The following is a 72,089-nucleotide window of genomic DNA, read 5'->3' as shown; positions in this document are numbered from 1 at the left end:
GAGGCCGGGGCAATGGGTTTCTTGGAGGAAAAAGTGTGAGGTGGGGTAATGGGGTATGTAGAGTAGGAAGAGTGAGCAATGCATACTTGAGTACTAATGGGGTACACGAAAAAGTGTGGGGAGGAAATGGTGTACTGATGATGAAGGAGAGTGAGGTTGGGTAATGGGTATGAGGACAAAGAAGACTGAGGCAGGAGTTTTGGGGGACCTATCAACGATGCTTCTTGTGGAACACACATCACAAATTGCATTCCACTACAAGGGACGCCATATTTTATTCCTCATAGATAAAATTATTTCGATCGTACAACAAATAAAATGTTACAGATGTAATCCCTGATAAGATGTTCAAACGGGCAGCATACTCTCTACTTTGCATGGGCCGGTTTCTAGGTTCACGTTACACTGCGAGATTGTATGGTCTTTTCCAGTAGAAGGGCTTGTTTGAATAGACTCTCAAGCACCGAACACTTCAGAAGAACATGCTATGACAGCTGCAGTTTCACCTGCGAAATACACAGCTGCTTGCCACTTTTCCCTCACAACTTCCTGTTATTTTTCATTTGATGAATAACATACATTGGGCCTCATTACGACCCTGGCGGAAATCGAAAAACGATGGCGGAAATGCAATACCGCCATCGAATAGCGCTCGGTGCGATTATGACCCGTCACCGTAAAGTACGATGCCATTAGCGACACCGTAGTGAACGCCAACGCTAACTGCACCAAGTACGCGCGCGCGCGCCACGCCAAACCGTAATTAGCACCATGGCGCAAGGGTACGCGAATTCCGACCCTAGCGGACATGTACTTAACGCCATCAAGCACGGCGGAAAGTACCATTCCGCCATGGTGAGAAGTACGGCATCGCGAATCAACCGTAAACGGCCCCACTGAGTGCCTGTACACCGCTCCCTGGCCACATAGTACAACTCCCCGTAGGTGCAACGAAGTCACAATGCAACCAGTGAAATGTACAAGTCACCCATGCATGCCAACGAACAAAAGAATCACAAGAGGGGCCAATGGGAGCTGCAGGGCACAGATGGCACGAACACAGAAGCTATTCCAATGGACATGACCTCAGACTCCCACCAAGAAACGCACGCAAACACAGGCACCTGTGACCAGCAATATTCCGATAATCACATCATTCCACCAATCCACCTGGCTGACCGGCATCTGTTACACAAAACCTAATCCCCCGCCCCTGAGCATGACATCAATCAAACAGTCATATTGGCAGCCCTCACCCCTGACCTCACTGGGCTTCGTAGGCAAACGCGCCCAGCACAGTACCACGCAACTATACTCCGAAGCTGGAACCCAATGCAGATCTCCTCACAATACATCGCCCCCCAAATCGGAATATGCCACATCACTTGCAAAGAAGAACGCTACACGGCCCATATCAGAATAGAAATTTAATGCACAACAAATACACCAAGCCCATACAGCCATTAGGCCATGAACTCCAAAACACATTTCACCATTGTGGGCTGCATCGGCAATAAATGACCAGCTACTTCTTGTGTGACGCCCTGTTCCTTCATGGTACACAGGGGCTACATTCTCGTACGAAAAGGCAACATGGAAGCGCCTAGAACCGCAGGGCCGTCCCAATAGGGAGGCACTAGTCCAGCTGGAAGGCCGAAATGTTGCTCCGAGCCACTAGTACTGCATAAGGGCATGTGGCCCATTGGCGATCGTCCCATAAGATCGTAATGCTGCTCCACTGATTAACACAAGCAGCAGGTGTCGGGAGTAAAACCCATCTGCAGGAGTGGCATACAGATGGCAGTGGCAAAAGGGGAGGAGATACCTGTCAACCAAAAGAAAAGTAAAAGAATAGAATGGCCATCAGAACTACATTCGAACAACTCACTTCAATGATCACACTAAATCCACAGCCATATGCATGCTAGCCCACTCCAAAGGATCATCACCACCCAAAAACCACTTGCGAATCATAACTATCTATATCGAGGTGAAAACACTATCACAAACGAGTGTACCTGTGCATGCGTCTGTTAAAACAGAATCCATCTGATGGGATTGGTAACGTGTATAGACACAAGTGTCTGAAGGCGCGTCGAGACAGGGAGGGCTCAACAAGGCCAGATAGACGATGGTCCCACTATGGCAGCCCTGCATCACATAGCGCAGGGGAGGCGGATAGATTCCAAGAAGCCCTGTACATGGCAAACTCTGTATCAAATCATCTGTCCATGCATCCATACATCATTCCCTCATCCCGGAATGAAAACGCCTGTTTCCATACTCACATGACATGTGAAATTTCCATTGAGTCTGTGCGTCATGCAGCCTGCAAAATCCACTGTGCCCCAGCCCGTAATTCCAGTGTTGTGAAGTAACATGTATCTGGGAACGTCCGGCCTCATTGCCCACGTCGCTATTGCGCATCCCAAACTATTCATATCAATCATTGCATCCTCGCCATGGGCCCTGTCCCAAGGACATTGAACAATAGAACGTTATATTTGCAGTCAGACCTGTGGGCATCTCCTCGTCGCTAGCTGAAAACCGAAAGCGCCGCCCTTCGAATTCCTCATTTGCAACATCACGTCGAAAAGGCATCTGTGGCCGCTTGTAATCACAAATTAATCCATCTAGTGCGGCTGTGTGTGAAAATGGCAACTGCCTTCACTCACAAATGGGACGCCCCGCCCGTCGGTGAACCCCGGTGCAGTGATGCATGAGGGTCCACCGTTTCTCCAGTACTACGTTCCACTGACCCTTCACAAGTCTGTTCGCGACTGCAAAGAATGTATGTGAAACAATGGGACCATAGCTGAATGTACATATCAACCAATGTTACACGGCCATCGGGTACTAATACATGATTGTAATAGCAAGATGCCATTCCTCGAATTGCAGCGTTGTGTGCGGGACGTGCTCGCCCAAAGGGGAGAGCAGCTTGCACAGGTGGAATGAATCACCACAGGTGGAGGCCATACAGCCTGAAAACACATAAATTGCACGCCCAGTCTCCTCCCACAACCACTCCGAAATGCTACCAGCAGGACTCGCGATGTTGGCCCTGGGGGACCTGATAGCACTGCAAGTACTCCAACTCCAAGAAGAAGACGAACACCAACTACAACCGGCCGCACGGAGGAGACGCAGGAGGAGGAGGAGGGCAAGGCAGGGCCAGCAAGGGCCGCCAGCACAGCCACTACCACCACGCAGGCAGCCCGCAATCCCACGCCTCCGAGCACATCCGTTCAACCTCACTGATGAGCAGATCCACACCCTCTACCGTTTGGACCGGGACACCATAGCCGCCATTGTGGACATGACACAGGCTGACCTTGTCAGCATGATAGATAGCCCAACCGCCATCCCACCCCTACTGAAGGTGGTGTCTGTACTACACTTCCTGGCCACAGGCACCTACCAGCACACAGTCGGACAGTTGCATGGCATTTCTCAGCCACTGTTCTCACGGACACTATTGCAAGTGCTCGATGCCCTCCTGCAGCACGCAGACGACTACATCTCTCTACCACGCTCGGAGCAGGAAATTACCAACACAAAAGTGGGATTCCATGCACTTGGCGGCATACCGGGTTGCCTTGGTGCCATCGACTGCACCCATGTGGAATTGGTCGTCCCACATGCCATGGAGGCCCAGTACCGCAACCGAAAACAATTTCATTCTCTGAATGTACAAATGGTGTGTGACTCCAACAGGATCATTACACATTGTTGTGCCCGATTCCCTGGATCAACCCATGATTCTATGATCTTGAGGAACTCTACAATACCACGCTACATGGAGCGACACGCAGGGAACAGATCCTGGCTACTCGGTGAGTCTCATTTCATGCATGATGATGTAGGGTATGTGATGCGGCAATGACCTGGCAGGAAGGGGGGGGGTGCGTACGTAGCAATGGCATTCCACATAATTCGTTTATCGTCCACATACAGGTGATGCCGGATATCCACTGAAGAGATGGCTCCTCACACCAGTCCGGAACCCACGGGACCAGCATGAGGAGGACTACAACCATGCCCACTCACGTACCCGTGTAGTCATTGAACAGGCATTCGGCCTACTGAAGACCCGTTTCCGGTGCCTTAGCAGGTCTGGCGGGGCACTCCTGTACCGCCATGAGAAGGTTGCAAAGATGGTGATGGCATGTGTCATGCTACACAACATGTGCATACGTAGAAATGTGCCCATGCCCCCTGACGCAGAACTGCAAGCACCTGAAGATGGTCATGATGAGGGTGGGGATGTGGCAGCACCTCAAGGAGTCTGCGAGGCACAGGAGGGCCGTGAAATTCGTCAGCATCTCATAGATGCATGCTTCTAGCACTCACGCCTGGTGGCTGATACATGGACACGGGACTCGTGGCACTGTGTGTGTCTGGTACAAGCACAATATGGACTGTTCGCCTATGATGGCCTAGTACACAAAGATCATTGTCCACACATCTCATTGGTTGATCGTGCATTGTTTATGGCATATGTGATATCATGTTGAACACCCTATCGACCCGCCACCCAAGTGAGCCCAACACACCCCCTCCACCCTCCTACCTCCCCCCCGAACACCAGTGTCCAAAGATGCTCATTGTCAGTGGGCAGTCGCTATTGCAAGCCCCCTCTGCGGGTATCAGGGGCACCCCTGCCTGTGGAGCGCAGGTTCCTCCCAGATCTACGTTGGGGGCTGCCCTGGACGGAACTTGCAACGGATGATGTCTCTGCCTGCTCACGTCCATGCATGTCCCTAAGGGTTTGTGAGAGCTCAGTGAGCACACGGCGCACTGCGGCAAGTTCGGCACATACGTCTTTGGACGTCGCATGCAGTTCCCCCCTGAGGCTCTCGGTGCTTCTCTCCATTTGGACTCTCAGGCTCTCGGTGCTACTCTCCATTTGGACTCTCAGGCTCTCGGTGCTACTCTCCATTTGGACTCTCAGGCTCTCGGTGCTACTCTCCATTTGTGCCCTAAGTGTCTCAGTTGATGTTTCTATGTCTGCCTTAGTGCCCCCACATCCATCGGCATGGTCCTTGAGGAGCGTGGCCAGTTGCTGCTGTTGCACGATTAACTGGTCGAGGGACTGTTGCCTGTGCTGTGCCATGGCCATTTGCGGTGGTGTCACAGAGGGGCTGTTCGCCTCATGTTGCCCTGCCACAGGGCTTGTGGGGGATGGCCAGTCGTCGTCTTGTGGGTGCCCCTGCGTGGTATCCTCATGGTGTACGGGATGGAACAGACAGGGGGATTGGGACAGGTCATGGATGGATCTGACTTCGACATCCCCGTCTTCTGTGTCGGAGCATGCTGCCATTAATGGGGTGTCACCTATGGTGCTGCTGCCACCAGAGGCAGTACCTTCTGTGGCATCCATTGGGGGGACCTGTGGTGGTGCTGTTGTGGGCATGCTGGCTGCTGGGGTGCCTGTTGATGTTCCCTCCTGTGTGCTGCCACTTGATATGTGCTGCTGCCGTGTCTTGATGCGTGCAGCTGAGGTGGAGGGTCTTTGGCCGTCGGTCTTGGCCCTCTTTGCAGGTGTGCTGGTAGGGGTGTCCTGGAGCTCGTCGTTTGGATCAGACCCTGTGGTGGAGTAAAGGAGGGCGAGCGTTATTGATGGGTCTGTGGGAATTGGAATGGCAATGTATCACATGCATTGGGGTGGTACCTGTGGGTGATTTGGGTCGGGGCCTTGGAGGTGCTTTCATTTGTGTGTGGAGTGAGGGTGCAGTTGTTTGGCAGCCTGCAGTTAGGGTGTGCCTGCTGCACGTGTAGTGGGTGTTTTTGGGGTTTTTACTTATTTATGTATTTATTGTGGTTTTAAAGTGCGCTATCAGGCCAATGTGTGTGGACGTTCTCCTGGCCATGTGTTGCTGTTGAGCTATGTGGACACATGTGGATCACATGATTGGACATTGTGGATTTGGCATGGTTTTATTTGGGCCACCTACCTGATTCTCCGGATGTCTGCACTCCTTTCTCCATCCCTCCGACTCCCTCTATGCTCTCCATTCCAATGGTGGAGGCACAGATTTCTTCCCAGGGGGTCAACTTGATGGGTGATTCCGATCCTCCCCCGGTGGCTGTGGCAATGTTGCGGTTGGCAGAAAGTATGCTACGGACGCGTATCCGCAGGTCGTCCCACCGCTTCCTGCATTGCTGTGGGTTGCGGGGTGCGGTCCCCACCGCACTTACCCGCTGTGCCACCAGGGCCCATATGGCCTTCTTGTTCGCAAGTGCCGTCCTGGTCATTTGCGTGGAGAAGACGGCGGCGGCATTCTCCTGGAGGGTCTCTGTTAGCACGGTGAGTTCCTCACGGGAGAAGTGGACCTGCCGCTTGCGGTCGCACGCTTTCTTCGCTACTTTTCCCATTTTTCTTGGTTTCACTGGGGTGGATGACGGGTTGGGATGTGTCTCAGGGTGGTGTTTTTAGTGGTTGTGTGTATTTAGTGGTTTTATAGGTGTACGGCGTGTTGTTTCCCGTTCCGGGCCCATGTTTTTACTTCCGTTTCCGTATATTTACGGTCACCGTACTTTCCGGTTGGCGCTCACTGCGGTGTCCGCTATGATGGGTGGCGGTATTGCACCTAGGGCGCCGTACGGCGGCGGTGTGGGCCGTTTTGGGGTCATTTCCGCCATCGCGGACTTTGCACTTCCGCCATGCCGTGGTGCTCGTGCCCGATGGGTCGGAATGGGCCGCACTTTGCTCCATCGTGCAATGGCGGAAACGCTATTTACGCTGTGGCGGTCCGGTCAGTCACTTTCCGCCAGGGTCGTAATGAGGGCCATTGTCTGCAGTTTTTCCATTATCATAGGTTTCTCTATATAGGGGCTCTTGTGGTAGCACACGCCATTTTAGCTCCCTAAATACTACTTTAGACCAACAGCAGCTGCACAGAAATCCTGGATAGTTTTTAGGTTCATATCCTAAATCCCTTGAGCTACAGGAGTTCTACTTTTGCGGATGAGAGAAAAGGGATGACAGGCCATGCTTTCATGGTGTGATGAGCACATCAGCACTTCGAGTGCCTAAAAGCACTTAGAACCAAAGTCATGTATTCGCTGTAAGTGGTAAGAAGTGCAGGATTTGCACCAATGCCTGCACAGACTAGAAAGACAAGGAGCTGCTTTATGTATTCCCTTTATTATTTCACTTCATGCCCATACCAGCCCTGCACCTCTAGCCGCAGGGACTGTATAGAGCTTAACATATCAGATCGAAGCAGCCTGCATATGGAAAGTATAAGATATAGGTACATAAGGGATTCACAATTTTGCAATTTCTATTGCACAATGATAAAGGCCTATTTTTCAAAGTATGTTCGGAATGCTTTGCTAAGAGATATATTCATGCTCTCTGCTCAGAATGAGTGAAGTTAAAATAAGTCACATGTGTTCCATGTATGTGCATTCAGTGCCTCTGTGTCATGGATAGTTTTGAACCGCTGCTCTTCTGTCATCCATCTGTGATCGTAGCAACCACTGATGAGATTGTTTCATACTCCTTGTGATGAGCTGATGCATGTTTGTTCTGAGAATCCTGTCTTGTAGGTCAAAGCCAGAGGGTTCTTGAGGATCAGTCCTCTTGGTACTAGATATTGCCTTTTACATTTGCTGAGAAAGGAGAGGTAATTCTGGTGTTATTCATTGTGGTATCTTACATTTTAAATTCAATTTGCTTGACATGATATAAGTCATTCATAACGCGCCTGTACACAAGTGTTTCTAGGCGTGACAAGACAAGGGAGGGAAGACAGAGGGAGGACAAGACAAGTGATCTTACTAGGCCTTGTGTCATTTAGATTGTGCAAGTGAGACAACGCAAAGTGCAGGGGGAAGGGAGAGGGGGAAGTGCACTCAGGGCAGCATTGCTCTGAGTAAGTGCAGCCAGGGCAGCGTGGCTCTGGGTAAGTGCAAGGAGACAGGGGACTGTAGAGATGACAGTTACAGTCCCTAAGTGCGTGGTAGGCCCGGAGGCAGTGCACAGGAGACTGATCATGGAGGAGCTTAGTACCCAGTAAAACTGTGAGGGTAGCCAAGCAACCAGACTGCTCCGCAGATAGGTAGGTCAGCAGGGGAGGGAGAGAGAGAAAACAGAGGAGAAAAGGAAGGTCCTGAGCTGCTTCTGGAACTTCAGGTGGTTCGGCTCAAGTTTGAGAGGGGCAGGGACTTCTCACACTAGACTCAGTGAATTGGATCCCACCTTCAAATCTTTCACCATTGACAGAAACATTATCAACGTCTCCAAGGACACAAAAACACTAGTTATTTACCTTGAACCACTCTGTCACTTACACGACAAAGTAATACTGTTGTTTCGGCTTCTGCTTACATCTGTAAGCTTATAACAGCATGTAGACCCTTCTCAACAGCTTCTAACTGCATTACCATCGCTAGAACCTTGATTATGGCAAAAAATTATTATTGTAATGCCTTATATCTCGGTACTAGCCAAAGAAACATCAACAAGCTCCAAGTCATGCAGAACAATGCCATAAGTGCGGCCACCAAAGTCTCCAGGAAATCTCGAATATGTTACGCATGACGCAGTTTACACTGGCTACCTATTGCCTCTAGAATATCACTCAAAACTCTTGCACTTACTCACAAATCTAGAACTAACCAGGCACCTATTTACCTTGCTAACCGCTTCACCACCTACATGCCTAACAAACCGCTAAGATCTGCGCAAGACCACTTACTGGTAATACTGAGATTCAAGCTCCAGAAAGCGGGGGGTTCTACCTTCCCTGTCTTCGCCACCAAACTCTGGAACACGTTACCAGTCACATTGAGAGCCGCACCATCTTACCTGTCTTTTAAGAACAAAGCCAAATTATGGCTCACCGAGCAGAACCTCATTACATCAATCATGTAATCTGCCGTATGTTTATATAAAGGAGATAGAACTGAACAATTTACTAAATGACTTGACCATACACCATAGGATCCCAGATTACCAGGCACACTAAGTCTGTAAAAAATAGACTGTATGCTAAAATATATCAAAAATAATATATAAATTTATTTAGAACAAAGTAAGTTCAAGTAAAAACATAAATCGACCCAAAGACATTAAAATACAGTGGAACAAAAAAACCTAATACCTAGACATATCGTCTAAACAAACTCCTAAAACTTATCAACACAATAGACAATAGACAGGGTGAACATTCTTCAGGGGAAAACTTCTGTAAACATCGTTGTAGACTGCTTCAACACTGTATACAAGGGGTAATTTTTTCACATCACATAAATGGATGTACCTAAAATGAAAAGAGAAATGGGATCTTAAGGCACCAGTCAAAGAGGTACTAAATGTATAAACCCACATTGCAAGAAAAAGCAACAACAAATAAACTTCTCAACCATTTGCCGCAACACACAAAAAAACTAAACGATCACCCAATAATCGTGACAAGATTTCCTGACAAAACAACAAGACAACTGTTTTTAAGGGCACGACTAAACCTCTTACCAACAAATGAAATTAGAGCATTGAGAGGTCTGTCCAACGTGAGTACTTGCAGACTGTGCAAAGATCCCACACAAACCGAAACAATACGCTATCTTTTAATATCCTGCACAAAAACAATCGAGCTAAGGCAAGCTTTCTTACTCCCGCTACTAAAGTCCTCTGTTTTACGAGAAGAAGAAGTCTGGTGGAACCGACTCATAAGTGGAAACAAAACATCTTGGACGATTGCAGCAGCAAAGATCATAGACTTATCCTTGGCAAAATGCCTCAAAGAAGATAACCTCCAAGCATCTGTAAATCAAACGTTTTTACTCACAGAGTAACTCACTCCCAACACAAAAGACGAAGATCTTTCCTGCACAGACCGAGCAGCTTTTTGTAAAATCAAAGAAATTTGATAAACACAAAATAAAAAATAAAAAAATAAATAAATAAACCCACACTGCAGTTTAAATTCCTGAAGCGTGGGGGCAAGAAGGAAGACCAAACTAGTCAAGCCAACCTCACACAAGTTCTACAAATGAACTATTGAAATTACCTTGATTGTGTAATTTCTTCGACAGTGTGCTGAAAATTTAGACTACACCATATGCCCCAATTAACAGATGCATCTACTGCTGTCACAGGAGTAATACGTCTTCCCAATATTCCGTGAAGGACACTGCAGAGACAAAAAAACACACACCCAAACATTAGTATGGGTGATGACTAGCGTATATTTGAAATGAAAAACCAAAAAAAAAGGGGGGTCTCATTTCCATTAATTACCTTCAGTCCAGGCCAGATCCCAAAGCCTGTAACAGGGATTAGCAAGAAAACCTTGATTCAATTTGTAGATCACAGAACCGTATCCACGTTGCCTAGAATCAAATACAAACAGAACAAACCTTGTTTCTAAAAGGTCACTCAATCATCTCGACTGCAATCATTACACACATTTTTCTTCTTATTTATCCGCCCAGCACCGCCAGTGAGTATAACACCCAGTGGTATCCAATATCATGAACAGTGACATGGCATGCGCAACCAACTGTTTATATAAACGGTCAGGGCAACAAATGTAATATCCCGTGGAGGACTAACAGACCATTCTTATACCTCCTTCACTATTAATATTAGAAGGACTGACTGGTACAAGATCGTCGGTGCGGCACGAAAAAGTTACAGTAATTAGCAGCCAAGAGCACAGTAGTAATACACGTGTAGCTTACCTAGAGTCAAGCAAAAGCAAAAGCAACACCAAAACACGTCCGTCAAGTCGAACAGCAAAAGTGGTATTCCAAACGAGACACAGCTCACAATAGTAAACTGCAAAAACAGACTCACCCATTAAATAGAGTGTGTTAATCACAAAGAAAGGACAATACGGCGGCTCAACAGTAGGCGGCCATATTGAAGATGGAGAAAAAGAGGCACACTAAGTGGTATCGCACGGGAATGGGGGTGAGATACCAGGGTGCCAGGTGCATATAGAGGCACAGCGTTCAGAAAAGAGAGGGTTGGATGTTAGAGAAATACTTACACAATTATGTGATAAGTATCACCCGTTGTCCTGATTGAAGCAGCCATAATGCATTGCGTCGATATCACAAATGAACCAATATAATATATCCACACCATCATCTCCTTCATGATGTGCAAATGCTCTACAATATACAAGTAACTGTGCCTCCTGTGTATGTATGTTCGCCAACTTGGATACACTGACTTGATGTTTATTTGTACATCTGTCTTTCACTACTGTATTGCCTTTGAGCCAGGTGCGCAATACAAATAAACAAAATACAAATACAAAAAGGGAGGCCATTCCAGAAAGAGAGAAGTATACCCCCCACTCTCAGCCTGGAGAAGTGTCTGACCCTCAGAGTGTTGGAGATAGCTGAGCGAACGGCTTGAGAAGGAAGGACTTTTGGAAGAGAGAGTTGGATGTAGTACAGACTCCGGCCCCAGAAAGCCTTGTGGATCATGCAGACGCAGAGATGTCTCTATGGGAGGGCAAAAGGGGCACTTGCCCAGAGGGGGCCCCCACAAGGCTGCCTGGTCTAAAGTAAGATTCCATTGTTCACCAGACTTAAATAGCACACGCCAGGAGATTTTATGGCATGCTGCTGAGGCGCTAAACTTATTGTCTGTCTGTTTCGACAAGTACATTCTGTCTTGATCAATTAATCATGTAATCCTTTCTATGTTCACTGTGGAATACAAAGTTTGAGTATTTCATACGGCGCAACTTCTGTAGCCTTCTTTCTTTCCTGTGGGTATTATGTTGTTCATGTGCATTAGCCAAAGTTGAAATCCATATTGATAAATTGAGTGCCACAATTGTTCAGACGTTAGCTCAGTGTGTTAAGCACGCACTGCAGAGATGTGTTTTCATATGAAAGATTAGAAGAGCACATTCCAGCAAGGCTGGCTGAACCTTTCCTATGTCTGAAGTTTATAAACCTACCTGCATATGTACTTGGTTTTGCAACGTAAGAGGTGCTATTATCAGCAATGCTCCTGTGCCAGATGGGGTTTGCTATAAAAACTAACATGTCATTCGTATGGTGATTCGTCTAGAAATTGGTTTGTTCAGATTAGGCGTTCTAAAATCTAGGCAATCCACTCCAAAGATAAGCATAAACTATTAGTCCAAAAGGTGAATAAAAGACTGTGGGGCGAAAGTGTTCATGCTTGTATCCAGGCTTTGCCAGCAGACCATACAGTGATCCTGGTCAAATCATATATCTCTTGCATTACTGTGCTTGCTTCTGTGAGGTTTGCCTTCTTGCATGCTGGTGGCATCGTTTAGTTCATTACTTGATCTTTGTTCTTACGTAGGCCATTTGAGTGGAAGGGGTGATAGACAGGAGAGAGCTGACCAGATGTTGTAGGCATTGGGCAAGCATATTTTAAGGTATGTTTGTTTGACACAAACAACGTTTTGATTTTTGTATAAAAGTCAAAGGTTTTTCTGCACGTTTATGAATGACAATTTCACAAGCCATTGTTTTGGAAGTATTTATAGCTTAAAAGTACAAAAGACATACCTAGACTAAATCTGTTATATCACATCAATTGGTATGCTGGTACTTATATACTTCCCTTGATGATGGAGAGAATGTAGCTAGAATCATTCCCATTTTTGCATAACACCCTTCTGTAATATTTTGGTTTTAAAAATTGTCAGGTTTGGAAATGTGATTTATGTACTTTGCAAGTCAGTTTTATAAAATTAGATTGTTTTAGTACATGGTAAGAGCTGGAAAAGAAAGTGTTCAGATGCAGAAATTGCAGAGTTGTCACAAATCCCAGCTTCACCCTGTAAAGCAATATGTGATCCTGGGCATCTCATTTAATCTTGTATTGCCTAACCTCTCAGTTTTGCCAGTCCCTAAACCTTTCAAAATTGTCAGCCCCTCAGTGTGATTCCCTTCTCAGGGTATGATCTTCATAAAAGCCTCACTCATGGTTTCACTGGCTATAGGGTTGCTTCCACTATAATAGTTAGCAATGATATACTGCACACCACATGCACTTGTTCCCCTGATCTCTAATGGCAACGCTTTCTGAAACCATGTCCCACTTCTAATCTCAGTCTGTCTGGATAGAGGCACCTTCCTGTTAGCTTCTAATCTGCCTCCACTATCCATGCTATGGTATGTGTAGCTTTCTCCTTCCTTACAATTGGTCTACTCTATCCATGCTTGAGCACTTTTGCATTCTCTGAGTCCGCTACTGTGTGGTCTCTGCCTACTCTGGGTTACATGTACCTTTTACATAGAGTACTGCATTAATACTACAGGCTGCATACCTTCCCGGATAATAATGATAAAAATGATCCTGTTTCTATACTAGAAGAGAAGTAACCTCTTCGTAGATTGCTAATGTTGGCCTTCAAATGATACTTGTTTATCAATCTGATCAGAGCAAGAATGAAGAGGATAAGGGGATTTAAAGGGAGTAAACATGCTTATTTTGAATGTTGCGAGGCGGCATGTATACCTATGGGTTCTGCTCACTGTGGGGGTTGGGGGAAGGGTGCCACCAGATATACTTGATCACTTAATTCCTTTGGTTTTATTGAGGGGCCCCCAAAGATGTCCATGCCCAGGGCCACAGAAAAGCTTAAGATGGCCAAGTGCAGAGGGTCTTGAACTTGATCCTTCCAGCTACTGGGATCCACTGGACAAAGAGAGAGATACAGTCCCTGGGCTTGAGACCAAGGATAAGTCCTGGTCTGGATTAGTTGCAGAGGGCAGAGGGTAGAGGAAGACAGATTGGGAAAGAGGCTGTTGCAGTAGTGCAGCCTAGAGAGAACCACGTAGCATCCCACAGCATTGTTCCTAAGTACACAATGAAAAATATGACTACGATATCACTGTAACGCGATATAAATTTCATACAAGAATGGATCACCATATGTATTGTTAAATGTATAATTAATATCAGTGTGTATAGGTGCATATTACAAAATTACTGTGAATGCAAGCAGACGTCCAAGGCCAAATGATAATGATGTGTTATTAAATAGCACTTGCCCTTATGCACTTTATATCGAACAAACATACATAAAATATCACCCAGCCTATGTCGGTACTCATTTATCAACCTCAGACAGATGAAAGGATGTGTTGGCCTTGGCAAGATTCGAACCTGCAACCTTGTGATCACACACAAGTCACTGCAGCAAGCAATCAACCCACTGAGCTAACTTACCAGCTACATCTTACTTACTGGCTGTAGTAAAATGAGCAATTACATGTCTGAATGTTCTCAAAGTCAGAAAGCAAATTACACTCTGTAGTGGATACCATAGAAACTGGTAACAGATTTAACAGCAGGCCAGTTCATCTGCAGGTCTGGTGCAAAGTGGCCACACGCCAAGCCTGCGTGGATCTACTTTTCAGGCTTCATAGGTTGGCCTCACATGGCATCCTGTACTCTGGGCACTCGTTACCTCATACATGCAAACAAACATCCTGAACGGCATGCCATGGAGATAGGAAAGATAGACATATTACAACAAGGCATTCATTGTGGCACAATGAAATCAAGGGCCAGGTTATGTGCTGGCTGTGGGCAAACATTTCTACACTTTAAACAAGCTTTTAGGCACATGGAAATGTTGAGACTCAGGCCATCTGCAACAATTCAGTATATAAGATTTGAATTTGAGAAGACGTGGGCTGTTATACATCAAAATCCATACAAATCCTCGATATCAACTGCTCAGTCTCCTGGCTGCCCCGGTACATGGTAGAGACAGTTTTGGTCTGGTGGTCCATGACCTGTTCAACAACATAGGATGGTTCCCATATTTTACCTGGGGCACCCCCTATGCTACACTGAAGAGGGTTTTTTCAAAAAAGTTAAGACAGTGGGATTGGTTGGCAAATTATAGGCATGTAGTGTCTCTACAGAGTTAGGCATATATGTCAAATATTGTGCATAGTTATCTGCAGCCTCAAGCCTACCTTAGACAATGCCCAAATAGGGGTATGCGGGCATTTAGGCTAAGGCTGAGGATAAATCAGCTACAGATACTAACAGTAATGGGTCCACAGATGGGCCTTCTTAAAAAAGACAGATACTGTCGTTTGTGTCAAAATGCACTTAGCCCAAAGAATGCCAAACATATTTTCACTGAATGTAGGACATTGGGCCCAGAATATATGAAGTGGCTGGGACCATTTGTTCACAATTTGGAATACATAAAGGGTGATCTTTTTTGGGCTTATTGTCTCAACACGGACAGCCAAAAAGTCCATATCGCTATGTATTATTTGTGGTTAACTACTAAAAAACAGTTAGATAGTGTAAAGTGCACTAATGGGTTGTCTGAACGAAATGGTTGGTAATTGCTGGTAAATTGCTGGTAAATGCTCGGTTTTATTATTGTATGATAGATTGTACTTGTTTTAGTCTTTTACTGTTTTATTGTCATAATGGATTTGATCTGACTTGATTTGACTTGGATTTGATTTACAGTGTTTGTTATACTGTGTTTTTGATATACTGTGTTTTTTATTGTATTGTGATATTAGTGTCATTTTGTAAATTCGAAACTAAACAAATAAATAAAGGATAAATAAATAATAATAATAACAAGGATTTTGTCAAGTGACCGAGGACACCAAGATGGCATGTCTTGTGATGATAATAACAGAAACAACAGTAGAAAAAAACATACTATAACTGCAACTTGCAAAAAGCAAAATACATAGTCAGAAATTAATGCTTATTATATTCTAAATGCTTTGTGAATTTGAGGTGTTTAAGAACAGACTAAATCAGCGACTCAGCTCTTGAAGTGTGACTGAAATAAACCTTTAATAAGTCTAGCAATTATTGTACAGAATTCCAGAAAGACAAATTATTTGTTATTCCTATAGTTTCGTATTTAGGGTAACGCCTCAAAGTGGTACACCCTTGGAACCCTCATTTTTTTTAAGAGGCCTGAACAAGAAAACCAGTCACGCTAAAAACAAAGAGCCACATGGTGCTGGCCCCAGCCCAGGACCATCCATTAGCAAAAAGAAAAGAAAAAAAAAGATTCTTTTTTTGTTCTTTTTTATTGTAGGTGTAGCAAGGGGGACCGCCTGGGTAGCAAGGGAGACCTAAGGGGTCGCAGGTGCGACCCCTGGTGACCCCAAAATGACGTCCCTGTGATGAGGTGCAGATGGTAGTGGGCCTTCTTGGCAAGGTCTGTGATGTGCAGAGAGAAGGAGAGAGTGGAGTCGAAGATGACACCAAGGTATTAGCGGTTGCCAGTGATAGGGTCGAAAACAATAGGATCGAATGCCTTTTGATCGACAGTCAAAGGATCGAAAAAAAGGATCGAATTTTTTTCTTTTTTAATGAGGGAGGTTTCCCCGCCAGCCCCCTGTTTTCTTTATTAAATACATTTTTTTACCAACCCAAACTAAAAAATATATATAAATAAATAAAATAAAAAATTCAACCCTTTTTTTCGATCCTTTTGCATTCGAGCAAAAGGTCATTCGATCCTTTTTTTCGATCGTTTGACTGGACACCGGTTTTTGCCTGAGGGGAAGGCGAAGGAAGAGGGCCCAAGGACGGCAGCCAGAGTGAGTGAGAGAGAAAAAGCAGGAGCATGCATCCCAATGAGAAGGATCTCTTTCTTAATGGCATTAGGGCAGAGATCAATGGAGGTGCACCAATTTTGAATTGCAGATAGACAGTCAGGAATTAGCAAGATAGGAGAGGAGGCCGAGGGAGCCTGAAAGAGAGCTGAGTGTCATCCGCATAACACTGAAAGTTAGAGGTGAAGGTAGAGATCAGATGGGCCAAAGGAACCAAATAGACATTGAAGAGCCAGGGTGAGAAGTTAGAGCCCTGGGGAACACCACATGTGGAGAAAGGTGGTGGAGAGAAAGGACCCAAGTTGGACTTGGGAGGGTTGGTGCAGGAGGAAGGAGGTCAACCACTCCAGGACCTGATGCGTGATGCCCAGGTTCCCACTAAGTCGATTGATGAGGATGAAGTGGTTGACCATGTCAAAAGTAGAGGAAAGGTCAAGGAGGATGAAGACAGAAGGAAGCCTGGAGTCAAGATTTGAGAGCAGATATTCACGGGTGTTCAGGAGAGCAGTCTCCATTCTTCTGGCTGCTCTGAAGCCAGACTGATGGTCAACGAGACAACCAACAGATTCAGTGTGGAGAGTAAGCTGGGAGATGGCCAGCTCTTCCAGGAGTTGGCCCAGGAATGGAGTGATAGAGATCGGGCGATAGTTTGCTGAACACGTAGGATTGGCAGAAGGATTTTTAAGGAGAGGGTGCACAAGGGAGTGCTTGAGGGAGAGGGGAAAGATCCAGTGGTGAAAGAGTGATAGCAGAAATTGGCCAAGGTTGAAGCAAGGGTGTCAATGTGTTCCTTGATGGTTTTGGAGGAGAGGGGAGCACCTGTTTGAATGACTCTTTCATAGATGGGACTTGTCAGGTTTTGTCAGAGAAGAAGAGGAGAAAGGAGGAGGAGTGGGAGAGGTGGCCAGAGGGGCACTGTGAGAGGGAGAGGAAGAGGAGAGCAAGGACAGGATGTGCTGAGGTTTAGAGGTGAAGTGAGAAGCCAGAGCTGTACAGGGGGCCTGGGAGGGACCAGGAGCTGTGGAGACCGCAGAAGAATTGGCCAACTCCTTGTAGATTTTAAAGAGTTTGGCATTGTTGCTAGAGGCTGCAGAGATGCAGGCTTGGATGTGGACTCTCTTTCTTGGACAGGACAGAGAGTCTGTGTTGCCTTTGGAGCAGGCATCAGGCCAGTTTGTCAGAGGATGCGCCCAAAGCCCTCCACTTCCTCTCAGCCACAGTGCACCTGCGTTTCAGGGTGGCAAGGTCAGAGTCATACCAAGAGTTGCACTTGGAGGTAGGCTTCAGACAGATTTTCATGATGGGAGCAAGGATGTCCTGAATGTTTGATATAGAAAGATGCAGGTTAGAGAGGGATGTGTCAGAGTTTGAGTCAGCCGCAGGAGTAGGAGGAGCAGAGAAGGTAGAGGCAAAGTCATCCACTGACACAGGCTTCATGGGCCGAATGACCGAGAAGGGAGGTGGCAGTGCTGGGGTGGGCTTTGCCTGAGGGACAGAGAGTTTCAGGTGTTAGGAAAGCAGAAAGTGCTCAGTCCAAGAGAGGGAGTGGTGGGCGGGTTAGAGAGGGGGATATCTGAGGAGATGAGAACAGCCAGCGTGTGTCTGGCAGAGTGTGTCGGACCAGAGTGTAGAAGGGAGAGAGAGTGAGAGTGTCACAGAGGTTGCGGAAGAGCCCAGAGGAGGCTGTAGATGCCTCCAGATGGATGTGGAGGTCTCCAAGGAGAGGCTTTGAGAGGTACAGGCAAGGACAGAAGGGAAGAAGTCAGCCCACTCTGAGAGGAAGAGGGCAACCTAGCCAGGTAGCTTGTAGATGGTGGCCAAAGTCAGAGAGAGGCCAGGAGAGATACAGAGCCTGCACACCAAGCATTCAAAGGAGAAGTAGGCCTGCATAGGAATGACATAAGCAGGAACCCACTCCGGAAAGATTAAGCTACTCCACCTCTGGGTCGGTTTGTTCTTGGCTTGGAGAGGTTCTTGCAGCCACCAGTGAGGAGAGTGTCAAAACCCATGACAGAGCTTGCCGTGAACCATGTCTCATGAGAGCGAGGACATCAAGGTCAATTTCTTCAAGGAGGTCGCAGATGTCAGAGGAGTGTTTGACAGCAGAGTGAGAGTTGAGAGTAGCGATGCGGAGCAGGTTGTCACACTTGAAAGACCTCTGGAGTGGGGTATAGGTTTGAGGTACACCCAGCGTGCACCTTGTTAGGCAAGGTAAGACTAAAACATTTGATCTAAAAGAAAACAACATGGCTGTACCTTAATTAGGCTATCAAAGTCATTTATTTTAGAGCTTTCAAAGTCTGTGTTGGTGCAGCGGTCAGCGAACTAAAGAGAAGGCTGAGAGAAAAACACAGCAGACCTTGTTAGAGTGTTCTCAGAAAGGCAGAAGGAGATGGGATATTGTCAGGCAGGGTAGGTGCAGCCCCGTTGAAGCTTGGCATATGGCATCACAGTGCACTTGCAAGATCAGTGAATAGCACAATCATCGACATTAAGACCTGGGCCGCTAGAAAGCCAGTAGGGAGAAAACACAACCAGTCATGTGTTAGGCTTTTAACTTGTGGAGCCTGTCATGGAAAGTAGGTGTCAAATACCATATCAGGGTTGTGTTTCATCCAACCATGAGCAACTGGTGGGGTATGACATGAGACGGGGCTGTCACAGCGCTATGGGAAGCTTTTGGTGATGGGGCATTCTAAGGGTTAAAGGACTGGGTTGGAGTGAGTTTGGCAATGAGACATTGCCATAGAGAAGCTGCTGGGGCTGGTGTAATGCCAGTTAGATGTCCGTGAAGGGCTTTGGAAGAATTGATAGAAAGTGTCAGGTCTGAATGTTTTGATCCCTGCATGTCAATCGATGGAGAGAGACAGAGTCTGTTAGCTGCGATAGAGACCCATGAAACTTGCATGTCTATTCAAGAACCCCGTTGGTGTTTTCGAAATATGTATGCATTTGAATTAATAACTCTTCCTCACTTAAATGTTTTTATATGACTTCTGCAACCTTGTCAGCTCATGATTTGTTCAATAAAACAAGGAGTGCTATCTCTACTGATGAAGGAAACCCACCTTGTGCCCCATCAGACACCCTTGATCCGTAGCTACTCAAGCCTATTGCCCCTTTAGTGGCCTCTCACCTCGCTGGACTCTTCAACATGCCCTTCGACTCTGCTTGCGTTCCCTCTGCTTTCAAAACAGTCACAGCCATCCCTCTGCTAAAAAAGCAAAGAAATGACCCGAACCTACCAGCTAACCTTCTGCACTACTCTAAAGAGCTCAAAAGGGCTGTGTTTAACCATCTTACACATTTCGTAGACATCCACAACTTTCGAGACCCACTACAAACAGGTTTCTGTTGCTGTCACTCCAGGGAAACTGCTCTCATGGAAGTGTCAAACCGCATGGTCTCTGTTAAGCACTTCAGTCAATTCTCTATCCTGATTCTCCTTGAACTGTCTGCTGTCTTTGACACTGTCCATCACTGTGATATCCTTAATACTCTTTTTCTTCTTGGGATTCACAATTGAGCCCTTGCCTGAATTGAATCCTATCTTCCACTTCACCAATTCTCTGTCTCCTGGAGCAACAAAACCTCCCAACTCACTCCTCTAACTGTTGGTGTTCCACAGACTGTAGTGTCTGCTCCTCTTTACACTCTACACCTCTGCTCCTAGGGCACTAATATCCTACTTTGAGTTCTTGCACCTACTCTTCGCAGACAACACCAAAATCTTCTTCTCTTTCCCAAACTCTCCCTGATCTCTCAATCAAAATTTCAAACTGCCTCTCTTCCATTAGATATTGGATGTCTTTGCACTCTCTGATGTTACACTCTACCAAAACAGAGGTGCTCTTCTTCCTAGCCAAAAGGTCTGATTTCTTCCTATTTCTGTCCAGTTCCCATCGCACACTCTCCGCTACTCTTCTTCAGCTAGAAACCTTGGCATCATCTATGACCCTATTCACGCCTTCTACTTTCATCTCCAAAACTGAAACAGCAGCTCTCCTCAAACTGCTAAGTATTAGGAAAATCATACACCTCCCTCCTTTCAACAACACCAAGCACCTCTTAACCACTTGTGCCTTCTCTAAGCTGGACTTCTGTGCCAGCATCTTCTTTGGTCTCCCCAACTATGCTTTCTGTCCTCTCGACAAGATCACTAATTTCGCTATTGGGACTCCCTTTGAATTCCCTCATCTGTGGATGGCAAACGATAAAAAAGGGCCAGATTAAAATGTATTCTCCTGGCTCACAAACCTATCCATGTTAAGGCACCACTGTATCTATCCTCCCCTATCTGACTCTCCAAGCCTTCTCGTAATCTCTGCTCTGCCTCCTCGACTACCCCTGTGGCCCCTCCCTTTCCCTGGGCTTCCGCTTACTTCATTTGCACGGCGGAACACAAAAGTGCGGCATACAAGCGTGTATGCCGTCTTTTCACCCTACTCTTTTGCACTCCGCCGTGTATATGAGGAAAATAAGGCAGTATGGACCTATATACGTGAAAGTGTAAATGTAACAGGTCTCATTGTCCTTTTTACAGGGATCTCAAAAAGAAGCCCCATAGAGTTTTCGTTTTGACCAAAAAAGACATTTTGGATAAAATAAATGTGATACTTGTAGATGCACTTTTATGATATGATGTGGTGATGTGTTGGGAAGGTTCATGATCTGCTTGGGAAAAGCAGCATGAACCTTTCTTTTACAGTGGCAATGCTGGCATAAACGGTTCAGACAAGCAGCATAACTTTCTTTGGGCACCATCAGAATGAAAAGGCAGTACTTGAAGACTGTGCTGAACAGCACTATAATATGCTGTGTGCACAGCCAGCTGGAAAGCGCAGCATTGCTGTTACATGTTGTTTAGACAGTCTGCATGATTTTTCTTTGGGCACAGTCGGCTTGATAATGGGTTGTAAAATGCTGCTCTGTACTGTTGGTGACCTGGCATACTGTTGGTGATCTGGTACCTATTGGAGTGTTTCATGTGTTATCCTACAGAACCGATTGTAAATTCTTTGGCATTTTTCCCAATTCTTCTGAAATATGTCCTGCAAAATTATTGAATTCAACACATTATTTAAAAAAATTAAAAAAATACTAAGGGCTTCATGAACCCCTTTTTTCAGAATCCCAACGTTTTTGTTGGTTTTGTTGGCTTAGGCTCACTCTTTCCAAGTCAGAGACAACTTTTACGCCTCTGTGCAGACTGTGAGAGTCCGGGTTCACTTCCCTGGTGCAGCTCTGTGTAGACAACTCGTGAAAGGTGACCTTTGAGCCCTGCTGCAGCTTTAGAGAGCTCTGATAGCAGAATAATGACATGCTGCGAGAGAGCGGCCACACGCACCGAAGCATGTGGCATGTGCCATACCCGAGGTGTCGTCACAAGGAATTCCTCACCCAACCAACCACAACTCCGCTTTCATTTTCACTTCTGTGTCATCACCTCTGTGATATCACGCAGGTGTTTCCTTCGGAACCAAAGAAAAACATAAAAGTGCATTTTTGATTTTCGAAAAGGGAAAACTGCAGGTATAAAAAGTAGCGACAATGGCGGAGACAGCAACACTCCAGAAGAGAGGAGCCGAGAGAGAAGAGAGCGCACAACAAAAAGGACGCACAGCACACTGCTGCATGAACTTGCTCCCAGATATATATATATATATATATATATATATATATATATATATATATATATATATATATATATATATATATATATCCTATGACAGGATGCATCACAGGAAGCCCTCTACTGGGGGGAGAGCTAGCTGAGCTGCCACAAAATAAATATGCATGTACAGGCACGGCTGAAGATGTGTGGGGGCCCATTTCAAGATGATGGTTGGGTGCCCTCTGCTTATGGGGGAAACAGCCTGATGTTCCCGAGGGGGGCATACATTAAAAATGTGACATACTAGCCTCTGATTATCACAAAATGCCCTACCAGCAGGGAGCTTAAACGCTGAATTTCCTCTAAAGAGCTTTAAACCCTTCTTTGTCAGCAAGGGGCCAATGTGGAGGAACCAGTGTTAGAAGCCAATGAGGTGATAGCATTTCTGTATATCTTATGTATATCTTGTGGGAAGAGAATTCACAGCTTGGAATGCGAGCCGCACAAAGCGCACAATTTGGGCCCCAGAATGAAAATAAACTATTATATTGCCGTCTTACAAGACTTCTGACTGTAGGGTGACGAGACGTCCCGGTTTTGCCGGCACTGTCCTGTAATTTGGTGCTATGCCCCCTTTCTCAAGATTGTGTTTCCATCTGAAACTGCAGTGGTCCCCTTTTTTTTATACTAGCTTTTTATAGATGGCAGGTGGAGGAATGCACAATCTCACGCAGAAGTAATGCTGCATTTTACAACTTAAGATAGTGTTAGTTTATGATAAATTACAACATATGTTTATTTGAACATTAACACTTGAACCCCCTTCTCCTCCAAACGCTACTGAAGTGAAGTGCCTTGATAGCCACTTTCAAGAGTTAGTCCTACATGTATGTTACTTGCCCTGTCCCGGTTTTTACATTTTTAAATCTAGTCACCCAGGATGATTGTCAACATGTGGCCACTTGCTGGGGGCCCCCTGAGGCACGAGACCCCTTTCATATGATAGATTGAAAGGCCCTGACACTGTCCCTGTGCACAGAGCCGGCCTTAGGGGAGGGCGGGCTGGACGACAGCCCGAGGTTCCAATCCCCCCCAGGGCACCATTAGCACGCCGTCATGCCAGGTTGGGGGAGTCTTTTAAGTGCTCCCCTGAGCTGGCCTGGTGGGAGAAGGCGACAGGCGCCCTTTTGTTAATAAAGGTGCCTGCAGATTTAATAACAATAGGGTGTTCACATGATGATTACCTCCCTGCTCCAACGCGGGAGCGAGGAGGTTTTCATTGGAATAGGGCGCTCATGCATTAGAATGGCTGATCGTTCTATTCCACTGATTAACCCCCTGGGAGGCACCGGAGCAGGGAGCAACAAAACAACCTGCAGACCCCTCCCACACCACATCTCCCCCTGTCAACCAGGGGCGCACTAGGGGGAGGGGTGCCAATTCACACAGGGCGCTGCTGCCTCTAAGGCCAGCCCTGCCTGTGCATGCAGAGTTAGGCTAGAGGGAGCAATATTTATACTTCCACAGAATGCATCGTGTGCAGAGCGCTGCAAAAGGGGAAGATTCATAGATTGCAGTCAGAATCCTGCTGTCGGGGGGAATGTGGTGCTGCTGGTTGCTATTCTCTATAGAGGCAGCCACATGAATGATAGTCAATGAAAAGCACCCCCTTTGCCACCAGAAGCCGACTTCCACAAGTCTATCTATCTATCTATATTGGTTTTTGTATAGCGCTAAATCGACCAAGGGCCTCAGAACGCTCAGAAGGACAAAAACAAGAACATGAAAACATAAAGAGCAGGAAGATGGAAAATCAGGAGGCCAGGGCATGAAAAGAGAGAGAACGTTGGTGACCCTCAATGGGGCTCATTACGAGTTTTACCTCTGAAAATCGCCAGTATTACCATCCGGTAATACCGCCGGAGGTAGTACCGGCAAAAATCCCCAATGGAGTCCAACGCCAATAAATGGAGCTTTACACCCACAAACCGCCACTTGTAATCAGGTGGTATTACCGCTTGAGGTAATACCTCCAGCAATAATACAACCTGACCAAGTGGCGATATCAGTAATTTACCGCCAGAATTCCGGCAAACTCAGAATGAGCCCCATTGTGTTGCAGTTACCTCAGGCTGTTAAGGAGAGTGTAGTAGTTAATTTCACCTTGTGTTTAAATGTGCTCTATTGAAAGTCTTTAAATAAATGAAATTCAGATGATAAACTACATTGATATAAACACTAAACTGAATTTGCTTTGCTTATTTCCCTGGGTGCAGACATGGATATGAAGGCATTGATCCTGGCCATGGCAGCCCTGACCATTCTCACCACAGAGGCCTTCCCCAGGAGGCCTCATGCAAAGTGCCACATCTCCCAGTACAAGACCCTCCTCCCGTCCCAGCTCAGAGCCGTGCAGGAATTAAGGGACAAATACGTAAGTGGATCTACGAGTTGGCACACAAAGCCAGTCTGCCTCACTGCGGGGGTTGCGCCCACTAATACCTGCTCACAGTAAGGCAGGAAGATCTGAACTATCAAATCATTCTAAACACTGTGCACCACCAGTAGCAAGCACCCTTCCAAGAGCAGGAACCTAGATTAAGCTGTCAATCACTGTGCTACAGCCAATCAGCTATAAGCTAAGAGAATAGCACACTCAGTGCATATCCTAAAGATAATAATGAGAGCAGCTCAGAGGTCTCCAGAGGCCTCTCGGTGTGAGATTATTCTAGGGGTGTGAGGAAATGTACAGGCATTATAGATTCCTCTTCAGGCGCTGGGAGATTTGCAGGCTTGGATAGATCCTACATGCATGGGGCATGCCTTGTCACGGTGCACGACACTAGAAGCATGGAGCATGTCCCTGAGTGTGAAGATATCCTATAAGTCACAAGAGGTTATGATATCAGGGAAACGACACATGGTGACCCAGAGGGAGCATCCGCTGGAGACATCTCTTCCAATCCCAGCTCTGCTCTTAGCCGTGTGCCTGAAATTCCCTCCAGGATGCTGAAAAGTGCTCTTTCTAACATCTCTGCCTTTTGCCCCAGGAGGAGACGTTGCTGTCACAGATCCAGAGATGCTCTGGGAAGCTCCTGCAGCAGAGGCCGTCTGTGCTCCATTTTACGGTAAGGAAAACCCGAGGCATATGAAACCTGGGAAACCGATCAATTAATCTAGGAAACGCCCCCTTCAGCTCACCTCACCCTAACGCTGTGTGTTCTCCTTTTAGAGAGATCTCAACACAGCCCTAGATCTCTGAAAGTCTCTGATCTCAGTTATACTCTTCAGCAGTAGTGAGATCTCTCAGCCCATAGGGCCACTTATACCAGGCACTGACCTCCAGGGCCCATGTAAATGTGTGGGGAACGCATGTCCTCTCTGTTTCCCTTGGGATGTTACTGTGATCACAGCTCTGTTCCTCCTCTCTTTAAGGTCCAAGACAGGATCATCTTTGTTGAGGAGAAGGTGGCACTGGCTGTGCAAGTCTTGAAGAACTTCAGCGATCCAGAGCTTTCCAAGTATGTGTCCAAACCCCTGGAGACGCTGGTCGCCATCAGAGAGGACCTGAGACACTGTGTACGTATTGGCCCCAGACTAACCAGAGACTGTGTGTGCTGAGCAAGACCCTGTCTACGTTCTGAACATATGAATGCTATGCATACTGGCCCTTTGCATAGGTGTTAGGGAGCAATTAGATTTCTAGAGCATGCACCTGCACCCAACACTGCCCTGTGCCCTGTGCATGGCATAACAGTTACACTGATGCATGTGTGTCTATGGCAAACTCCACACAAATGAACATCCACCACCTCAGCAGTAAGAATATCAGAGTATCAGGTTGTGCTGAGAAGGCACCAGAACTTCCAAAATCAACTTTCTTTCCTCCATTTTCTTTCAGCGCAGCTCTAGAACACACGTGAGCCGGCCCTCCCCACGCCTGGACATCTGGCTGCAGAAATTCAACAAAGAAAAAGAGATGGTAAGAGAGAGGGAACCAATAACACATGATGAGCTTAAAGGGCAGTAATGAGGTCCAGAATCAATACGGCGGGCATAAAGGACAGCAGCTGCCCGATAGACAGATGGTGCCCACCGGGCAGAGTAATGAGCAGGAGGATTGAGGAATGACATCACAAGCATCGAGGAGGCCGCTCTAAGTGTGTAACTTGCCCCTTTTGTCCCCTCCAGGAATCCCAGGAGTGCCTCCAGGAGACTGTGATCCTCAATCTCTTCCAGATGCTGAACGAGGACGTCAAGTGTGCCGCGTACATGGAGGAGTGTGACAAACTGCAGCAACATCAGGCCCGGCCCACAGGCTTCACAGCAGCCAATCAGAAGCAAGAATGACAGCAGTGGCCCAATCCTTTACCTTAGTGGAGCTCTACAGCTTTCATCCTCCGCTGGAACCAGTGACACTGTCACAAATGTTACACCGAGACCCGTTATCACAGACTCCAGCCTATTTCTCAACGCCTTCACCACAGAGACACCATCTACATAACGATGATCTCCATCACTTCCGGCTTTCAGGAGACTCAGAAAGACTGAGCTGTGCACTCACTGGAGAAGTGGCTGTCCATCATCACGGGCTAGGCCCTGCTGCCTCCACTGCCATGCATGGCGCGGCATTATATTTACCACATATACTGTGGCTGAGGCGGAGCTCTGTGGCACTTAGATCTAGCTTATAGGTCATAAGGTCAGCAAAGCTTGCTCATTCACAGGGCACAGGAGCGCGCCCTCCACTCAGGGAGCCTGGCACAGCCGGGGCACATGCATTCTCCGGCGGATGCAGTGGTGATGTGAGGCTGCTCAGATGCTGAAAGATGCTATGACTCGTAATGCACATTTCAACTGATCCAGCGCAATATTAATATGTGTTATTTATTGTTCATTATTTTACATCCCTAGGCAAACAGCTATATGCATTGACCCATTTCGAATGGGTCCTTTTGGTTTTCAAAAAAATATTGTTTAATGATTATTTAATATTTATTTATTTAATTGTTATCTTAACATTGCCTTTTGTCGTATTCTTAGCAATTTCATAGGGTACCATGGGCCTAATTTACAACATGTTTTAACATTGGAACGTCCCATTGAAAACCTTTTTGTAAATCAGGCCGTAGGTTAGTAACACACAGGGGAGGACTGCGTGCAGTACCTTATGTGTCCTGTGAAGTCGGGGGCAGCAGTGACTGAAACATGGAGTTCCTATTTTGCAAGGAACCCGACTGAGTTGTCGGGAGATGGGTCAGAGAAGGGAGAGTCCTGTGGGAGAACATGTCAGGAAACCTGCTTCTCAGTGATGCAGTGCACTGCATTTAGCAGCAGGAGACACTCTCTGTATGTATTTCATAAAACATTGTTGAAGTCAGTATTGATGTCTCTGAACCCTGAAAATTGTCATTCTTTCCTATTTCCGAACTCCGTGGGAATCAGATTCATGGTTTTTGACCTTGTATACTGTTTATTTATTTTCAAAATGCAAAATGAACAAATGATACCTGTGTTTTATTAAAAGCCACCCTGGCATTGTTTTTGCAAGGCTGAAGTCTACCTGTCATTCATTAAGATAAGCACAATTGACTGTGCATGTCCAGACCACCCAGCTTGTGATTTAATATAGAGTGTGGCATCCAGTGTGCACGTTTTCCATAGATACTTAACCCATTCCATTCCATTCCTGGACATCTCTGTCAATGTCAGGAGCTATCTTTGTTCTCCTTCAAAAAGAAAATGTAGTGAAGTGGACCGGTGGCACGTGGCACTAAACAAAACCTCTTAAACTAATAAATACGTTATTAAATGAAAGAAATGTATGTCTTCAAAACGCTTGAAGATACCTGAAAAAGAATAAGGCAGGACTGGCATCTTGTGCTGAAGCACTTCAAGTGTGATGACAGACTTGGCTGAAAAAACTGGTTCAAGTGCCCATAAAAACGGTTAAAAGTTGTCCAGTATCAATCAAAGATCACCTGTAAAGGTACAGTGATAGACACATGGTTTATGTTATCAAAAAACTCTGAGGTAATTTATATATGTGTCACAATATGTCTAAAGTTAGATGAAGCGAATTCTGCATAGAAAAGAATAATGCATGTTTCACACAAATGTGCATTATCAAGGCAGGATTTCTTTTTTTTTTTATTGATTTAGTTGAATCTCAACTTTTCAATAAACAACATTTTAAATAATAAAAAAATTTGTACAATATTAAAAGTAATTTTCCTCTTTTATTAATTACATGAGAAAAATTAAATATAAAAAATACATTTCTTCTTAGTAGTTCTATGTACAGAAATTGAAAGAAACGAGTTTGTACGTTAAAAATTTAAACTTCTTTCTAGTTCATATACAAAGATTAAGAAGGCAATGCATTATCATATAAACGTATATAGTAATTCAAATTGTCACTAATAACTAATAACTATCAGCTGCTATTAAAAGAACTAGATAAAGAAGAGAAGAATTGTGAAAACATTCACCACATTTATGTTATGTCTCAATTCCAATATGGTTAATAAATTTCACAATCGCTATCTGAACCTTAGTGAGGCGAGTATGATAAAGCTTTGTCCATAGTTCATTAGATGTCAATGATCCATAATGTTCAAAGTACGGTTTGAAATACAATATCCGTTTCAACGTTAAAGCAGAGCATTCCGTACATAAATGTTCCATAGTCTCTTTCTGGTTTTGAACGCAGCAGAATCGACAATAGTTCTCAGCATTTGATATGAGCCTTCTTCGGGCCTGTATTTGTTTGGTGTTAGATAAATTTAGACGAAAGTGTAAATATGTTCGTCTTAGTTTGACGTCAGGGAATTTTAGTAGGTAAGACTCGGTCCTGCCCATCTTTTTACATTCAAATGGGATTTCCTTAAATGATGTGTACCGCTTGTACTGTTCTATCGTATTAATCCAATCAGTTTCCCATATCTTAGTCTTTGCTTTAGTAGGGTTAGATACAAGGAGCTCTATTGTGATGCTTGCTGCGTCCATTACATGTTGAACAAGTTCTCTCCATGTACTTGGAAAAGAGTGATTCGATAATAGCATATACATGGCTATTTTCTTTATTAGCAACTCTGTATGTGAAGCCATGACCAGCTTTCTGTAAAGGTTTATTACACGCCAAGTATACATTCCAAATAGTGACAGCAGACCTAATTCATATCGTAACATCGGCATAGGCAAGCTATTCGGCAGACCAAGGATACTTTTCCAGTAAAAGCCTTCAATTTTAGACCAAAATTTCTCCGATCTGGGTGCTTTGGTATCAGACCCATAGAGTGTAATTGCCGTAGCCTTTTGTAAGTAAAATGTAATAGCAGCAGATAAAGTAAACTTTCCCATTTTCGCTTGTATAATCTTAGCTTGGGCAGCTGCTGTTTTCATCTTTATTTCTACAGATCTAACATATGGTAGATCTGTGACATTATTGTTAACATGTATGCCCAAATATGTATACTGGTCAACGACCTCAAGTGTTTTACCATTAAGGTGCCATTTAAATTTTTGTATTTTAGTCCGAGATTTCGGAAGGCAGCATAGGATCTTAGTTTTTTCAATGTTAATTTCTAAATGATTTTTGATGGCGTATTCTTGCAGAGTGGTTAATAGTTTCTGTAATCCAACCGGAGTTTTAGACAGTAATAACAAATCATCTGCATAGAAAAGCCACGGAAGTGGGGCAGCACCAAGTTTCGGAGGGTCTGACTGTACAGATGCAAATTCTACTCCCAAATCAGCAATAAAAAAATTGAAGATGGTAGAGGCAAGGACACATCCTTGTTTCAGTCCACGATATGTCGGGACAGGCAGTGACAACTTGCCAACTGTTGTAAGTCTCATCTGTATGGTCGTATCTGTATGTAACTGTGTTATGAAGGAAAGTAAGACATCTGGACATCCGGCAGCTGTTAACTTTTGCAATATTAGAGATTGGCTAATAGAGTCAAAAGCCGACTTGAAGTCGACAAACGCCAAGTATATTGGTTGTTTTGATTTAATCATTTGTTGTTGAATTGCTGTTATGGATATGAGGTTAATGGAAGTGCCCATTCCTGGGACAAAACCCGTCTGATGTGGGTCAAACAAAGTATGATTGTTAATCCACAGGGTGAGTTGTCTCAATATAATTCGCGAGAATATTTTTGCTGGAATATCCAATAAAGCAATCGGTCTATAACTAGAGGGTAACTGTCTATTGCCTTTTTTGAAAATAGGCACAATTATAGACTTCCTCCAGTTATATGGAATTCGATTTGTGTCACAAACTTCGCGATATATTAAGAACAATATTTGTGCCCATATATCAGGGTATGTCTTCAGGGTAACATTGGAAAGGCCATCAGGGCCGGGGCCCTCGAAGAACTCAACTTTGCTATAAAGAATTTTATATCATATATGTCAAAAGCCAACAAATCTTTGGGCAAACTGCCATATGATGGTATGTATGGACTTTCATCTTTGGCAGCATATAATTCTAAGAAATGATTGATCCATACCAGCTCCGGGACAGCATTTATCTGTAAGGATGATTGAGATGTTAAAGATGTTCTGTGCAGCAAGTGTCAGATTGCTTGAGAGTTCTTGGAAGCCACCGCACAAAGAAGCATTTCGCTGTCCTGTTGTAACAAAAGAGCTTTGTGAGCCCTAATCCAATGCTGGTACTTGCTTTTAAGAGTTTTTATTAATGTTAAATGATTATGTGATTTATTAATTGTAAGATTCCTTATTTCTTTTCTTAAAAGAGTTTTTCTTGTTCTGACCTCAGGGTCATATTGATGTTTGTGACAGACAACAGGTTTATTGCTTTTTGTTTTCACCTCAACAAATAGATGTAGTATAGATGTATAATCACAGTTTCTCGGACTGCACCTGTTTTTACCGGACCAGTGTGTTGCTAGGTTGTCATAGAAACTTTGTAATTTATCGTGATTCCAAATCAAACGATTTCGTCCACTATTAATATGGATTTGTCCACTCATATTATCTGATGTTGGTAAGGTATGAGGTAGGTCCAATACCAAGACATAATAAGCTGCTCATGGTCACTTTTATTTTGCTTCCGAATGTTGAAGCTCTTTACGCATGTAAACATGTTATGATCTACATATATATAGTCCAAAGTTGCATGTTGGGTTTGCCTTCGCCAAGTTGGCTGAGCGGGTACATCACCTTCTACTGAACCATTGAGAAGTAAAATTTGCCTATCTTCCATGAATTCAACCCATCTACGTTCCGTCTCATTATACGAAGACTTTGTGTTAGACAGATCATGTAAGTTGAGATCACCCACAATAATAACAGATGTAATAGACATATCAGCCACAATCATGTCCATAGTTGAATACATTAGTTCAAAAAAGTATCCTCACTCTTTGCCATATGATTCCAATATATATTCACCAGTGCCATGGTATAAAATGACACCACGATTTTGACCACTTGAATGTATGGACTTGGAGTTACCCAATTCGTCAAAGTTAAACCACTAGAATTTTTGACAGCCACAAGTAGTCCCGCCATTGGTCGACCTTTTGCAGGACTTATGGCTGGATTAATAACAATTGAGTGGTTATTCCATACGGGAGGCGTGCCTAACCATGTTTCCTGTAATGCAATTATATCAAAATCATCCAATCCACTCGAAGTGTTATTAAACAGATGGCTGTGACCTCGGGTATTCCAAGATAGGAGAGATAAGGGTGTGATGGAATCAGTTCTTAATGGCTATGAGTTCTCGATACATCATTGATGTTGTGGATTAACACGGCTTTGGTAAGCTCTACTTGATGTCTGTAAGTTATCTCTGTTGTTGGAATTTCTGGTCGAAAGTTGCAGGTTCGGTGTCAAAGTTCCTGCAAACTTATCCACTAAGCTGCTATAGTTTGCATAGGATTCATAAGTCAATGTGAAGCCCAAGCTATAGATGTCATCCTTAGCCTGCCATATAAGATTTAGAATAGCTCCTGATCGTATCCATAATCTAGCACTCGTAAGATCATTTTCATGGAGAAAGTCAACCCTATCTATGTCTGTGGTTGATACATCCTCCAAAGAGATGACATCAGTTAGAATGTTCAAAACAGAGGTCCTGTTGAGATCGTATCTCTGGTTTATATCGGATCTACACTGTATTATTAATGTGTGGGAAGGAGGAGGTTTTGAAAATTGCCGGCTATTTTGAATTGTTTTGGTGTTATGCTCAGAATGACTTTTAGTGTTCTCACTTATGATGGGTGTAAGTAAATTTCTCTCCGACCCCTTAACATCTTGGAGATGTGTACCAGATTGCTTTTGTGAACCAGATATGATTGCATTGTCTTTTGATTGATTAGCAGTTCCTGGACCAGAGAAAAAGTGCAGCATTAACCTTTCCATGTCAGCAAGCCTTTTATCCTGCATATTAGACATGTCAATGGCACACTGGTCGGGTGGCACTAGTGATTGATTTAGAGCAAGAGTAGCCCCTTTTTCAGTAAGATCTTTGCTTGTCGGGATCTCATTTGTTTTTATTGCCTCTAGAATTTCATCCAAAGGCTCTCGGGGTGCCAAGTCAGTGACTGGAGGCAAGGTATCATTTTTAATTTTATTTACTTTTTTCCTACTGATGTTCACATATTTCTTGCTGATGGCAGCACTTACATCTAGAATTTGTTTATTAGGTCGAGTTAAACTTTTAATAAATGATTTGGATGCGGTGCTAGTGGGCAATGAAGGATTCTTGTGATTCTTCGTCTTTTTGACGGGTATTACGTCCTTATTTTGTTTCCGTGATGCGCTAGCAGTTTTAGAAAAAATACCAAAATCCACAACTGTACCTACTGAATTTAAAGGCATAAAGGTTGATTCTTTGATAGTGGACATACTAACACTTGCATTATCATCCGAAGTCAGATTGTCATTTACAGTTTGAGTACAGACACAAATCATTGAAGAGTCCGAGATCTCAACATGGGAGAATCGGGGGCTCACAGATTTCAGTGAATTCAGCTCTTTTCCTTTCAATTTAGGGCTTGCCAAAGTGGCGGGTGTCGATATCAATGTTTGGCTGTCCTCAAAGGTTTTTTGCAATGTTTGACGTTGTGTAAAGAGCTTATGTAGGGTTATGTTAGTCTCTAATTGTTCTTTAGCTATAGTGTGGAGTGTGGCTGTCTGTGAGTGTAACTTCGCATCAATGTGCTCATACAATTTGAATATCGTAGTAAGGGCCAGATTCATGGCCACTAATGTGGGCTGTAATGTAGTTTCCATTACTGACTTTATCACAGGGGATTTTTTTTTATCAGAGCCTCTCACCGGTGAATGTTCGGAAAATGAGATTGACAATGGTGAAGTGATAGGAGCTGTAGCAGAGAATAAAGTAGGATATTGTGAGAGAGAGGAATAGTGAGATTCGTTGATATCCCCAGTCCCTTCTTTAGGGATTCTCGCATTCACTGGGGTGTGGTTAGGGATAGCTTCATTTTGTGATGCTGAAATGTTTTTTATAGGACTGCTAGACTCACTGTCAGCTAACATAATGGAACTTTTGTTTTGTGCTGAGGAATTATTCTCAGCTGAACAGTTCGTAACCAAATCAATGAGATTCGTAACCGAACTAGTGTTAGCGGTTTTTAGCGACGGTGCACTAGAACCTAGGCTTGCAGCCATCACCAATTGATCCGGTACGGTATGAATGAGACTGGGGCTAAGTGTTTCCAACAAAGGGATAGAAGTCACTAATGCCTCCATTGTGGGTGCAGGAGTAACTCCCTTCAATGGACTACTTACATCTGTAGCAGCCACAGTTTCTATATTTGCATCGGCTATAAGGACAGTTCCTGCGCTCACTGGGTAGAAGGAGCGGATATCTGAGGACACTGCGGTCAAAGCTCCTCCTGCCAAACTTTTCAGTATGGCACTATTTTGTTTCTCCTTAAGTGGCGTGTACTTTAGCCGCTGTACCAGTCTAAGGGTTTCCAATTTTGACGGCATATTAGACTTTAAAGTATATAGGTGATGCAGCATAAAATAATTATTACGTCAGACACAAGACAATAAGTTACCCCTCCAGTCCCCTCTGCACTTACTTCAAAGAATAAGTCAGTGTTGGAGATATACTACCATGCACACTTTCAGCACTCACGATAATCGATCTAGGAAGCACTGTTAGTTTTAATACTTTGAATTCAACCCTATGTAAGCATAAGCATAGACTGCCTACACCACCCAAGCAAGCTTTATCTCAAAAAACCTCTTAAGATGCACTATCTAATTAGAACTAGAATACATGCTCACCGTTCTCCGTTCTCACTTAACAGTGAACAGCGTACTTTAAAGTACTTAAAGGTGCGCGCGCAGGTGCGCTGCACCCTGGGTATTTGTAGTTGCTGGGAGGGACTGTCAGGGGGCGGGTTCAATAACACCACACCAATCACTGACTCTCTAGGAATCAAAGAGAAAGGGATACCGTGTTAGCACGGAAACGCACGTTACCAATAAAGTGTGCTAATTCAAGCTAATCAGTGCATTAACACAGCGTGATGGCGTGATGACATTTTACGTTTAAAACAGCTTGAACAGAGCCAAAAGCAATCACCTAGGTCAGGCAACTTCTGTGTCACAGAAAAGTACGTCCTCCTCCAGAAAGCAGTCCTCTGCAGCAAGCAAAGTCCGTGGAACTTCAAACAAAAGTCTTCCCAGGAAACAAAACGATTTTCGAACGTTTTTGCAACTCGTGCCACAGCGAACAGCGTACTTTAAAGTACTTAAAGGTGCGCGCGCAGGTGCGCTGCACCCTGGGTATTTGTAGTTGCTGGGAGGGACTGTCAGGGGGCGGGTTCAATAACACCACACCAATCACTGACTCTCTAGGTCAGGCAACTTCTGTGTCACAGAAAAGTACGTCCTCCTCCAGAAAGCAGTCCTCTGCAGCAAGCAATGTCTGTGGAACTTCAAACAAAAGTCTTCCCAGGAAACAAAACGATTTTCGAACGTTTTTGCAATGTGTGCCACAGCGAACAGCGTACTTTAAAGTACTTAAACTCTTTTAAACTCTGAATGGGTGGGCAGAGAGTGGACAGAAGAGAGTGAGTGGTTAAGGAGAAGAGTGCTTAAGCCAGTGGATAGAGCAGCAGAGAGGGGTGTTGAAATCAAGATTGACAATGAGGCGTTCATAGAGAGTGAGAGAGCCAATTCGTTGGGAAGGGTGATGGACAAATTGATCTACCGGACTAGGTGGCCGGTAGAGAGAGATAATATGTATGCCATAGGGGGCAGTGATTGTGGAGATAGCATTTTGAAATGAGCGAGAATTGGTCGGAGGTAGGGGAGTAGGGGAGAGAGGAAGTTTGGAGGATGAAACAGTCCTACACCACCAACCCTGCCAGTGGGGTTGGGAGAGTGAGGGACAGTGTAGGCACGGCCATGAAGGGCAACTAGGGTTGCAGCGCCAGAGGGAATTACCCAGGTTTCAGTAAGGGTATTGATCTGAAGAGAAGGAGGATGAGAAAGGGAGAAGTCAGAAGTAATGGAGGATTTATTGCAGAGAGACTGGCATTCCAAAGAAAATAGAAAATGAGTGTGGTGTAGACGATGAAGTGTAATGGAAGTCAGAGTTGGAGTCGTCTTTGTTAATAGGAGAGTAGTGGAGTGAAATTAGAGGTGGCGTGGCGGGGAAGATATGATAGGGGAGAGAGTTCAGATGGTTCTGAGCAGAGGAGAGTGTAGACAGAAGTAGAAGGGAAAGGAAGAGATAGCATTAGAAGGGCATGGTGAGGGTGAGCCTGAGAAGAAGCAATAACAGGTACTTCCAGACAAGTAGAAGACACAGCAAAGCAAAGGCTCATAGGCTAAGGCAACGAGGCTGATCAACAGCTGGTTTTCACCCTTCACTGATCTGCCCTTAACTGGGATACCTCTCGTTGGACGCCCATAGGCAGTTCAGAAGTGATGACTCACACTCTTGTCACCTGCTCACCTAGCCCATCAGTGGATAGTCTCACTAATTCTGTCCCTGGTATTGCTGGTAAGAGGCCATTTCTTCCTGATTGGGGTTCCCAGAGGAGTCGCTTGTGGCTTTCCGCTGGAGATTAGTCTGATCCAAGATGGCCACAGGAAGTGGTGTCACCAATCATAGATGGCTGCATGAAGTTATGTTACCAATCCAAGATGGCACAGGACGTGATGTAATGATGTCACCAATCCAAGATGGCCACTGTGTGTGAAGTAACAGAGAGAAAGTGAAGAAAACCACACGGGATGACACACAAACTCTCGTCACTTGATTGCCTAGTCCATCAGTGGTTGGTCTCACTGATTTGTACCCTGGTGTTGCTGGGATGAGTCGATTTCTTCCTGATTGGGACTCCCAGAAATGGCTCTTGTGGCATTCAGCTGGAGATTGACGTGATCCAAGATGACTGAAGGACAAGACATGGCCTTTAACCATGACCCAAGTCCCCCTTCCGGACCCAATGAGACGTAGGAGGGGGAAATGGGACAAGGAAGAGAACTTTGACAAAGATGTATATTTGGGACTGTGATGAGGGACTGTGATGATGATGCATGTGAGGGATGTAGCGGTGTTGCACACGAGGCATTGTGATGGGGATGCACGTTACAGACTGCGACAGGGAATGTATGCAATAGACTAATATGGGATGTGAGCATGCAACTGTGAAGGGTGATGTACATGAGACGCTGTGACCAGGGATGCACATGAGGGACTGTGATAGGGACCGGGCATGAGGGACTGTGATGAGGGATGCGCATGAGGGTCTGTGCCGGGTGATGCGCATTAAGAACTGTGATGGGGATGCATGCAAGGGTCTATAACAAAGATGTACATGAGGGACCGTGGCAGGGGATGTGCAAGGAAGAGTGAGGCTGGGGCAATGGGATTCTTGGATGAAGAAGTGTGAGGTGGGGTAATGGGGTACTTAGAGTAGGAAGAGTGAGCAATGCATAATTGAGTACTAATGGGGTACACAAAAAAGTGTGGGGAGGAAATGGGGTACTGATGATGAGGAAGAGTGAGGTTGGGTAATGGGTATGAGGACAAAGAAAACTGAGGCAGGAGTATTGGGGGACCTATCAATGATGCTTCTTGTGGAACACACATCACAAATTGCATTCCACTACAAGGAGCGCCATATTTTATTCATCATAGATACAATTATTTCTATCATACAACAAATAAAACGTTACAGATGTAATCCCTGATAAGATGTTCAAACGGGCAGCATACTCTCTACTTTGCATGGGCCGGTTTCTAGATTCACGTTACACTGCGAGATTGTATGGTCTTTTCCAGTAGAAGGGCTTGTTTAAAGAGACTCTCAAGCACCGAACACTTCAGAAGAACATGCTGTGACAGCTGCAGTTTCACCTGCGAAATACACAGCCGCCTGCCACTTTTCCCTCACAACTTCCTGTTATTTTTCATTGTATAAATAACATACATTGTCTGCAGTAGTTCCATTGTCATACATATCTATATAAATGGGCTCTTGTGGTAGCACACGCCATTTTAGCTCCCTAAATACTTGTTTAGAACAACAGGAGCTGCACAGAAATTTTGGAGAGTTTTTAGGTTCATATCCTTAATCCCTTGAGTTACAGGAGTTCTACAGATTGCCTGGGTTGTGTTTTACGTATGAGTGAAAAGGGATGACAGGCCATGCTTTCACGGTGTGATGAGCACATCAGCACTTCGAGTGCCTAAAAGCACTTACAACCAAAGTCATGTATTCACTGTAAGTGGTAAGAAGTGCAGGATTTACACCAATGCCTGCACAGACCTAGAAAGACAAGGAGCTGCTTTATGTATTCCCTTTATTATTTCACTTCATGCCCATACCAGCCCTGCACCTCTAGCCGCAGGGACTGTATAGAGCTTAACATATCAGATCGAAGCAGCCTGCATATGGAAAGTATAAGATATAGGTACATAAGGGATTCACAATTTTGCAATTTCTATTGCACAACGGTAAAGGCCTAGTTTTCAAAGTATGTTCGGAATTCTTTGTTAAGAGATATATTCATGCTCTCTGCTCAGAATGAGTGAAGTTAAAATAAGTCACATGTGTTCCATGTATGTGCATTCAGTGCCTCTGTGTCAAGGATATTTTTGATCCGCGGCTCTTCTGTCATCCATCTGTGATCGTAGCAACCACTGATAAGATTGTTTCATACTCCTTGTGATGAGCTGATGCATGTTTGTTCTGAGAATCCTGTCTTGTAGGTCAAAGCCAGAGGGTTCTTGAGGATCAGTCCTCTTGGTACTAGATATTGCCTTTTACATTTGCTGAGAAAGGAGAGGTAATTTTGGTGTTATTCATTGTGGTATCTTACATTTTAAATTCAATTTGCTTGACATGATATAGGTCATTCATAACGCGCCTGTACACAAGTGTTTCTAGGCGCGACAAGACAAGGGAGGGAAGACAGAGGGAGGACAAGACAAGTGATCTTACTAGGCCTTGTGTCATTTAGATTGTGCAAGTGAGACAACGCAAAGTGCAGGGGGAAGGGAGAGGGGGAAGTGCACTCAGGGCAGCATTGCTCTGAGTAAGTGCAGCCAGGGCAGCGCGGCTCTGGGTAAGTGCAAGGAGACAGGGGACTGTAGAGATTACAGTTACAGTCACTAAGTGCGTGGTAGGCCCAGAGGCAGTGCACAGGAGACTGATCATGGAGGAGCTTAGTACCCAGTAAAACTGTGAGGGTAGCCAAGCAACCAGACAGCGCTGCAGATAGGTAGGTCAGCAGGGGAGGGAGAGAGAGAAAGCAGAGGAGAAAAGGAAGGTCTTGAGATGCTTCCGGAACTTTAGGTGGTTCGGCTCAAGTTTGAGATGGGCAGGGACTTCTCACACTAGACTCAGTAAATTGGATCCCAACTTCAAATCTTTCACCATTGACGGGAACATTATCAACGTCTCCAAGGACACAAAAACACTAGGTATCTACCTTGACTCCACTCTGTCACTTACACAACAAAGTAATGCTGTTGTTTCGGCTTCTCCTTACACCTGTAAGCTTATAACAGCATGTAGACCCTTCTTAACAGCTTCTAACTGCATTACCATCGCCAGAACCTTGGTTATGGTGAGAATTGATTATTGTAATGCCTTATATCTCGGTACTAGCCAGAGAAACATCAACAAACTCCAAGTCATGCAGAACAATGCCATAAGTGCGGCCATCAATATCTCCAGGAAATCTCGCATATGTTACACATGACGCAGTTTACACTGGCTTCCTATTGCCTCTAGAATATCACTCAAAACAATTGCACTTACTTACAAATCTAGAACTAACCAGGCACCTATTTATCTTGCTAACCGCTTCACCACCTACATGCCTAACAGACCGCTAAGATCTACGCAAGACCACTTACTGGTGATACCGAGATTCAAGCTCCAGAAAGCGGGGGTTTCTAGCTTCCCTGTCCTCACCGCCAAACTCTGGAACACGTTACCAGTCACATTAAGAGCCGAACCATCTTACCTGGCTTTTAAGAACAAATCCAAATCATGGCTCACCGAGCAGGACCTCATTACATCAATCATGTAATCTGCCGTATCCACACCATCATCTCCTTCATTATGAGTAATCGCTCTACAATATACGAGTAACTGTGCGTCCTGTGTTTATATGTCCACCAACTTGTATACACTGCCTTGCTGTTTATTTGTACATCTGTCTTTCAATACTGTATTTGCCAATCTGTTAACTCTTGGTTATTGTATGTACCTTCCTTGCTACCCCTCCCTAAGAAGTGCACCGAGATGCCTTTGGGCCAGGTGCGCAATACAAATAAACAAAATGCAAATACAAAAGGGAGGCCATTCCAGAAAGAGAGATATATACCCCCCACTCTCAGCCTGGAGAAGTGTCTGACCCTCAGAGTGTTGGAGATAGCTGAGCGAACGGCTTGAGATGGAAGGACATTTGAAAGAGAGAGTTGGATGTAGTACAGACTCCGGCCCCAGAAAGTCTTGTGGATCATGCAGAGGGTCTTCAACTTGATCCTTCCAGCCATTGGGATCCACTGGACAAAGAGAGAGATACAGTCCCTGGGCTTGAGACCAAGGATAAGTCCTGGTCTGGATTAGTTGCAGAGGGCGGAGGGTAGAGGAAGACAGATTGGGAAAGAGGCTGTTGCAGTAGTCCAGACTAGAGAGAACCAGGGCTCTGGAGACAGTGAGCGTCTGGGGGAAAGTCGAAAATTAAGAATAGCTCTGGGGAGGCAGGGACGTCATTCCACCAAAAGGCCAGGGCTGGCGGAAGTGACATAACACGACACTTGACATCTGATGACATCACATGACGTGATGCCATTTGACCCCATCCTGAAGTGACAGTACAGGAAGTGATGGAACACGACTTTTCAGCCCTTGACAAAATAGGACGTAGCATCCCACAGCATTGTTCCTAAGTTCACTATGAAAAATATGACTACGATATCACTGTAACGTGATATACATTTCATACAAGAATGGATCACCATATGTATTGTTAAACGTATAATTAATATTCGTGTGTATAGGCGCATATTACCAAATTACTGTGAATGCAAGCAGACGTCCAAGGCCAAATGATAATGATGTGTTATTATATAGCACTTGCCCTTACACACTTTATATCGAACAAACATACATAAAATATCACCCAACCTATGTCGGTACTCATTTATCAACCTCAGACAGATGAAAGGCTGAGTTGACCTTGGTGGGATTCGAACCTGCTGATCACACACAAGTCACTGCAGCGAGCAATCTACCCACTGAGCTATTTTACCAGCTACAGCTTACTTACTGGCTGTAGTAAAATGATCAATTACATGTCTGAATGTTCTCAAAGTCAGAAAGCAAATTACACTCTGTAGTGGATACCATTAAACTGGTAACAGATTTAACAGCAGGCCAGTTCATCTGCAGGTCTGGTGCAAAGTGGCCACATGTCAAGCCTGCGTGGATTTACTTTTCAGACTTCATAGGTTGGCCTCACATGGCATCCCGTACTCTGGGCACTCGTTACCTCATACATGCAAACAAACATCATGAACGGCATGCCATGTAGATAGGAAAGATAGACATATTACAACAAGGCATTCATTGTGGCACAATGAAATCAAGGGCCAGGTTATGTGCTATGGGCAAACATTTCTACACTTTAAAAAAGCTTTTAGGCACAAGGAAATGTTGAGACTCAGGCCATCTGCAACAATTCAGTATGTAAGACTCGAATTTGGTTTGACTTCTCTTAAAGGAGAATTGTTGAGAAGACATGGGCTTTTATACATCAAAATCCATACAAATCCTTGATGTCAACTGCTCAGTCTCCTGGCTGCCCCGGTACATGGTAGAGACAGTTTTAGTCTGGTGGTCCATGACCTCTTCAAAGACATAGGATGGTTCCCTGCTTTTACCAGGGGCACACCCTACGCTACACTGAAGAGGGTTTTTTCAAAAAAGTTAAGACAGTGGGATTGGTTGGCAAATTATAGGCATGTAGAGTCTCTACAGAGTTAGGCATGTATGTCAAATATTGTGCATAGTTATCTGCAGCCTCAAGCCTACCTTAGACAATGCCCAAATAGGGGTATACGGGCATTTAGGCTAAGGCTGAGGATAAATCAGCTACAGATACTAACAGTAATGGGTCCACAGATGGGCCTTCTTAAAAAAGACAGATACTGTTGTTTGTGTCGTTTGTGTCAAAATGCACTTAGCCCAAAGAATGCCAAACATATTTTCACTGAATGTAGGACATTGGGCCCAGAATATATGAAGTGGCTGGGACCATTTGTTCACAATTTGGAATACATAAAGGGTGATCATTTTTGGGCTTATTGTCTCAACACGGACAGCCAAAAAGTCCATATCGCTATGTATTATTTGTGGTTAACTACTAAAAAACGGTTAGATAGTGTAAAGTGCACTAATGGGTTGTCTGAACGAAATGGTTGGTAATTGCTGGTAAATTGCTGGTAAATGCTCGGTTTTATTATTGTATGATAGATTGTACTTGTTTTAGTCTTTTACTGTTTTATTGTCATAATGGATTTGATCTGACTTGATTTGACTTGGATTTGATTTACAGTGTTTGTTATACTGTGTTTTTGATATACTGTGTTTTTTATTGTATTGTGATATTAGTGTCATTTTGTAAAGTTTCTTCAAAACTAAACAAATAAATAAATAATAAATAAATAATAATAATAACAAGGATTTTGTCAAGTGACCGAGGACTCCAAGATGGCATGTCTTGTGATGATAATAACAGAGACAACAGTAGGAAAAAAAACTACTATAAGTGCAACTTGCAAAAAGCAAAATACATAGTCCGAAATTAATGCTTATTATATTCTAAATGCTTTTTGTCTGCATTGTGAATTTGAGGTGTTTAAGAACAGACTAAATCAGAGACTCACCTCTTGAAGTGTGACTGAAATAAACCTTTAATAAGTCTAGCAATTATTGTATAGAATTCCAGAAAGACAAATTATTTGTTATTCCTATAGTTTCGTATTTAGGGTAACGCCTCTAAGTGGTTCACCCTTGGAACCCTCTATTTTTTAAAGAGGCCTGAACAAGAAAACCAGTCATGCTAAACACAAAGAGCCACATGGTGCTGGGCCCAGCCCAGGACCTTCCATTAACAAAAAGAAAAGAAAAAAAGGATTCTTTTTTTGTTCTTTTTTATTGTAGGTGTAGCAAGGGAGACCACCTGGGTAGCAAGGGAGACCTCAGGGGTCGCAGGTGCTACCCCTGGCGACCCAAAATGACGTCCCTGTGATGAGGTGCAGATGGTAGTGGTCCTTCTTGGCAAGGTCTGTGATGTGCAGAGAGGAGAGAGTGGAGTCGATGATGACACCAAGGTTTTTGCCTTAGGGGAAGGCGAAGGAAGAGGGCCCAAGAACGGCAGCCAGAGTGAGTGAGAGAGAAAAAGCAGGAGCACGCGTCCCAATGAGAAGGATCTCTGTATTACTGGCATTAGGGCAGAGATCAATGGGGGTGCACCAATTTTGAATAGCGGATAGACAGTCAGGAATTAGGAAGATAGGAGAGGAGGCCGAGGGAGCCTGGAAGAGAGCTGAGTGTCATCCGCATAGCACTGAAAGTTAGAGGTGAAGGTAGAGATCAGATGGGCCAAAGGAACCAAATAGACATTGAAGAGCCAGGGTGTGAAGTTAGAGCCCTGGGGAACACCACATGTGGAGAGAGGTGGTAGAGAGAAATGACCCAAGTTGGACTTGGGAGGATTGGTCCAGGAGGAAGGAGGTCAACCACTCCAGAACCTGATGCGTGATGCCCAGGTTCTCACTGAGTCGATTGTGAGGATGTAGTGTTTGACCATGTCAAAAGCAGAGGAAAGGTCAAGGAGGATGAGGACAGAAGTAAGGCTGAAATCAAGATTTGAGAGCAGATATTCACGGGTATTCAGGAGAGCATTTTCCATTCTTCTGGCTGCTCTGAAGCCAGACTGATTGTTAACGAGACAACCAACAGATTCAGTGTGGAGAGCAAGCTCGGAGATGGCCAGCTTTTCCAGGAGTTGGCCCAGGAATGGAGTGATAGAGATTGGGCGATAGTTTGCTGAACAGGAAGGATTGGCAGAAGGCTTCTTAAGGAACGGGTGCACAAGGGAGTGCTTGAGGAGAGAGGGGAAAGATCCAGTGGTGAAAGATTGATGGCAGAAATTGTCCAAGGCTGGAGCAAGGATGTCAATGTGTTGCTTAATGGTTTTGGAGGAGCAGGGGAGCAACTGTTTGAACGACACTTATGGGACTTGTCTAGAAACCTTGTCAGGTGTTGTCAGAGAGAAAGAGGAGAAAGGAGGAGGAGCGGGAGAGGTGGCTAGAGGGGCACTGTGAGAGGTAGAGGGAGAGGAAGAGGAGAGCAAGGACAGGATATGCTAAGTTTTAGAGTTGAAGTGAGAAGCCAGAGCCGTACATGGGGCCTGGGATGGAACAGGAGGTGTGGAGACTGCAGAAGTATTGGCCAGATCCTTGCAGATTTTAAAGAGTTTGGCATTGTTGTTAGAGGCTGCAGAGATGCAGGCTTGGATGTGGACTCTCCTTCTTGGACAGGACGGAGAGTCTGTATTGCCTTTGGAGCAGGCCAGTTTGTCAGAGGATGCACCCAAAGCCCTCCACTTCCTCTCAGCCACTGTGCACCTGCGTTTCAGGGTGGCAAGGTCAGAGTCATACCAAGAGTTGCACTTGGAGTTAGTCTTCAGACTGATTCTCATGATGGGAGCAAGGATGTTCAGAGTGTTGGATATAGAAAGATGTAAGTTAGAGAGGGCTGTGTCAGAGTTTGAGTCAGCCGCAGGAGTAGGAGGGACAGAGAAGGTAGAGGCAAAGGCATCCACTGACACACAATTCATGGGCCGAATGACCGAGAAGCTAGGTGGCAGTGCTGGGGTGGGATTTGCCTTAGGGACAGAGAGTTTCAGGTGAGAGGAAAACAGAAAGTGGTCAGTCCAGGAGAGGGGAGTGATGGGCGGGTTAGAGAGGGGGATGTCTGAGGAGATGAGAACAGCCAAGGTGTGTCTGGCAGAGTGTGTCGGACCAGAGGCTAGAATGGAGAGTGAGAGTGTCACAGAGGTTGCGGAAGAGCCCAAAGGAGGGTTTAGAAGCATCCAGATGGATGTTGAGGTCTCCAATGAGAGGCTTTGAGAGGTAGAGGCAAAGAGAGAAGAGAAGAGGTCAGCCTACTCTGAGAGGAAGAGGGCAACCTGGCCAGGTAGCTTGTAGATGGTGACCAAAGTCAGAGAGGGGCCAGGAGAGCTAGTGAGCCTGCAGACCAGGCATTCAAAGGAGGAGTAGGCCGGCATAGGAATGACAGAAGCAGGGACCCACTCAGGAAAGATCAGAGCTACTCCACCTCCGGATCGGTTTGTTCTTCACTTGGAGAGGATCTTGTAGCCATCAGGGAGGAGAGTGTCAAAATCTGTGACAGAGCTTTCCGTGAACCATGTCTCATGAGAGCAAGGACATCAAGGTCAATTTCTTAGAGCAGGTGGCAGATGGCAGAGGAGTCTTCGACAGCAGAGTGAGAGTTGAGAGGAGCGATGTGGAGCAGGTTGCCACACTTGGGGTACAGGTTTGAGGAACCCCCAGCTGGTACCCTGTTAGGCAAGGTTAGAGTAAAATGTTTGATCTGAAAGAAAACAACATGGCTATACCTTAATTAGGCTATCAAAGTCATTTATTTTAGAGCTTTCAAAGTCTTGACCTGTTCCTCAGGCAAAAATGAAATGAAGCTTTGCAAAAACATTGATGCTTAAATTCTGCAATGCTTTACCTGTGCCTGCCTGTGCACCTGCTTTGTAGATTTCTCAGAGAGGCATGCATTGCACATGTTAAAATCGTCACATACATTGCAGTCTTCAAGGATGGAATGGTATACTGTGTTGATGCAGCGGTCAGTGAACTAAAGAGAAGGCTGAGAGAAAAACACAGCACACCCTGTTAGAGTGTTCTCAGAAAGGCAGAAGGAGCTGGGATAGCGTCAGGCAGGGTAGATGCAATCATGTTGAAGCTTGGCATATTGGAGTGTGTTTGGCAATGAGACATTGCCATAGAGAAGCTGCTGGGGCTGGTGTAATGCCAGTTAGATGTCAGTGAAGGGCTTTGGAAAAATTGATAGGAAGTGTCAGGTCTGAATGTTTCTATCCCTGCATATCAATGGATGGAGAGAGACAGAGTCTGTTAGATGCAATAGTGACCCATGAAACTTGTATGTCTATTCAAGAACCCTGTTGGTGTGTTCAAAATATGCATGCATTTGCATTCATAACTCTTCCTGGCTTAAGTGTTTTTTTATATGGACTTCTGCAACCTTGTCAGCTCATGATTAGTAAATAAAACAAGGAGTGCTGTCTCTACTGATGAAGGCTAACCCCTCTTGTGCCCCATCAGACACCCTTGATCCGCAGCTACTCAAGCCTATTGCCCCTTTAGTGGCCTCTCACCTCGCTGGACGCTTCAACCTGTCCTTTGACTCTGCTGACTTTGCCTCTGTTTTCAAAACAGTCACAGCCATCCCTCTGTTAAAAAAGCAAAGAGATGACCTGATCCTACCAGCTAACTTTCACCCTTTGTCACACCTTCTGCACTACTCTAAAGAGCTCAAAAGGGCTGTGTTTAACCATTTTACACATTTATTAGACATCCACAACTTTCGAGACCCACTACAAACAGGTTTCTGTTCCTGTCACTCCACAGAAACTGCTCTCATGAAACTGTCAAACTGCATGGTCTCTGTTAAGCACTTCAGTCAATTCTCTATCCTGATTCTCCTTGAACTGTCTGCTGTCTTTGACACTGTCCATCACTGTGATATCCTTAATACTCTTTTTCTTTTTTGGGATTCGCAATTGAGCCCTTGCTGAATTAAATCCTATCTTCCACTTCACCAATTCTCTGTCTCCTGGAGCAACAAAACCTTCCAACTCACTCCTCTAACTGTTGGTGTTCCACAGACTCTAGGGTCTGCTCCTCTTTACACTCTACACCTCTGCTCGTAGGGCACTAATATCCTCCTTTGAGTTCTTGTACCAACTCTTCGCAGACAACACCAAAATCTTCTTCTCTTTTCCTGAACTCTCCTCTGATCTCTCAATCAAAATTTCAAACTGCCTCTCTTCCATTAAATATTAGATGTCTTTGCACTCTCTAATGTTAAACTCTACCAAAACAGAGGTGCTCTTCGTCCTAGCCAAAAGCTCTAATTTCTTCCTCTTCCTAGCCAGTTCCCATCTCACACTCTCCCCTACTCTTCTTCAGCTAGAAACCTTGGCATCATCTATGACCCTATTCAAGCCTTCTACTTTCGTCTCCAAAAGTGGAACAGTAGCTCTCCTCAAACTCCTAAATATTAGGAAAATCATACACCTCCATCCTTTCAACACCATCAAGTATCTATTAACCACTCGTGTCTTCTCTAAACTGGACTTCTGTGCCAGCATCCTCTTTGGCCTCCCCAACTATGCTTTCTGTCCTCTCGACAAGATCACTAATTTCGCTATTGGGACTCCCTTTGAACTCCCTCATCCCTGGATGGCAGGCGATGAAAAAAAGGGCCAGATTTAAATTTCTTCTCCTGACTCACAAGTCTATCCATGGTAAGGCACCACTGTATCTATCCTCCCCTATCCAAATCTCCAAGCCTTCTTGTAATCTCTGCTCTGCCTCCTCGACTACCCCTGTGGTCCCTCACCTTCCCTGGGCTTCCGCTTACTTCATTTGCACGGCGGAACACAAAAGTGCGGCATAAAAGCATGTATGCCGTCTTTTCACCCTTCTCTTTTGCAATCCGCCGTGTATATGAGGAAAATAAGGCAGTATGGACCTATACACGTGAAAATGTAAATGTAACAGGTTTCATTGTCCTTTTTACGAGGATCTCAAAAAAGAGCCCCATAGAGTTTACGTTTTGACCTGAGAATTTAAAGCAGGAAAAAAAAGACATTTTGGACAAAATAAATGTGATACTTGTAGATGCACTTTTATGATATGATGTGGTGATGTGTTGGGAAGGTTCATGATCTGCTTGGGCAAAAGCAGCATGAACCTTTGTTTTACAGTGGCAATGCTGGCATAAACGGTTCAGACAAGCAGCATAACTTTCTTTGGGCACCATCAGAATGAAAGGGGCCAGTACTTGAATACTGTGCTGAACAGCACTATAATATGCTGTGGGCACAGCCAGCTGGAAAGCGCGGCATTGATGGTTCATATTGTTTAGACAGTCCACATGATTTTTCTTTGGGCACAGTCGGCTTGGTAATGGGTTGTAAAATGCTACTCTCTACTGTTGGTGACCTGGCATACTGTTGGTGATCTGGCACCTATTGGAGTATTGCATGAGTTACCCTACTGAAACGATTGTAAATTCTTTGGCATTTTCCCCAATTCTTCTGAAATGTGTCCTGCAAAATTCTTGAATTCAAACCATTATTTAAAAAAAAAAAAAAATACTAAGTGGCTCATGAACCCCTTTTTTCAGAATACCGGGGGATGCACCTTCACCCAACCTTTTCGTTGGTCTTGTTGGCTCGTGCTCACTCTTTCCAAGTCATAGAAAACATGTATGCCTCTGTGCTCCGCAAATTCTCTGCCTCCACTGCTCTAAGGTCTGGTGTGATTCACAGAGTCGGTTGTGTCTGCTCAGGTCATGCGCACTTCCTAGACAAGATTAAACAAATAGGACTTTCCCCATAGTTCACAGCCCTCCCCTCTCCAAGTCCCATCATGCTGGATAGGACTTCTGGGCCCATACTGTACAAGTCCTGCGGAAGAAAAGGCCCTGAAACGATAATCGGATTGTTTGTCCTCAGAAAACTCTAAGTTGCCTCTGCGCCTTCTGGGGAAGTCTAGGGGCGCGCCTCTGTGCAGACTGTGAGAGTCCGGGTTCACTTCCCTGGTGCAGCTCTGTGTAGACAACGCGGGAAAGGTGACCTTTGAGCCCTGCTGCAGTTTTAGAGAGCTCTGATAGCAGAATAATGACATGCTGCGAGAAAGTGGCCACACGCACCGAAGCATGTGGCATGTGCCTTACCCGAGGTGTCCTCACAAGGAATTCCTCACCCAAACAACCACAACTCCGCTTTCATTTTCACTTCTGTGTCATCACCTCTGTGATATCACGCAGGTGTTTCCCTCGGAACCAAAGAAAAACATAAAAGTGCATTTTTGATTTTCGAAAAGGGAAAACTGCAGGTATGAAAAGTAGCGACAATGTCGGAGACAGCAACACTCCAGAAGAGAGGAGCCGAGAGAGAAGAGAGCGCACAACAAAAAGAACACACAGCACACAGGTAAGAGACTGCTGCATGAACTTGCTCCCATATATATATGCATCACAGGAAGCCCTCTACTGGGGGGAGAGATATCTGAGCTGTCACAGAATACATGTGCATGCACAGGCACTGTCAGTCTAGAAAAATGGATACCTCTACTGTGTGACCGCAAACGTATTTTGGTGGCCGTGGGCCAACCGTCTCATGCACGATATGACAGAATATAGGTTTTTGAGTTTGCCACTGAACGGCCATTTTGATGTAACAAGTATCGCCATTTTGTTTCCTTTCTGTTCCTATTGCTTTGCAGTATATTTTCCACTTACACTGCTCGACTGTAAAACATTGTTGTCTGCACGTAAGAAGGACAAGGCCGCAGGGCCGTGAGGATAACAAGAGTTTGTTGAAACACAAACGTAGGCAGCGCCAGGAAGAATGCCCGGCTCCCTCCCGAATGTAGCCTTGAAGCAGAGCTGCGGGGCATTTAATCATTTCGCAGCTGCCAGCCAGTCTCGTTATATGGTAGGATATGTTAGAATAATACAGCTAAAGGCTTGAATTATGCTTTTCTTACGGCCCCCCTTTGCTGAGCCCGCTAGAGCGTGTCGGCTCCCAGGACACGAATAGCACCTAATAGATAGCAAGGTTTGGAATGCAACTCTTCCCCCCCATATGTAGCTCGCTTCCAAGAACAGAAGCGCAGTGTTCTATTCAACAACTGAAAGATGCCTCCGCACTCACAAATTGCAAATTGTTACTAGAATAGATGTTTGAAGGTGTCATAGTTGTCGGAGATTTCCATCATCACACCAAGTTCAAAGAAACCCAATAAAAGGGGGGTGTTAAACATGTCATAGCTGATTGTTTGATATGCATTTTGTATATATGTAACTGATGTTCGTAATTCACTCTCTTGCGTCCCTCGAGGTCTAGAGATACACGTCGCGGGGCGTGAGACCGAGTTGGCCAACTGAGACTTTTGCTTTGCAATAAACCCTAGCTTTGGGAATACAACCTCGTGTCTGGCGTATCTATCGTGTGTGGTGACTCGCCTTGTTTCTATAGACGTTAGGGACCCCTAGAGGCCCCTTTCAGCACGGCTGAAGATGTGTGGGGGCCCATTTCAATATGATGATTGGGGACACTCTGCTTAAGGGGGAAACAGTCTGAGGTACCTGAGGGGGGCCTACATTACAAAGGCAACATACTAGCCTCAGATTATCACAAGATGGTCTGCCAGCAGGGAGCTTAAACACTGAATTCCCACTGAAGAGCTTTAAAGCCATCTTTGTCAGCAAGTGGCCAATGTGGAGGAACCAGTGTTAGAAGACAATTGGGTGATAGCACTTCTGTAACTCTTGTGGGAAGAGAAAACACAGCTTGGAATGCAAGCACGACAAAGTGCACAATTGGGGCCCCAGAACGAAAATAGAGAAACTATTATATTGCCGTCTTACAAGACTTCTGACTGTAGGGTGACCAGACGTCCCGGTTTTGCCGACACTGTCCCGGAATTTGGTGCTATGTACCCCTTTCTCAAGATTGTGTTTCCATTGGAAACTGCAGTGGTCCCTTTCTTTTTTATAGCAGCTCTTCATAGCTGGCAGGCGGGAATGCACAATCTCACAACGAAGAAATGCTGCATTTTACAATTTAAGATAGTGTTGTGTGTTATAAATCACAACATGTGTTTATTTGAACAGTTACACTTAAACCCCATTCTCCTCCAAACGCTACTTAAGTGTAGTGCCTTGAAAGCTACTTTCAAGAGTTAGTCATACATTTATGTTTATTGCCGTGTCCCAGTTTATTGCCGTGTCCCAGTTTTTTACTTTTAAAATCTGGTCACCCTAGCTGACTGGCTACATGTGGCCACTTGCTGTGGGCCCTCTTAGGCTAGAGGCACCTTTCATTTGAAAAGATGAAAGGCCCTGACGCTGTCCCTGTGCATGCAGAGTTAGGCCAGAGGGAAGAATATTTATGCTTCCACAGAATGCATCATGTGCAGAGCGCTGCAAAAGGGGAAGATTTATAGATTTGAGTCAGAATCCTGCTGTCGGGGGAATGTGGTTCTGCTGGTTGCCATACTCTATAGAGGCAGCCACATGATTGATAGTCAATCAAAAGCACCCCCTTGCCACCAGAGGCCGACTTCCACAAGTCCCTTTTCAGTGGCCCTCAATGGGGCTCATTACGAGTTTTACCTCTGAAAATAGCCAGTATTACCATCTGGTAATACCGCCAAACGTAATACCAGCAAAAATCCCCTACGGAATCCAGCTCCATTAAATGGGGCTTTACCCCGGCAAACCGCCACTTGTAATCAGGTGGTATTACCGCTCGAGGAAATACCTCCAGCGGTAATGCAACCTAACCAAGTGGTGATATCAGTAATTTACCGCCAGAATACCGGCAAACTCAGAATTAGTCCCATTATTAATTGTGTTGCAGTTACCTCAGGCTGTTAAGGAGAGTGTAGTAGTTCATTTCACCTTGTGTTTAAATGTGCTCTATTGAAAGTCTTTAAAAAAATTAACTTCAGATGATAAACTACATTGATATAAACACTAAACTGAATTTGCTTTGCTTATTTTCCTGGGTGCAGACATGGATGTGAAGGCATTGATCCTGGCCATGGCAGCCCTGACCGTTCTCACCACAGAGGCGTTCCCCAGGAGGCCTCATGCAAAGTGCCGCATCTCCCATTACAAGACCCTCCTCCCGTCCCAGCTCAGAGCCGTGCAGGAATTAAGGGACAAATACGTAAGTGGATCTATGTGTTGGCACAGAAAGCCTGGTGCATGTCCCTGTGTGTGAAGATATCCGATAAATCACAGGAGATTATCCTATAATGGAAACGACACATGGTGACCCAGGGGAAGCATCCGCTGGAGGCATCTCCTCCAATCCCAGCTCTGCTCTTAGCCGTGTGTCTGAAATCCTCTCCAGGCTGCTGGAAAGTGCTCTTTCTAACATCTCTGCCTTTTGCCCCAGGAGGAGACGTTGCTGTCACAGATCCAGAGATGCTCTGGGAAGCTCCTGCAGCAGAGGCCGTCTGTGCTCCATTTTACAGTAAGGAAAACCCGAGACATATGAAACCTGGGAACCCGATCCTTTAATCTAGCAAACGCCCCCATCGGCTCACCTCACTCTAACGCTGTGTGTTCTCCTTTTAGAGAGATCTCAACACAGCCCTAGATCTCTGAAAGTCTCTGATCTCAGTTATACTCTTCAGCAGTAGTGAGATCTCTCAGCCTATAGGGCCACTTATACCAGGCACTGACCTCCAGGGCCCATGTAAATGTGTGGGGAACGCATGTCCTCTCTGTTTCCCTTGGGATGTTACTGTGATCACAGCTCTGTTCCTCCTCTCTTTAAGGTCCAAGACAGGATCATCTTTATTGAGGAGAAGGTGGGCCTGGCTGTACAAGTCTTGAAGAACTTCAGCAATCCAGAACTGTCCAAGTATATGTCCAAACCCATGGAGACGCTGGTCGCCATCAGAGAGGACCTGAGACACTGTGTACGTATTGGCCCCAGACTAACCAGAGACTGTGTGTGCTGAGCAAGACCCTGTCTACGTTCTGAACATATGCATGCTATGCATACTGGCCCTTTGCATAGGTGTTAGGGAGCAATTAGATTTCTAGAGCATGCACCTGCACCCAAGAGTGCCCTGTGCGTGGCATAACAGTGACACTGATGCATGTGTGTCTATGGCAAACTCCACACAAATGAACATCCACCACCTCAGCAGTAAGAACATCAGAGTATCAGGTGGTGCTGAGAAGGCACCAGAACTTCCAAAATCAACTTTAATTCCTCCATTTTTTTTTAGCGCAGCTCTAGAACACACGTGAGCCGGCCCTCCCCGCACCTGGACATCTGGCTGCAGAAATTCAACAAAGAAAAAGAGATTGTAAGAGAGTGGGAACCCAATAGCACATGATGGGCTTAAATGGCAGCAATGAGGTCCAGAATCAATACAGCGGGCATAAAGGGCAGCAGGTGCCCTATAGACAGATGGTGCCCACCGGGCAGAGTAATGAGCAGGAGGATTGAGGAATGACATCACAAGCATCGAGGAGGCCGCTCTTAGTGTGTAACTTGCCCCTTGTGTCCCCTCCAGGAATCCCAGGAGTGCCTCCAGGAGACCGTGATCCTCAATCTCTTCCAGATGCTGAACGAGGACGTCAAGTGTGCCGCGTACATGGAGGAGTGTGACAAAATGCAGCACCGTCAGGCCCTGCCCACAGGCATCACAGCAGCCAATCAGAAGCAAGAATGACAGCAGTGGCCCAATCCTTTACCTTAGAGGAGCTCTACAGCTTTCATCCTCCTCTGGAACCAGTGACACTGTCACAAATGTTACACCAAGACCCGTTATCACAGACTCCAGCCTACTTCTCAACGCCTTCACTACAGAGACACCATCTACATAACGATGATTTCCATCACTTCCGGATTTCAGGAGACTCAGAAAGACTGAGCTGTGCACTCACTGGAGAAGTGGCTGTCCATCATTACGGGCTAGGCCCTGCTGCCTCCACTGCCATGCATGGTGCGGCATTATATTTACCACATATACTGTGGCTGAGGCGGAGCTCTGTGGCACTTAGATCTCGCTTATAGGTCATAAGGTCAGCAAAGCTTGCTCATTCACAGGGCACAGGGGTGCGCCCTCCACTCAGGGAGCCTGGCACAGCCGGGGCACATGCATTCTCCGGCGGAAGCAGTGGTGATGTGAGGCTGCTCAGATGCTGAAAGATGCTATGACTCGTAATGCACATTTCAACTGATGCAGAGCAATATTAATATGTGTTATTTATTGTTCATTATTTTACATCCCTAGGCAAACAGCTATATGCATTGACCCATTTCGAATGGGTCCTTTTGGTTTTCAAGAACTATTGTTTAATGATTATTTAATTAATATTTATTTATTTAATTGATATTTTAACATTGCCTTTTGTCGTATTCTTAGCAATTTCACAGGGTACTATGGGCCTAATTTACAAAATGTTTTAACATTGGAAAGTCCCATTGAAAACCTTTTTGTAAATCAGGCCGTATGTTAGTAACACACAGGGGAGGACTGCGTGCAGTACCTCATGTGTCCTGTGAAGTCGGGGGCAGCAGTGACTGAAACATGGAGTTCCTATTTTGCAAGGAACCCGACTGAGTTGTCGGGTGATGGGTCAGAGAAGGGAGAGTCCTGTGGGAGAACATATCCGGAAACCTGCTTCTCAGTGATGCAGTGCACTGCATTTAGCAGCAAGAGACACTCTGTGTATGTATTTCATAAAAAATTGTTGAAGTCTGTATTGATGTTTCTGAACCCTGAAAATTGTCATTCTTTCCTATTTCCGAACTCCGTGGGAATCAGATTCATGGTTTTTGACCTTGTGTACTGCTTATTTATTTTCAAAATGCAAAATGAACAAATGATACCTGTGTTTTATTAAAAGCCATCCTGGCATTGTTTTTACAAGGCTGAAGTCTACCTGTCATTCATGAAGATAAGCACAATTCACTGTGCATGTCCAGAGCACCCAGCTTCTGATTTAATATAGAGTGTGGCATCCAATGGGCACGTTTTCCATAGATACTTAACCCATTCCATTCCATTCCTGGTCATCTCTGTCAATGTCAAGAGCTATCTTTGTTCTCCTTCAAAAGAAAAATGTAGTGAAGTGGACCGGTGGCACGCGGCACTAAACAAAACCTCTTAAACTAATAAATACGTTATTAAATGAAAGAAACGTATGTCTTCAAACTACTTGAAGATACCTGAAAAAGAATGAGGCAGGACTGGCATCTTGTGCTGAAACATTTCAAGTGTGATGCCAGACTTGTTATGTTATGTTATTTTGGCATTTATATAGCGCTATATATATCATTTGTATGACCTCAAAGCGCTGGTAGGTTGAACGCCCTCGGGGACCGTAGTCCAGGTCAGTTGAGAGAGTAGGGTGTCGAAGGGTGCTTGGGTGCCCCAGTTAAGTGTGCAGCTGATGTAATTGCCTGATGGTAGCTGCATCCCAGCATTAGGTGTGGTGGCATTGATATTGGTTCAATGTGTGCAGTCTAGCGGGTGGACACCAAGACTGGATTCTGGCTGCGTTAGGCCTGTGGGACACTTATGTGTGCAGCTAGGCCGGTTTGTCGTGGAATATATCTGCGTTTTATTAGAGTGATGAGGTGTTCATGGGATAGTGTACGTATGTGAGCAGCTAGGCCGAATTGATCGAGGGGTGTAGCTGCACTCTAATTGTGTGATGGTGTAGAGTAGAGAGTAAGCATAGTGATATGATATGATAGTTTAATATGCAGCACTCACTCATGTTGCGCCTCAAAGCATTCCACGCCAAGGGAGGGAACAAGGGATAAAAAACAAAACACTCCTACAGGCCATGAATAACAAGAATGCAAAGATGAGCTATTGTACTCGGCTTAGCGACACCCAGACAGTGCAAGTACGAAGATACCGACAGGAGGGAAACGGAAGCAGACAGGCACACAGTGACATCACGGGCAACCAGCGGGCCGGGGAGCACATTGCGACCTCACAGGCACCAGAGGGGGCCTGGGACGCACACAGTGAGATCACAGGAGACCAATGGGGCTGGGGCACACAGCGACATCACAGGGGACCAGAGGGCCAGGGGCACATCGCAATATCATGGGGCACCAGAGGGGGCTGGGGCACACAGCAACAACACAGAGGACCAGAGGGTCTGGGGCACACAGAGACAACACGGGGGACGAGAGGGGTTGGAGGGCACACCCAATGACATCACAGGGACGAGGGGCTCAGGAGCACACAGCATGGGGACCAGAGGGGTTAGGGGCACAAGCGATATCACCAGGGGCCAGAGGGGCTGGGGACACACAGCGACATCACGGGGGACCAAGGGGGTACACAGCAACAACACAGAGGACCAGAGGGTCTGGGGGCACACAGCGACAACACAAGGGACCAGAGGGGTTGGAGGGGACACACAGTGACATCACTGGGATCGATGGGGGTCCAGAGGGGTTGGTGGCACAAGTGATATCACCAGGGGCCAGAGGGGCTGTGGGTACACAGCGACATCACAGGGACGAGAGTGGTTGGGGGTACACAGCGACATCATGGGGGAACCATAGGGGCAGGGGGACACAGAGACATCACAGGGAACCAGAGAAGCTGGGGGCACATGGAGACATCACAGGGAACCAGAGGGGCTGTGGGCATACCACGAAAACATGAGGGACCAGAGGGGCTCAGTTTTCTAGTGACAACACAGGGAACAATGGGGCACACAGCGACAACATCGCGGCCAGAGGGGGCTGGGTGCACACAGCGATAACATCAGGGACGAGAGGAGCTGGGGTTTTCCAGCAACAAAATGGGGAACCAGAGGGGCTGGGGTGCACAGAGCAACATCAAGGGTAGTACAGTGGTGTGTGGGCACACATATGGGGACCAAAGGGGCTGGGGATACATAGCGACATCACAGGTGTTGAGAGGGGGCTGAGGGCATGAAGCAACAAAACGGGGAAGCATAGGGGGTGGGGGGTATATAGTGACATCACGGGGGTGGGAGGCGTACCTGAAACGGACAGGGAGCAGGCATATGCATTTGTTGTGGGCCTTGTTTGGTGAAAGGCAGCAAGGATACTGGCAAGGATATGTGAATATCAGTAAGGAGAGTTTGCGTGGAGTTATTTTCAAGGGCGATCATAATTGTGCATTTCAGGCATGCGGTTGCTTAATAGCAAATTAATGAGCCCATTCAGTGATGAGATGTTGTAGATCTCATTGAGCAATAGTCATTGGGTAGATGGGTTTCAATCGCTTCAGGAGGTCGTGGTTGGTATTACGGAAATAGCCACGTTTTTAGAGCTTTGCAAAATGTCTTATAGTCTTGGGTGTGTCGAATAGGCTGGGGAAATGAGTTTCACAGAGTCGGGGCCAAGGTTGAGAAGGCGGATCCTCTGATCCTGACAGAGTTTGAGGTTGGAATCGCTAGAAGGAGGGCAGAGCTTGATATTAGGGTTGCAGAATGGGAGGTATGGTTTTTACCTTTTCTTGCAGATATAATGGGCCGGTCTTGTGCACTGCACAGTGAGTGATGCACAGGGTCTTGATAGTGGCTCTTCATCCGACAGGGAGCCAGTGGAGGGTTCGGAGAGCTGGAGAGATGTGGTCTTTCGGACCAAGGGCAAGGAGCAGTTTAGCAGCAGCATTTTGGGCTCTTTGGAGTTTGTTAAAATGGTATGCCAGGGCTCCTAGGTAAGGGAGTTAGCATAGTCCAGTCTCAACATCACAATAGACACAACTGCGGCAAATCTGCTCGGAAACGATAGGTAGGGAAATATGCGTCTGAGAAGTTTGATATGGTAGTGACAACATTTTGACACATTGTTGATCTGTCGGGAGAGGGTCAGACCAGAGTCCATAGTGCAGCCTAGGTTTTTTACTGTGTCGGAGGGGTGGGGTGGGCACATGGTCAGGGGCCATGGGAGCGGATGAGGTAGAAGGGCAGCGTTGCTGCACACCATAATTTCAGTTGTATTGGGGTTCAAGAAGAGGTGGTTTATTGTCATCCATTGATCAATATCGCAAAGGCAGGCTTCAAGATCGGTGTGGGGATTGATGCCAGAATTGGGGATTCTTAGGATGATTTTTGTATCGTCAGCGTAGTTTTAGCATGAGATGTTACGCATGCAGAAGATTCCAGGAAGGGTAGTCATATAGAGGTTGAACAGGAGAGCAGATAGGCAAGTGTCTTGCGGTACTACAGTGTTCACCGAGCGAGCAGCTGAGACAAAACGGGTGAGGAGGGTTATTTGTTGCTTTTGCTGAGGAAGGATACGATCCACTTGAGAGCAGTGCCACTGATTCAAAGGGAGGAGAATTAGTGCAGCGCATCCTTCGGAGTCTGCAGTGACATTGAGATCATCCCAGATTGAGGTCAGAGTGGTTTCAGTTCCATGTCGCAGTCGGAAGCCTGATTGTATGAGGTTGAGGAGACTGTTGGATTCTACAAATGTGTTGTGCTGGGAGAATGCTGTTTGGTCGATGAGTTTTGCAAGAAATCTGGTGTTCGAGATGGGTCTGTAGTTTTTGGGGTCAAGGGGGTCGAGGGATGCCTTTTTAAGAAGAGGCTTGACATGTGCGATTTTGAAGACATCGGGAAGATGCCGGTGGAGAGGGTGTTATTTAGAATGAAGATACCCCCTGCTAATAGTGCAGGGAGCTCTTGATTCTATTAAAGACAAGGATGCGAGCATTAAGCTTCTTCTTCTTTTATTTTCTCTCTCCAGCAGTTTCAACAAATAATATACATTTTGTAAACTTTTCTTTTTAAAATAACGTGTTTTTTTTTTAAAGAAAACTTCAAGTCCCATCATTCATCTAGTCCTTTAGTCGCTGGTCATGTGACCTAGTCCTTCCTGTTCCTCTGTCCTTCCTCTTCTTTGACTGCTTTGAATTGCAATCTTTTCCAAACTGCATAACCAACTGGGTCAACTTTGTTTCGAACTTCCTGCTTTATGCCGGATCTGTCTCTCACATTTGCACTTGCGGGCTCACTCAGGGCAACTTGTTTTCTCTAACACTTTCAGCTGTTCTTTTGCTCATCTCCTAGTGTCAGAAAAAAACAATTGTATATGTTAGGGCAGGGTATAAGCACCCTATTCTGGAAGGAATAATCATGTCAGTCATATGCAATGCATCACTTTATTTACTTATCATTACCTCATATCTTTGTGTATTTGAGCCGGGAATGTAATGCTCGCCTCCTTGTCTTTAATAGAATCAAGAGCTCCCTGCGCTATTAGCAGGGGGAATCTTCATTCTATGTTAAGACGGGGGCTTGTTCAAGGCTTCTTACTACTGCATCTGCTATTGTGTTGATTGGTCTAAAATAAAACGTCCTAAACGTTGTATCGCTAGCTCAATCTGCTGCTTTCATAATGTCCTACAAAGCTGCACCTTGCCCTAATACTTTTGAAGCCATTGCTCCCCTGACTAAATGCGCTCCGAACTTAGTCATGTCAATGCCCGCTAGGCTCATGATGTCTCTGACCCATCGCGCTATAGTGGCTGTTGCTACTCCTTTGTGCGGTTTCCTACGCGCCATTAGCAATTGGGTTATCCCTACTGGCCTCAGTTCTGCTGTTCTACTCTCATACTCCTTTATTCATGTGGCTAACCACCACTTCGGGTGGTCTTGCATGTATGGGTATGTGATTGTGGAAGAATCTGTTTTCGTTCTTCTGGCCAGGTTAAATGTTACTCCTTCTGGCCCATATGTCTTTCTATTTACATCCAATACTTTGACATCTGCTACTCTCCTGCATGACACCATGCACAGCAGCATAGCTAGTTTTCCTGACAATTGTCCTAGTGATATGTATCTGGTATTGGGCCAACCTGCTAGTTGCTTCAATACTACAGATATGTCCCATAGAACTTCGTACCTCGGCTGTGGTGGCTACCTAAATCTTATTCCTTTTAGGAGTCTTATCACTGCTACATTCTCTCCTACCGGCATTCCTTCTTAAGGCAGGTCTATTGCTGAAACTGCTGACCAATAGCCTCCTATAGTTCTGTAAGCTATGCCATCTTGTAGCAGTTCTGCTAAGAAATTCAATATCTCGACTAGAGGGGCAGAAACGGGATGAATACTTCTCCTTCTGCACCGTGTTGACCACCTATTCCAGGCTGCATCGTAGCTCCTTCTAGTTGAGGGTGCCCATGACTCAGCGATGAGGCTTGCAGCTTGCGCCGAAATCCCTGGGAGATTCCAGCGTCTCCTGCTATCTTGCACGCCATCAGCGTCATCGTCCCCTTCACTCTCAGAGGGTGATATGACCCAACTGGGTCCGTGAGCAGGTTCACTCCTTGAGGTAGCAGTCTGGGGAAGTCTGTTAACAGCTCCATGAGCGCTGGAAACCATACCTGTGATTTCCATATCATAACTATTACTATCAGCCTCGCTGCTTCTCTGTGCACTTTCGCCAGTATCCTGCTCATCATTATGAATGGCGGGAAAGCGTAGAGTGTCTGCTCTCTCCAGTCCTGCAGGAAAGCATCCACTCCGGCTGCTGCTGGATCAAATCTCCAGCTGAAGAACCTTTCTTTCTGTGCGTTCAGTCTGGACGCAAACAGATCTGTGTGAATCAGTCCCCAACTTTCTTCCAGCCGCCGGAATATCTCCCGATCCAGCATCCAATCGCTGGAGTCTGAGAGGTACCTGGAGTTCCAGTCCACTATTACATTCAGCAACCCTGGAAGGTATTCGGCTACAACTGAAATCCCTAATTCCACCAGGAGTGCCAAAAATCCTTGGCTATTCCCGCCAGTAATTTGGATCTTGTCCCTCCTAAATGATTGATGTACTTGACTGCTGAAATGTTGTCCATTTTCAACAGAATACAAGAATTCACTTTTCCTTTCGTAAAAGCCTTGATCGCAAAGGATCCGATTAGCAGTTCCAAACAGTTGATGTGTAATTGGAGTTCTTCCAAGCTCCATCTCCTTCCTGTCTAGAGATCCCCGCATCGGGCTCCCCAGCCTGCTCTGCTGGCGTCCGATTCTATTATCAGGTCTGGATGGTCGCCGAAAATGGCTCTCCCGTTCTATGCTTCCATGTTCGCCAGCCACCACTCCAGCTCTGTTCTGGATTCTTGGTCGATGTGTACTAGCTGGTGATAATGTAGACCCTGTTGTAGGTGTCTTATCTTCAGCCTTTGCAGAGCTCGATAGTATAGTGGCCCTGGAAATATCGCTTGCATCGAGGCTGCTAATAAGCCTATTACTCGCACTATTGTGTGGAGTGATATGACTGTTTTGCTGAGACATGTTCTTATTTTTCTCTTTATGTCTCTTATCTTTCTGCTTGGAAGTTCTAGGGTTGCTGTCCTGGTATCTACGACAAACCCTAGGAATTCTAACCTCCTGGTTGGTTTCATCTCTGATTTCGCTTGGTTCACTAGGTATCCCAGGGATGTCAGGAGTTTCACCACCCAGCCGGTCTTGTAGAGGAGTGTCTCTCTGCAGCTGGCCATCAATAGGATGTCGTCTAGATATATAATCATATGAATCCCTTTCTCCCTGATCGCTGCTGCTACTGGTTCCATGATCTTCGTGAATGCCCATGGCGCTTATGCCAGCCCAAACAGCATTGTGACAAATTCTCTGTAGCTCTGTGTGTAGTAGCTCTTTCTCTACTTGCGTCGCAGCTAGAGGACGGGGTGTTTGACATGAAGCGGGGGTCTCTATTGACTCTATGTGCATACCTTTCACTGTCTGCAGAACCCAGGCGTCACTGGAAAGCAAGCGCCAGTTTTCCCAGAATACGGCTGTCCTCCCCCCAACTGGTGGGTACGTGAAAACTCTCACCTGTGGGGAATTTTTGTCCTCTTCCCTGTCCTCTACCTCTCCTTCTTCTAGGGAAACAACCTCTTGGGGGGAAGAATGAGTCTGGCTGTCTGTTCTCCCAGTAATTACTTCTATTTCCTTGAGGCCTTCTGAACGCTTGATAGCGACCGGTCGCTCGGCCTCTGGACCGACCGGTCCCGCCAAAAACTCTCCCGGGGAAGATTTTCTTCATTGACGCGTGGGCCTTCTCTAGGGAGGTATATGTTCCCACAAATCTCCCCATTTCTTTGCCAAAAGTTTCCCCGAACAAGAGCCCTTGCGCCCCCTCGCCTGCCTCATATGATGACAGATCTCCAAGTTTGTTGTCGATCTTGAGCAGTAGCCCTCTCCTGCGTTCAGACAAAATTGCGCAATTAGCATTACCTAAAAGGCATACAGCCCTTTGCACACAGTTTGCTAGGACTCCTGGGTCCACTTCCTCTCTTGTGTCCTTTGCCCGCTCAGCAAGGTCCATATTTTCTGCTAGCGGGCCAGCTATGTTGAGGACTTTTTCCTGGCAGCTTTTCCAGGAGTGGTCTATACCTTTCCTAGGGTCTCTGTTAGACTTAGAGACGAAAGACAGCATCTTTGAGTCGAGTTTTGGGGCTTCTGCCACTTTGTCGGGCAATTCCGGTCTCGGACATTCTGCTCTCATCCTCTGTCTGACTTCCTTCTCTAGTTCTTTTCGCAAACCTTTGCATCATGTATTTCGCCACTCTCGGTGAGGGCACCCATTCGGATGATCTAGGGTTCCTGATGTCTTCCGGATGGAACTTACCAGAGGTTTCATCCTCTTCCAGGTTGTTAAGCTTTCTCAGCCTCTTCTTCGGCTGAGGTTGGCTTCCCTCGTCCCCTTCGTTATCTGCTTCTTCTTGCGAAGTGGTCACGGATTCTGGTGTTTCCTCTTCGGGGAAACCTTCTTCTATGTTGCCCATATTATCATCCCCTGGGTATGGGGTCTCGAGGCTCGGCACCTGTGACTTTTTCATGAACGCTTCTCTTAGTTTACTGAAAGTGTCAGAAGCCTCAGGGGCCATTGTACCTGCCCTTCCATTTGGCACGGGGGGTCAGAAGAGTCTTTGCTCTTCCGGGCCTTGTTACACCCCTTGGGGTCCTTTGTTGTGACCCTAGTGGCCACACTTTCTTCGGTGCTCTTTTCTTTCTGGCTCAAGAATAGTTCGATAGTATGGAGTCTCTTCTGCAGGGGTCTGACTCCCCGAGCCACTGCCTCTGTGAGTGAATCCCCCAGCATTTCTTTAAAGCTATAGGCTAAGTCTTCTTGATAGACTGCCTACTGTTCTTCCTCACTCCACTCAAAATTGGACATGTTAGTGCTCTAAGGTGCCATGATAATACCTTTGCAGGTGTAGTGGCACATCCACTGATTCACTCTTGTGAGGCTGCACCTTGTCTGCACTGGGTAGGAAGATGTGCAGTGTCTTTCTAGGGACTCTTCTTATATCCCTCGTGTATAAAACACTTTCTTAATGATTTTTAGATTCAGAATAGAACACTACCAGAGCTTATTCCTGCTCCGTAGCGTCGCATCTTGGATTTCTGCTTCCTAAACGAGGCTTCCTACGGAGCTTTCTTGTTTGGCTCGGCCCCCTAAGGGTGGGGGCTCCTCACGGCGTGCATTTTGCTCTTATTTGCCTGTGCCTACGAGAAAAAATCCTCTTCTCAAGGGAGGAGCCGCTCCCTTTATGCAAGCTGCACTCGCTCGCTCGCTCTTCCCCCAGAAAGGTGGGGGCCCCTAATTACGGTGTACACGGCTGGGAAAAAAGTTGCCGCTCGCGTCGCGCTCCTACCCTCTAAAGGTGGGGACTTCCTCTTCTGTATTACGCGATTGGGAAGGGATTTCCCGATCACGTCTGACTCCGCCCCCACAAAGGTGGGGGCTTACCCGCTCCAAGACACGAACGCAGCGCCACGGGTACTTGTGAGCATTGTGAGGAGATCTGCGGGCCCCTGATGTGCCGGGTAGTGCCGCATGGGGCCGCCAACTCTTCACACCAGAATATTTATCAAATCTAACGTTGCGCTGCGCACTTCTGGGGCCTATCTACTGTCCCCTAATATTAGCCAACCCTGTCATATTCAATCAAACACATACTAGGAACAGGAAGGACTAGGTCACATGACCAGAGACTAAAGGACTACAGAAATGATGGGACTTGAAGTTTTCTTTAAAAAAAATATTTTAAAAAGAAAAGTTTACCAAATTTATATTATTTATTGAAACTGCTGGAGAGAGAAATTAAAAGAAGAAGAAGCTTAATGCTCGCCTCTGTCTTGACATAGAATGGTTCTTGCATGTTCTCCTGCGCAGGTAGACGAGAATATTTCTTTCAGGACTGAAGCGGGGAGTGGTCTAGGGGGGACTTGGATGATTTACTGGCAGATAATAGGTAAAGTAACTCGTCTCTGGAGATGGATTTGAAGGAGTCAAAGGCAGAAGGATCGGGTGTCGGGGCAATGGTGTCAGGTGGGTTTGGTGGTTGGAGGGGGGATAGGAGGGAAAGTTTGGAGTTGAGGGAAGTTGATCTGTCAAGAGCGGCGCTGTAGAGGTGTAGGGAGAGGGAATCGCAGAGTGATTGAGATGGGGTGGAATGGGTAGAGGTGCAAGTGAGTTTGACAAATTCTGATATGATCATGTGGAGTTCTTTGCTGCAGTTGCCACAGTTGAGAATTTGTTTATTGTAGTAGGCTTTTTTGGCTTTTCAGATTTCAGCTTTGTAGTTACGGTGGTGCAAGGCGAACATGGATCTGTTGAAATCGGATTTAGATGCTCGCGATTTGCATTCCAGAGAGTTATTTTGTTTTTTGGGGTTCTTCAGGTGGGACGTGAACCATTTGGGGGATGGTCCATTGCGTGTGAAAGTGTGGCACGAGGGGATGAGAGGAATTAGTGGGTCATTGAGCCAAGAGTCGAAAGAGTCGATGGTTAAGGCTCTGTCAGGGGGGGGCGTTGTAGGGGAACTTAGAAGTAGGGCTTCAGCAAGGTCAGGAAGGATCTTCACTTTGTTTCACCATTTGAGGTCTCGGGGGAGGGCCGGTGGAGCTGTTGGAGAAGGGGCAGGGGTGTGAATAGAGAAGCGGGTGACATAGTGGTCAGCCCAAATGAGTGGTTTGGGGATGGATATATAGATTAGGTCATGGGAGCTGAAGATTGCATCAAGGGTGTGCATCTTTGAGTGGGTTTGACCAGTCGTATGTTGGGAGAGGTTGAGTGCATCAAGACTGTCGAACAGCGGATGGGTCATGGGGTTGTTGGGAATATCCAACCAGATATTGAAGTCTCCTAGGAGTGTGAGAGATGGGTGATTTACTTGAATGGTAGCTGCATAATCACATAGGTTGTTGGCAAAATGTCTGTCATAGCCAGGGGGCCTGTAGATGAGTAGGAAGCTATCGGAGAATGTTGGTGGTAGTGAGAGTTTAACTAGTAGGGATTCACAAGAGTGAATGCATGTCTGAGATTCAACAAGGGAGACAGAGAAATGAGAATTGAAGAGGACTGCCACTCCGCCTCCTCTGGACGGTCTATTGAGGGGATGATTGAGTAGCCGGGGGGGAGGCCTCATGTGCAACAGGGCAAAGGTATGTGATGGTATATGGCCTACTTGCAGGGAGGGTAGTCCTAATTATGAATAGCTATGGCCCGAACACATTGTATACTGAAGTGATGGAAGAATTTGCACATTATCCCCTGATCCCCATACTCTGTGGGGGAGACTTCAGCACTATCCTTGATCTAAAACTTGACAGATCCTCATGCACACAAAGGGCTCCTCCAAAATCTGTCCAAGTTATGAAGTACCTGGGACTAGTGGACGTTTGGAGAACTTTACATACCGACATCCGTTCATATTCCTTCTACTCCTCAGTCCACGACTCTTCCTCCCGCATTGACATGTGGCTCCTACCAGACACACTACTAGGGGGAGTCTCGAATACAAACTTGGTTCCCCAGACCTACTCAGACCATTCCCCCGTCACCGTTACCCTAAGATTACCAACACTCTCAGAATCCCGTAACAATTGGCGGTTTAAACCATCAGCACTCCAAGATACCATTTTTGCATCCATTATAGAACACCACATGCAACTGTTTTTTGAGAAAAATGTCGGTTCAGTGACTTCTCCTGGTGTTGTCTGGGAAGCTTTTAAGGTCTACATAAGAGGGCTTGCAATGGCATTCGAGTTTAGCGTCCTAAAGGAGATACGGCACAGCATAGAACAGTGCGAGAATGACCTGAGAGCACAGGAACCTGGTCTTGTGCCTGATCTCCCTACAGCTAGCCCAAATAAAGGAAGCATTGGACACCTTTAGAACACATGCTGAAAAAGAAGAAAAGTTGTTCCTGCTGGCTAGGAAATATGGGGAGGGGGATAGACCAAATAAGCTACTAGACCATATGGCACGCAGCGTAAACGGTGGCAAGTGCATTCCCCTCATTATGGATACATGTGGGGACACAGTCCACACACCCTCTGCCATCAACAGAGTTTTCACCCAGTTTTACACTGATCTTTACTCTAACAAAGACACATGCACTACTGAGAATATCAATGCATTCCTCAATGCCATCCCACTCAGTCAGCTCTTGTGGGAGACAAGAGATCTGCTGGAACTCCCGATAACAGTTTCGGAGATAAATCGGGCAATTGATACTGGAAAATCACTGGGTACTGATGACATTTCGGCCAAACTATATAAGCGGTTCAAAGGTACACTCGCACCTCGTTTATTACAGGTTTGGCAGGAATCTTTGACATCACAGATACTCTCCGGCAGCATGCGGGAAGCAGTGATTATGGTACTGTTGAAGCCAGACAAACCAGCTGACCAATGCAGGTCCTACCGTCTTTGCAAAGATTCAGGCATCACGTCTGATGCCAGCGGTGCCATATATTGTCCCTCCGGATCAATCAGGATTCATTCCGGGAAGAACCACGGCACTGAACTTAAGGCGGCTATTTAACATACTAGCGCGCATCAACCCCGATGTCCAGGCAGTAGCTGCCACACTCGATATTCAAAAAGCAATCGACTTGGTGTCTTGGCAGTTCATGTATACTGTGTTGTTGAAATGTGGGTTTGGACTACAATTCCTCGGGGCAGTGTGCCTTTTTCTTTATACTGCACCGATGGCTAGGGTTAAAACGAATGGGATTACCTCTTCTCGATTCAACATAGGGAGGGGCACCCGCCAAGGCTACCCCTTCTCCCCTTTAATATTTGCTATTATTATAGAACCACTAGCAGACGCGATCCGTCTCAGACATTGGGCCTCATTCCAAGGTTGGAGGTAGTCATGGCGCTATTTGCGCCATTACTGCCTCCAATAACATGTCCGGCACCGGTATGGTTCAATGGGGACTTACGGGTGTAGTCCAACCTTTACAGGACTGGTAAGTCCCCATTGAAAAAGCCATTCCCCATTCCCATTTGAGCCCCGTAGGGCTCAATGGGAATGGGGAAGGCACTAATAACGGTACCACAAATTGCGGTACCGTTATTAGCTCTGAAGTCCCTTAATGGGTCCCGTCCATAACACCTGGTCAGACTAGGCGTTAAAAGAGGGACCCGCTAAGGGAACTCGTAGTAGGGCGGTAAGGGATTACTGGCACCGGTCTCCTTACCGGTGCCCGGTATCCCTTACCGCCCTACTAGTAATGAGGCCCATAGTCCCAGAGGGATAAGAATAGCGGGAGACCCACAAATAATTTCCCTTTCTGCGGATGCTGCCTTGCTGTACATCTGCAACCCCATGGTACACCTTGGACCCATTATGCATGATATCCAACTATTCGGGGAGGTTTCAGGACTCCGGGTCAACTGTGCAAAATCAGAGCCATTTCCCCTCACAGACGCAAATACCCTCTCTCCAGACTTACTAGGCTTCAAATGGGCGTCCGAGTCCATACGTTACTTGGGAGTGACGGTGACATGCGACTACCCCGCCTTATACGATTACAATTACACCAATTACATGACCCAACTGCGAGGCAAGCTCACGACTTGGCCAAACCTACCCATCACAATTGCAGGCAAAATGGCGCTACTAAAAATTATCGTACTATCCAAGCTCTTATATCTTTTTCTCAATCATTTTTTTTCAAGAACTGAACAGCAAGATTTCAAAATTTGTCTGCCACTCCAGTGCAGTTCGGGTCAAATGGGACATACTAACCCAATCTCACGAGAAGGGGGGTCTTGCAGCACCGAACTTCCAGCGATACTGGATGGCTGCTCAGGCACAATTTGCAAATGCCTGGTTCGGGGACGGCACCCCCTCTACCCATGTACAATTGGAGAGACATTTGGCGGGTGACAGGCACCTCCGATCATAAGTTTTCCCAGTGGGTTTCGCTGATGACTGCGGATTTGGCCCTGCTAGTGTTACCACATTGGCATGGCACAAAATATGGACAGAGGTGGGTGACCCAAATCCTTATCACAAAAATGTTCCTCTTTGGAACTGCGTTCCCTCACTGCCACGCTCAGACACTGGTTACAGAAAATCTGGCTACAACACGGATATCACACGGTGGGTTTGTTGTACCCAGAGGGTAACTTCGTTCAAGCCGCCGAAATGCCAGGCTTGAAAAGTGGGAGATCCTCTCTATGGCTGCACTATGCTGGCCTGCGGACACCATGCAAGAAGCTGTGGCCCACCTTCCCAGTGGAACCTAACAGTGACTTTCTCCTTCGGTTCGTCCTATCTGCACATGACACTGTAGCCATCTGTCAACCCTATACCAATTGATCCAGACCAGCTCTGACATATCCCCCTGTACAGTGGTCAGAGTGTACGAAAAGAAGTAGTGGAACTATGTTCCCTGCTGGCCTGCCCCCGTGGCCCCCAAATGCCATCACCACGCCCCCACCCGCACACAATCCAAACCCGCAAACAAACACACCTGCTATTTAAGGGAATGTTCAGGGCAGTGAATTGAATTGTAAGTTTCAAATTCTTCCTACACTTTTATTTTAAAACAAAACTATTCTGGAAGGGTTTCTTTTTAAATTAAAAGTATAGGAATAGTCAAACTTTTTTTAAAGTAGAGGTGCACTGCTCCAAACCGCTCCCACCCACTTCGACCACTGCCCCTGTAAGACATGAGACAAGTGGGCATCGGACCTCCAATTTGAGATTAGCAACGACCTCTGGAGTGAGATGTGCTCTCAGACACCTTGGGTATTGAATAACTCACGATTCCGTTTGATCCAATTAAAAGTCCTAGACCGATTCCACTACACTCCGAGCCAGCTTTATTTGTTTTCTAATGAGGGGCCTGGGGCATACCCATGCTGCAGATCCCCAAATGTTAGATAACTCCACATGATTTGGGACTGCCCCATGTTGACCCTTTTTTCAAAAGATGTATGTTCAATGCTATGTGAGATTGTATGTGAATCTGTCGAAACTGCCCCCTACTGTGCCTATTTGTAATAATTAGTAATACAATCGTTTTGACAAGTCTCAAACACTGAGTAGAATTCACCCACCTGATGCTTCTTTAGATCAGCTCTTTTCTGAACCAGATGATAATGGGGAAATACCTAAAAGCCCCTCCGCTGACTGGAAATAAGGATTCAGCCGGTGGTGAGACCTCCAGGGAAAACCCCCGTAGGGGGAAAAACCCTGTGCAGGGAAGAGCTGCTAGAGTTTGAGGTGTCCTCTGAACAGCTCCCTTTCGTCTGGTCAGAAGTGAACAGCTCCCCTCGTCTGGTCAGAAGTGAACAGCTCCCCTCGTCTAGTCAGAATGGTTCTTCTTTCAAAGGGTACAGGTAGTTGAACTGGTTTGAATGTGCTAATTAGGATTGAAGAACAATATCAGAGGTAAATTAGGATCCCTTGGAAAAGAAGTTGTTCTAGCAAGGAAGAAATTAAAGACCTCAAGCTGGGCGATGTGGCTTACCCTGAGGTGTGAATCAAAAGTCTCCGAATGACAGAGGGTGAGGATCCTAATTTTGGAAGAAAGGTGCTATAAGACATCTGCCAAAAGACTACAATAGGGAACAGAGTGTGTTCAGCATCTAAGATAACTTGAGCAGAAATCCTACAGAAACTAATATGGAACCAACGTTACCCTTGAAGCAGGAAGGGGTGAAGAGATCTGTTCTGACAGTTTGTGGTGATCAGTAGCGAGGCAGACAAAATCACTAAAGTCTGAATGGGAGCACTGATGTCTGAATATATAGAAGGAATAGTAAACAGAAGGAGATACCACCCCTATCCTCCTGCTGCACTGAATAATGAGGATATTGAGAGCCGGGATGCAAGAATACTGCTTTAACCTACCCGATATTCCCCAATAATTCAAACCTTGTGGTCACTGGTCCCTGTCTCAATATTTCCTTCCATTTCTGAAGGCTGGATCTTGAGTTCCCCTCTCTTCGTGGAGCCGAACGCTGTAGTCTGGCGCTGATGACTTAGTCTTGCCTGAGGCGTGAGTGATGGCCTTCTTGTTTGTTTAACAGTAGTCTGCCACTCCGTCCGCGGCAAGATTAAGTGATACGGTAGACAAAAAGAGTTGCAAACCATGCTATCGATGAAAATATCATGAAAGCAAGAAGTTTTCAGAAATATGTTAGACAGCAGCACAACGCAGTCTTAAAAAGAAGGAAATCATCTCCTTCTGACAAAAAACTTATGACAAGCTCCAGACCAACCGAGACACTGACCAGTGACCGCAAGGTTTGAATTATTGGGGAATATACGATTGTTGCATCAATAACAAAGAAATGACCTGTCCTGAAGAGGGCTCTTACCAAAGAGCGAGACACCAGGGATGGTGTTGAAATGCGACTCCAACCGAAACATATGTAGACATTCATTAGACATAAAAAGATCTGTCTAGTTTAAACAGAGACTACAATATCTGTCTCCCATTGTCATGTTTTACCTTGAAAGAAAACAACTGCGATATGACACCAATGATGATATGTTTATGTCAGTGACTTGCCAATAACCTTTTGTCACGTACTATCCCCACTTTGCTTTTGCCCTATATTGGGCTCTTTTGAATAACTAAGATAAATGTTTATATCTTTGTATTGTGTGCCTTGTGGAAAGCACTCATAATAATGAAATATATGTTTTTACCAAGATAAGAATATTGTGTTAAATGAATACATTTTGTTTTAATGTGTTCAAGATATTGACATGAACTCATATATTTGCTTGAATCTATGCAATAGATAAGGTGGACCACACTCCATCGTCCGGCCTGGTTGGTGGACTGAGAGAGAGGTAATTAGGCTGTTGTTCCTTTTGTACTTGCATATACTGTCTCTCTTGCAGCCTTATCCCCCTTTACCAAAAAATTGTGAATCACCCATTATATATTGTACATGTATGGCAAGCATTTGAACATTTCACCAAGAAAGGCTCTGCGTTTGCTTTTCTTGCATCTGAATAACAAGAAGTTATGGACTGCGTTCAAAACGGGTTTGCGTTTGCTTGTCTTGCATCTGAATACCAAAAAGTTATGCACTACATCCCAAAACGGCCTTGTCTTACTGTTAATTCACTTAAGGGGCAAGGATTTCAACATTGCAACCTGACACAGCTTTGTTTTCCCTTTCATGTGAACAACCGTGCTCTAAAACACTGCAAATGAAAAAAACAGCTTGGCCTTTGCTTTTATTTCATGTCAAATCAAAGGACCCTATGCAGGGGGCCTACCCCTCAGTGTCAAGGGAGAACTAAAAATGCAAACTCACTCAAAAAGGACAAATTAAAGAATGTAATGACCTACAGAACAGCATTTCAAATGGTAGATGAAAAACAGCTTGCACACGTGTGAAATAAAGAAAAATAACTTTTAAAAGCCACTCTGAAAGGATAGCTTTGCTCGCACAGAAAATATCAGTGCAATATATTGTGGGTGGGGTGTTGACTAAAGCCATGTACATTATGTTTTCCCCAACAAGACTTCAATCACCTTGGAAGAGGCTCAGAATAGCAGAAAACCAGTTTTTGGGCTCAGGCACAAAACTCAATTGAAAGCCTTGCCTCCCACTGGAAGTCGCACCTATAAGTGAACTATTCCACAATGACATGTGATGTGACTGAGGCCGTAATAATTCCCTGCTCTGCAAGACTTGAAGGCAGTACTTGCAAGGTGGACAAAGAAAGCAAGTGTGGCTAGAGCTTGACCAGGAAGTATGAGTTCCTCCTGCACCCACTGCTAAAGATGAACTGACAGACTTCAAAGAAGGTCATAGAAATCTCTGGTTGCCAGCTGACCCTGGAAGCCAGTGGGCTGTGGGGGATGAAGCACCGCCTTCCCATATGTGACTGATTAAAGGATTGATTCATTTTAAGCATTTTTCACAGCACTCAGAATAAGAAGTAATTTTGTTTTCTTCTATTGTCCTATGTGATTTCCAGGTGGATGTTTAGAGACTAAGGGCATGTTCCTAGGACTTGGTGGACTGAAATGGCCAGTAAAGACAAGTTTCTGGCTGATTTAAAATGTGACAAGCATGAGATTTGATGGGTAGATGGAAAGTGAGATTAGGAACACGCTTAATCATTTGCAGAGTTATAACTGTTATATATTTTATGAAAAGGACAAAAATGCACCAAAGGGCCATGTTACCTCGCACAGAGTTGGCGTTCAGCTTTCCTAATTCCCTATGACTAACTGAAACCGTACATCTATTTC

General features: G+C 45.6%; 2 protein-coding genes across 2 annotated transcripts; both read left to right on the top strand.

The window, feature by feature from the left end:
* The first annotated feature begins 18,601 nt into the window (after window positions 1-18,601).
* Window positions 18,602-26,536, top strand: LOC138567773 (interferon lambda-3-like). The gene is made up of 6 exons (XM_069646265.1): window positions 18,602-18,740; window positions 24,463-24,620; window positions 25,237-25,314; window positions 25,622-25,765; window positions 26,088-26,168; window positions 26,378-26,536. Exons 1-6 carry the CDS (start codon window positions 18,602-18,604, stop codon window positions 26,534-26,536), a joined length of 759 nt encoding a protein of 252 aa, XP_069502366.1.
* A 25,065-nt stretch (window positions 26,537-51,601) lies between these two features.
* Window positions 51,602-53,282, top strand: LOC138567772 (interferon lambda-3-like). The gene is made up of 5 exons (XM_069646263.1): window positions 51,602-51,757; window positions 51,989-52,066; window positions 52,374-52,517; window positions 52,833-52,913; window positions 53,124-53,282. The coding sequence occupies exons 1-5, from the start codon at window positions 51,602-51,604 to the stop codon at window positions 53,280-53,282; spliced, it is 618 nt and encodes a 205-aa protein (XP_069502364.1).
* Window positions 53,283-72,089: the final 18,807 nt, after the last annotated feature.

Source organism: Ambystoma mexicanum, chromosome 2p (assembly GCF_040938575.1).
Source record: "Ambystoma mexicanum isolate Mex_15411 chromosome 2p, UKY_AmexF1_1, whole genome shotgun sequence".
Taxonomy (NCBI): domain Eukaryota; kingdom Metazoa; phylum Chordata; class Amphibia; order Caudata; family Ambystomatidae; genus Ambystoma; species Ambystoma mexicanum.
The sequence above is the reverse complement of the archived record's forward strand: the minus strand, read 5'-3'. Positions and strand labels throughout refer to the sequence as shown.

Excerpts from the sequence above, each read along its gene's own strand:
- LOC138567773 (XM_069646265.1), top strand. The coding sequence starts at position 18,602 with ATGTCTCATGAGAGCGAGGACATCAAGGTCAATTTCTTCAAGGAGGTC. Across the intron at positions 25,766-26,087 it reads GAGAGGACCTGAGACACTGT|CGCAGCTCTAGAACACACGT; the intron begins GTACGTATTGGC and ends ATTTTCTTTCAG. Across the intron at positions 26,169-26,377 it reads TCAACAAAGAAAAAGAGATG|GAATCCCAGGAGTGCCTCCA; the intron begins GTAAGAGAGAGG and ends TGTCCCCTCCAG.
- LOC138567772 (XM_069646263.1), top strand. The coding sequence starts at position 51,602 with ATGGATGTGAAGGCATTGATCCTGGCCATGGCAGCCCTGACCGTTCTC. Across the intron at positions 51,758-51,988 it reads AGGAATTAAGGGACAAATAC|GAGGAGACGTTGCTGTCACA; the intron begins GTAAGTGGATCT and ends CTTTTGCCCCAG. Across the intron at positions 52,067-52,373 it reads CGTCTGTGCTCCATTTTACA|GTCCAAGACAGGATCATCTT; the intron begins GTAAGGAAAACC and ends CCTCTCTTTAAG.